The sequence below is a fragment of the Drosophila persimilis genome, unplaced genomic scaffold (assembly GCF_003286085.1).
Source record: "Drosophila persimilis strain 14011-0111.01,24,50 unplaced genomic scaffold, DperRS2 tig00000868-arrow-arrow-pilon, whole genome shotgun sequence".
NCBI lineage: Eukaryota > Metazoa > Arthropoda > Insecta > Diptera > Drosophilidae > Drosophila > Drosophila persimilis.
This window is the reverse complement of record NW_020825365.1, coordinates 503474-573005: the sequence shown is the minus strand read 5'-3', so window position 1 is coordinate 573005 and position 69532 is coordinate 503474. Positions and strand designations below refer to the sequence as shown.

At 43.1% G+C, this 69532-nt stretch overlaps 9 protein-coding genes across 17 annotated transcripts in view; 3 read left to right on the top strand and 6 right to left on the bottom strand.

Moving 5' to 3' along the window:
- Positions 1-3315, top strand: part of LOC6603010 (protein boule) — a 7807-nt gene extending 4492 nt beyond the window's left edge. The window contains exons 3-7 of one of the 2 annotated variants that reach the window (XM_026993649.1): positions 1308-1367; positions 1454-1589; positions 1954-2045; positions 2127-2163; positions 3191-3315. In XM_026993649.1, coding sequence (XP_026849450.1) covers positions 1308-1367; positions 1454-1589; positions 1954-2045; positions 2127-2163; positions 3191-3207 — 342 coding nt within the window. In that variant the 3' untranslated portion in view covers positions 3208-3315. Of the gene's footprint in view, positions 1-1307; positions 1368-1453; positions 1590-1953; positions 2046-2126; positions 2164-2360 lie in introns of both variants that reach the window. The other variant, XM_026993650.1, reaches the window with a different exon arrangement.
- A 10576-nt stretch (positions 3316-13891) lies between these two features.
- LOC6603012 lies at positions 13892-14599 on the bottom strand. The gene has a single exon (XM_026993703.1). The coding sequence runs from the start codon at positions 14463-14465 to the stop codon at positions 14253-14255; it is 213 nt and encodes a 70-aa protein (XP_026849504.1). The 5' UTR covers positions 14466-14599; the 3' UTR covers positions 13892-14252.
- Positions 14600-16550: 1951 nt separating this feature from the next.
- On the bottom strand, positions 16551-18118 carry LOC6603013. The gene is made up of 4 exons (XM_002027998.2): positions 17876-18118; positions 17421-17531; positions 16951-17367; positions 16551-16882 (listed from the first exon to the last, which is right to left on the bottom strand). Exons 1-4 carry the CDS (start codon positions 18044-18046, stop codon positions 16733-16735), a joined length of 849 nt encoding a protein of 282 aa, XP_002028034.1. The 5' UTR covers positions 18047-18118; the 3' UTR covers positions 16551-16732.
- Positions 18119-18812: 694 nt separating this feature from the next.
- Positions 18813-28305, bottom strand: LOC6603014. 6 transcript variants are annotated; one of them, XM_026993706.1, is made up of 17 exons: positions 28133-28294; positions 27347-27926; positions 27096-27296; positions 26658-26903; positions 26120-26596; positions 25499-26062; positions 25118-25363; positions 24603-25064; positions 23810-24541; positions 23273-23746; positions 20990-23215; positions 20543-20934; positions 20324-20479; positions 19491-20262; positions 19332-19424; positions 19188-19271; positions 18813-19127 (listed from the first exon to the last, which is right to left on the bottom strand). In XM_026993706.1, exons 1-17 carry the CDS (start codon positions 28178-28180, stop codon positions 18991-18993), a joined length of 7890 nt encoding a protein of 2629 aa, XP_026849507.1. In that variant the 5' UTR covers positions 28181-28294; the 3' UTR covers positions 18813-18990. The 6 variants fall into 6 exon arrangements, with proteins under 6 accessions (XP_026849507.1, XP_026849508.1, XP_002028035.2 ...); XM_026993707.1 differs by lacking the exons at positions 27347-27926; positions 28133-28294 and having other exon boundaries at positions 27136-27187; XM_002027999.2 differs by lacking the exons at positions 26658-26903; positions 27096-27296; positions 27347-27926; positions 28133-28294 and having other exon boundaries at positions 26120-26237; positions 26300-26365.
- A 336-nt stretch (positions 28306-28641) lies between these two features.
- On the bottom strand, positions 28642-29897 carry LOC6603016 (cytochrome c oxidase assembly protein COX18, mitochondrial). The gene is made up of 2 exons (XM_002028001.2): positions 29414-29897; positions 28642-29358 (listed from the first exon to the last, which is right to left on the bottom strand). Exons 1-2 carry the CDS (start codon positions 29876-29878, stop codon positions 28771-28773), a joined length of 1053 nt encoding a protein of 350 aa, XP_002028037.1. The 5' UTR covers positions 29879-29897; the 3' UTR covers positions 28642-28770.
- A 618-nt stretch (positions 29898-30515) lies between these two features.
- LOC6603017 (F-box only protein 39) lies at positions 30516-34047 on the top strand. The gene is made up of 6 exons (XM_002028002.2): positions 30516-30571; positions 31488-31613; positions 31954-32109; positions 32169-32273; positions 32340-33153; positions 33215-34047. Exons 1-6 carry the CDS (start codon positions 30531-30533, stop codon positions 33350-33352), a joined length of 1380 nt encoding a protein of 459 aa, XP_002028038.2. The 5' UTR covers positions 30516-30530; the 3' UTR covers positions 33353-34047.
- Positions 34048-37967: 3920 nt separating this feature from the next.
- On the top strand, positions 37968-55512 carry LOC6603018 (arginine kinase). 3 transcript variants are annotated; one of them, XM_002028003.2, is made up of 4 exons: positions 37968-38124; positions 39105-39157; positions 41935-42501; positions 54094-55512. In XM_002028003.2, exons 2-4 carry the CDS (start codon positions 39114-39116, stop codon positions 55175-55177), a joined length of 1695 nt encoding a protein of 564 aa, XP_002028039.1. In that variant the 5' UTR covers positions 37968-38124; positions 39105-39113; the 3' UTR covers positions 55178-55512. The 3 variants fall into 3 exon arrangements, with proteins under 3 accessions (XP_002028039.1, XP_026849495.1, XP_026849494.1); XM_026993694.1 differs by lacking the exons at positions 37968-38124; positions 41935-42501; XM_026993693.1 differs by lacking the exons at positions 37968-38124; positions 39105-39157; positions 41935-42501 and adding an exon at positions 53145-53275.
- A 222-nt stretch (positions 55513-55734) lies between these two features.
- On the bottom strand, positions 55735-56986 carry LOC6603019 (arginine kinase). Its single transcript, XM_002028004.2, has one exon. The coding sequence runs from the start codon at positions 56960-56962 to the stop codon at positions 55808-55810; it is 1155 nt and encodes a 384-aa protein (XP_002028040.1). The 5' UTR covers positions 56963-56986; the 3' UTR covers positions 55735-55807.
- A 2679-nt stretch (positions 56987-59665) lies between these two features.
- Positions 59666-62767, bottom strand: LOC6603020 (T-box transcription factor TBX6). Its single transcript, XM_002028005.2, has 5 exons — positions 62556-62767; positions 62127-62286; positions 60732-60999; positions 60522-60659; positions 59666-60236 (listed from the first exon to the last, which is right to left on the bottom strand). Exons 1-5 carry the CDS (start codon positions 62644-62646, stop codon positions 59715-59717), a joined length of 1179 nt encoding a protein of 392 aa, XP_002028041.1. The 5' UTR covers positions 62647-62767; the 3' UTR covers positions 59666-59714.
- Between the last annotated feature and the right edge of the window lie 6765 nt (positions 62768-69532).

The window sequence follows — 69532 nt, the reverse complement described above, 5'->3', positions numbered from 1 at the left end:
GTATTACAGTATCAGCTCAAAGTGCGGGGGCCAAATGCATTTTTAATGGGCCTCAAAACAAGGTCGGTAGATGATCATCGACCGAAAAGGATTACCAAGAACACATTTTCCACTGAAAAAGAAGAGGCAGCCGAAAGAAGGAGGGGCAAATTTTCAAAAGGGAATTCAAGAAAAGCTCACTTCAAAAAGAAAATCTCATTGTGCTGAGAGGGATGAGGGGTTTCCATTATTCCTACAATTTAATTTAATTTATTTTTAAATTTCGGTACGGGCTATCGGCTACATACAGATTTACACACGTACAGATTTAACACAACTCTTCTGCAATGTGTTTTCTCATTTATTAATCAATTGATTTTCCTATTCGCAAACACATGGACGAGAGAAGAGAAAAGCCACAGCTTCAGAACAAAACAAAACAAAACAAAACAAAAACAATAAAAATTAATAAAAAAAACAGAAATATGTTAATTGTTCTTTAAACGCTTCTGTGCCACATTTTAAATATATTTTTCCTTTGATTTCTTACCTTTTTTTTGTGTGTTTTAATGAGTTTATTATTCTGGTTAATTAATTTTTATTGTTTTTTTAGTTGATTTTTTCATCAAAACGAGACTTGTTGTTGATATTCGTTGTGCCGCAAAACAAAGAAAATAAAATAAATATAGAAAAAACAAAAGATGAACATTATAAACTTGCAAAAAAATTGTTGGCAAATGAATTTTTTTTCGCTTTTTGAAGCCAGAAAAAAGCACACAAAAAAATTGCTGCAAATAAATAGTACAAGACACTTTGTTGTAAAAAAACATTACTTAAAAAACACTATATACTCACATACACACACACATATTAAATAATACACACATGTATTTGGTAATGGTATTTTTGCCTTGGCACGTGTTTCTCTCTCTCTCGCTCTCTCTGTCTGTCTCTCTTTAGCCATGGCCAAGAAAAAAATATGATCTTTAAAAAATAGTGAAAAAATGAATTTTTGAAACAATAAAACCAAAAAAAAAACAGCGTTGAGCATTAATTTTTAAATATATATATATATATACATATATATTTTTTTGGTTGAGAATATTTTTGATGCTGCTGCGTTCGATTTGAATTTGAATTTCTTCGTTCGGCTTGTGTGTTCGATAAAAGCAATCTAAAGCGATTTCTAATGTACTCCCCATTTATGATCTCTCTCTCTCTTTCTTCCACATCGCTATGACAACTGACAACCAAATCTGTCTGTCGTCGCTATGAATCTTACTTTGTGGCACCTCAAATCCAAATTCGAATCAAAATCAAAATCACAGGGTGAGTGCGTGGTTCTACGTGATCGCAAATTGAACATTGCACCGGCCATCAAGAAACAGGTAAGTGCCCCCCCTGCTCTCCGAGAAGGAGACAGGGCGTATGCACTATTTTACAGATAGTTTTACAATTGTAAAACTTATTAAAGGTATTCCTCTTCGAACAGCCCAATCCTCTGCAGTCGATTGTGGCCGCAAATGGAGCTGTTTACTACACAACCACGCCGCCGGCACCGATTAGCAATATACCGATGGATCAGTTTGCAGCCGCTGTATATCCGCCAGGTGAGTGCTTACCTCCCCACTAGTTCCACTAGTACGACACACCGGTACTTCTACTATTCGCGGTACAATTTCCCATAAGCGAATGGATCTGCTCACAATGGAACTGTTCCCTTTTTGACTATATTTTTCTAACGATCTATCTGAGTACTCATCATTTTGCCGCTTTAGTTCTTTGCTCAATTACAAAACAATACCTTTCTTTTCGTTTTTGTTCTTTTTTCTATATATTTCATATAAATCTCTTTCTATTTAATCAACAAACAAACAACAATCTACTACTCGTACATCGTACATCGTACATCGTACAACATCCAACCAACCAAAACCATCATCAATGTGTGGGGAACAATTTAACCAAACTTAGTTACTGACTTTACAGCCGCTGGAGTTCCAGCCATCTACCCACCTTCAGCCATGCAATATCAGCCATTCTATCAGTACTACAGTGTGCCAATGGTGAGTGTTATACTCTCTGATCTGATCTAACCTACAGGGTATCTACTCGTATCTAATGATTATAATATTACCATTTTACAGCAGAATGTACCCACCATTTGGCCGCAGAACTATCAAGGTGAGTGTTGATCCTACATAGAGCATATACGTATATATCTCTTGCATTGTTCTGTCGTTTTATCGTAGTTTTTACACCAATATCTCGGTATATATGCTTTCTTTTCTTTCATTATTTCTTGGCTGCACCACTACCAAACCACCAAACCTACAAAACTCCTACAACAACCACCACAAAAAAAAAAAATAAATAAATAGGTTAAACCCTAAAAAGAAACATAAAAGTAAAGCAATTTTCGTAGTCGCCAATTTTTCGTTGAGAGCTGCCCTGCAAAAAAAAAAAACAACAAAAACAACCATACGAACAACAACTGCACGTGAAACTGCAACTACAACAACCAACAACAATCTGACTTCTGAAGATTCAACAATAACAAGAACAACAAGAACAACAACAACAACAACAACAACAAGAACAACAATTTCTACAACAGAACTCCTGCCCCTCTGCCACTCTGATCGAACTGCAGCAGCCTAAGCAGTAGTCTAAGCAGCAGCCTAAGCAGCAACATCAGCAGCCGCACTTCTAGTTTCTAGTTTCTAATTTTTAGTTTTTAGTTTATGATTTAATATTATTTGTAAACTTATGTTTTAAGCTCTTGGTTCTTTAGTTTATTCGGCTATTACTCTACCGTACAGTGTAATGTAAATTAGTTGAATGCCATGTCGAACCCTCACACACAATATGTATATGAAAAAAAAAAACAAAAAATAATAGAAAAAAGTGCAGAGTGTGGTGTATTACAACAGACTTCCTATAAAACATATACATAATTGTTTTTTTGTTGTTTTTTTTTTTTAATTTTATCATATACATCTATCAATTTTTTTCGGTTTTTGCTCGCTGTACTATATATACCATAAAATATATAGCGAAGAATGTTCTCTGTAAATAGTTGTAGTCGCGCACTAATAGAAATGCATACATATAGTATACTATCTTTTACAACTGATATATGTAAACTATGCTCGTATATATCTTCCGAAAACGAAACGACTATGAAGCCAATTTCTTGATTATTTTGTAGGAATTTATCCATGTTAACTTTTGAGAGGATGCAGACAGCCAGAAAGAGAGAAAGCAACAATAGGTGATGCTACTACTACTAAAAACTACAACAACAAATCAACAAGAACAACAGCAACAATAGTAAACTACAACAGCAACAACAACAACAAAAGCATCAAATAGAGTTTAACACACACATACACGCACACACACACAGACACACACAGCAGCTGTAATTTCGCAAAATGTTTAGTCAAAGAAAATCATTTTGGAAGGAAGTGAAGGAAAGGCAGCTCCCCAAACATACACACACAAACACACACACACACATACACACACATACACATAAATACAGGTGCAGGTGCAGAAGGGAAAACTGATGGGGAAATTTGTGTAAAGTAAGCGGCTTATCTTATTAAAAGTACAACTACTGTATCTGTGTGGCCTGTGCGTGTGTGTGTGTATGTGTGTTGGGGCAAACATTTATGATGTGCAATTAGCGGAGAGCAGTGGCGGGTCAGTGGCTTACTGACCAAACTGCACTACCGAAAAGTCAGTTGCAGAGAAATGAGAAATGGGCATGGGATTTTGTGCAGTGAAATTCCCCAAAACGGACAGGACTTATACGAAATATGTATGTACGTATGTCTGGTTGTCTGTAAGGGGGAGTTTCAACTGTATATACATATAGCGAATGGATGGATGTTGATGGGAATAGAGAGGGAATAGCAGTTGAAGAACACTGAAACAATATTTAAAACTATACTATAAATACATATACATATATGGATATGATACTTACTACAGACATATATACATAACTGGATTATACAGAGGCAGCAAATGTGAAAAGTACGCACGCACACGCACACAGATACACCGAAACACCGAAACAAACATACAGACACACACACACCCAAACAGACACAGAATATATATTATAGAGAATAACGGAATACAACAAAATTGCATACATATATATGATATATAGGGTATCTACAATATATGGTAGCTAAGAGAAAAGAAGAGAAGTGAAGATAAGATGGCAGGGCAGCGATCGAAGATTAAAGACATAATATTATGCATAAATTAATTTATATAAATATATACATACAATATATAAAAAAAATATATATACATATATATAACTGTAACTGTAAACTGGTATACTGTTACACACAGACAGACATACACATACAGCGATACAAAGCAAAAACAGAGGAATGGGAAAATGGCGTAAGGAAATGAATTAGCAAAGTAGACGACGGACAAAGTCACAGCAAAAACTACGCACACACACACACACACGAACACACAAACATACACACACGCAACCCACAAACACAGAAGAGAGAGAGAGAGAGAGCGCCGCCTCTCTCTGATCTAAGCACTTACTTGCGAAAATGGAAAAACTGAACGAAAAACAACCCAAACCTTAGTCTAAACGAAAAAAAAATAAACAATATAAATATATATATAAATATACATATACATATAAATATACTAATAAAAATGCAAGAGAGATGCAAATGTTAGATCTAGTTACATAAGCCAAGCAAAAAGTGAACTAAAAAACGGCGATGAAGAGAAAGAAGAAAAAAAGAAAGAAAAAGAAGAAAGAAACAAAAAAAAACAAATACACTATACAATAAAGATATTAAAAATATGATGCGAAAAACATACACAAAACGCTCACATATACCATATACATATGTATGGATGTATGTATGTATGCGAGACATATACATGTATACTCGTATAGAGAGACTATTCAAAAGCTAAACTCAAAGCTCTAGCAAAATGGAAAAACAAAAACAAAAAGCGATAAGTAAATAGTTAAAGAATAAATACAAAAAACAAAAACAAACTCAAGCAATACATTGACACTCATAGGTGTGTGTTACACAAGAATATAGTTAAATATATATATATATATGTATATATACATATATGTATATATATATACATATAAAACGAAGAATATATAATAATTGAACAGCAATTTATAATAAAAGAATGAAATCTAATGTACGTCAAGAAAAAATGCGAAATCTGCAAGAATGTTGTTTTACGAGTATCATCTCTGTTTTTTCTACCGTACTTACAATACATACCCCGAAGTAAACGTAAAACATTCTGTTGTATCTACATATTGTATTGTTATAATGATAATGATGATGAATCAAAAACAGGAATATCTGAGTGTTTGTTAACCCAAAAAAAATTGTTTAAATACGAATCTGAATGGGCAACATTTGCGGGGGCAGACTGTAATGTTGTAGTGTGCTAGTGTGCTGACCGGGTCGGAGGAGGAGGGCAGCGGCGGCTGCGACTGGAGACTGGAGATTGGCGAGCGAGAATTCCATTCAAAATTGGTGCATAATTTGGCTGAAATTTGAAATAAATATTCATATTATATATATACTCGTACGTGTATGCCTTATTGAACGAAACAAAACAAAGAAAAATTATTTGCCCCATTGTAAAGAAAAGAACATAATAAACGAGAACCCAGAGGTTTCAAAAATACCTGCTAAACAACAGAGGTCGCCGGGGAGTCGCCACAGAAACCAGCCACCGGCGCACCAGAATATCATAGAAAAGCCCCTACCTCCAAAAAGTCAGTCCACCGCACACTGCCACGCTGCCGCCGCAAATGCAAAACTGCAATTTGGATTCAACAAATTGTTGAGAAATTTTTACTAAATTGTTAAATAGTTAAATACAAAACGAAACATTTTTAAATCGAATCGTAACAATAATTAGGAATCACACGATGGAAAACGAAAGCTAACCCAAACAAAATGTAACGAAATGGAAAGCAATAATTCAGAAGACAGGCTCTAGTTAAAAACTACTCGTATAGAAAGTCGAAGAAGCAACATAGAAACCACCAAGCAGGAGACCAGGAGGATATATAGTATGTATATGTCAGTCAATAGGGATTTTATTTAGTTGGAGAAGAGCGTTCGCCCGCACAACAAATGAAACTATACGATACGATACCAATACAAAACCGATACCGATACTCAAGTCGAATACGAGAATAGGTTCTTCGAGTGGGGGGGGTGGGGGTGGGGGGGAGGAGGAGGAGGAGAGGTTCCCCATTGCTGGAGTTGGTTTTGTGGCAGAACGAACTGTATTGAACTGAACTGAAGAACTGGACGGACGGAGAACCATAATACAACTCATACCTTGTTTGGCGTTCCGTTCCAATGTTTTACGTTTGGTTCACCATCCCAGCAATATGTTATCTTCCGCAGACTAATCGTTCAAGATCAGATCATAACTAAAGTAAATCCAAGGCATAACTTAAGTATATACGTGATATTTTGAAAAAGCGAAAATTCATAAATTGTTTAGGTTTAAAACAATATTAAAATATATTATATATACAGATATATATATATATATATATATAGAAAAAAACATAATGATTAAATTAATTAAACAAACGAATGAATGAACATTTTTGCTGACAGAAGAAAAAAACAAACACAACAAAAGAGAAGAGAAGAGAAGAAAGAAGTGGAGATGAAAGGAAATGTTTGTAAACTCAATTTATTGTATGACTTGAATGAAGGTACACGGAAGACAGAGACAGAGACAGGAAGGAACGAAAAGAAAGTAAAGAAAGGGAGAAAGAGAAGGCGAAGGCAGTTCTTAAGTTTTTACTGAGCAGCAAGAAGAGCAGCAGAGAGCAGATTGTCCCATCGTAAAAATCTATTTAGTTTATATATAGTGAATATTTATATTATATATACATATATGTATATCTAGATATATATACATATATATATATTGAAATGAACAAATGGCAAACAAAAATAGCAATTAGAAAGAACATAGAAGGAAAACAAAAGGAAAAACGTGAAAGCAAGAAGAAATATATATATACATATATATATCATAGCGCAAAGAATAATATTTATATATTTTAATGAATGAAACGAAAGATCAACTGATTAAGTGCAGCTCAACTAAAGAGCATCAAACACCACACCATACCACAGCACACCACACATGTTTTTAGACTAAGTACCTACCTACCTAAATGAATTCAGCAATTATACATACATATGATATATGAGATATCCTGCGAGGCGATGATAGGATGGGGAAAGTGTCGGAAAAGGAATCAAGGATTGCGAATGATTGTTTTTACTACTTACGATAGATATAATCCCAGATACTATCCCCATGATCATCACACAAGAGGAATAAAACAAACAGAAAAGTAAAAATATGTAACCACACCACAAAAACACACACACATACTACCTATATACCTATATATAGATGAGAAGGGAGAAAAGAGAACGCATAAATAGCAATAACAATAAAGCAACAGCTACTTAATAATTTTAGCAAAATGCAAACACACAAAAAAAACAAAAAACAAAAATATGAGAAGAAAATACTAAAATTGCAAAAAAAAAAAAAACACTTTGGTTTGCTTTTATTCGCTTTTTGGTTGGTCCTTATGCTTTTTTCAGTTTGTTGAATCCAGCGAGTTCGAGTGTCCCTACCCCTACCCTCCTGACTCATGTAAAGCACCCTACCCCCAAATATACAAATATCCTCCTCAGAAAACCATCCACCACCAATGATGGCGCCGCAGCAGCAGCAGCAGCAGCAGCAGCAACAGCAGCAGCAGCAGCAACAGCAGCAGCAACAGCAGCAGCAGCAGCAGATTCAACAGCAGCAGCAACAGCAGCAGCAGCAGCAGATTCAACAGCAGCAGCAACAGCAGATTCAACAGCAACAGCAGCAGCCGATGCTGCTGCCACAGCAGCCATCGACCTCCAACTGGATGGAGTTGGACGATCTCAATGTGAACAACTGCGGGTCGAAGATTTAGAGTGGACGTTTGTGCGGGTGATCGGATAAAACAGAAAGCAATCAACAACAATATAAAAATGATCTAAATCAAAACTCAAAACTCTTAAGTCAAAACTCAAAGGAAACAATAAGGAAACACCTCGAGTAGAGCTGCGTGTCGTTGAAGAAAGAGATGAACCTGCATCCGGAATTGGCTCCAGAACGGAACACAGAACAGAAGTCTTTCAACGAGAACGATCACCGAACACAACGAACAGCCGCATCAACACTTACACAAAATTTTGTGTTCTGTAATTACCCATTCGACCGAACCACCCAACCAACCATCCCACCCTACAACAACTACAACCTAGTTTTTAGTTTTGTTTTTTTGTTTTTTTGTTTCAAATTATTTATTTGTTTGTTTTTATCACAATTTGATATATGGACTGCAGCTGGGGCAGGGAAAGAGTTAGAGTTAATGAAAGATCAGATCCAGAGAGGGTACCCGTAGCCGTGGGTATAAGAAATACAATAACAACGTCGTTTCCCCAACGCCGCACACATAACAGTCTTTCGAACCCAAATGAATAACCGAAGCATATCCAATACTTCCTTCAAAATTGAGGACTTTCAAACGTCCCCTGTGAGCACATTCCATATACCATATGCTACATATCACATATGCAGACTTCTTATCCACCCGATGATGATCTGAGCTCTCGCAACGTTACACTTCCACCTCTAGCTCTACTTCCAGCTGCACAGAACCCAAATCTCTCAATCACAATTTACATTAGCATTCCAAAAATGTTTTGGGCTCCAGGGCTCCACTTAGCGTGTGTTCCGATTTATAATATTAACGATAAATCAATGGTTTCTTTGGGTTACCTTATGGTTGTCTCTTCCAGTTATCCTTGCCAAATTTTCAACCTTCCTTGAATCAATTAGTTTTCTTCTTTAGTGTATGTTTAAAATCTGAGCAAATTTAGAATCCTTACGCTATCCATGTCTCTTGTCATCAGACAGTAAATAAAAATGAGCCCAAAACAAACAAAAAAAAAAACGAGTTATGATTTCCTTACTTTTGCGTTCGTTGATTTATTTACTTATTGATTATTTTTGCTCGAGCAAGACGTGTAGTGTAGCATACTTTACAGATGCTTCCAAATACCTGCAAAAGAAAATGCAAAAAGCAACGAATCTTTCAGTAGCATGACACAGACGTGAGCACAGCAGACGCTTGAAGATGCTTCAATATGCTGATATGAAATAGTTGAATTAAACGGTTGTGTCAAATTAGCTCTAATTAATCTCTATGTCAGATGATCAGAAGGCGGCGGCAATGGCAACTTACCTAGAATTGGACTTGTCTAAAATCTCTAAATGTAGTTCAATTATAATTGGTTTGCTAACTTCTATGCATCTCTCAACTACCGTGTGTGTATCTTTAATCTTTCCGTGTGTGATCGCGATCGTGGAGAAGAAACAACCAAGAACAAAAACTAATTATAATCTATAAAAAAAAGCATACAAATACATAAACCTAGATGATATATACAACAATATACATATATTATACATATATATATATATATATATATATATATATATATATATATATACTTAAATGTACAAGAACAATATCTCAATGGCGTCTCAATACAAAAACCGAAACCAAATTACAAGAATATTTACGAGCAGAGCAGAGAAAAATTAATACCAAAAGGGTCATGTAAAACAAAAAGAACATTTTTACATAAGAAAAATGCATTTTTTAACAAAAGTCTACGTGTGAATTGAATAAAACCTTATATTATATGTGTATACACGCATATATATATATATATATATTACATATATATACATTTTATTAAAATATATATATATATATATATATATATGTATATGTAACGTCGAGCAGCAATTTTTTATAACAAGAAGCGGCCCTGCAGCAGCGGCAACGCCAATGGGAATAAGACGGAAGCGGAAGCGGGTGCGGAAGCTGAAGCGGAAATAGAGCAACCCTGCCTCAAGTGCGTCCTTGGAAAAGCGCCTGCATGTGCATGTGCTCTGCCTACTGTACACCGTGTGTGTGCGTTAAAACGTTTTTGAAGTAAAATTTAATTTACACAAGACTGACGCTAAAAATATAACTAAGAATATTAAAAGTGTACTAACCGTTTACGAATTTTTCAAATGCCGCACACGGAGTACTGCTGGAGGGCGGAGGGCCATCGGACATCAAAGAACGAAGAACGGGCGGGCGTACGAACGGATTGGGCAGTCAGCAGGGGACGGGAGGAGCGCCGATTTGTATATGGTTATATTACATTGTACTTAATAAATGGAAAACCTGAGATATATATTATATATATTTATATTTACAATAAAAAAAAAAAACAAAACGTAAAACACAAAAATATAAACTATGAAAAATCCGTAAAAAAAAAATATATATATATATATATAAAAAAGTAACTTAAAGCAAAATTAATGGTAAATAACAAAATATACAGTGTTATTTTTATTTTTATGATATTGTACTTATATTAGTGAATAAAATTAACGGCGCAGCAATAATAAGAAGAAAAAATAATTTAGCAGACAGAAACAAAAATAGACAGAAAAATATCCAGAATAATATGTGATGTGTGATCGATTGATGATTGTTGATTGATGAATATTGTATAAAGCAAAAGCACAAAATAATGAATGAAAGTGTCCCATTACAATCCCTAAAGCAATACGAAAAGACGAGTGTTATAGATATTATTTTGGGATTCAAGCAGCATAGAAGATCATACAAAAATTAGTTTCAGAAAATATAAATAGATTTGGTAGGTGGATGTCTCTGCGGAGAGGACGAGCCTAGAAGATACAATAAACGTGCAACGAAATCTTTTAGATTATACAAGGAATAACCTTAATCCACATATAGGTGCATTCATCAGAGCTGTACTCCACTCCAACCGATATACATATAACGATTTATGGGATTGGATTACTCGTTTTTAGTGATGCATAAATGTTTGTTCGTTAGTTCAGTTGAGGTTGACATTCCCCCGAGCCCAAGTCACCACAACCATAACCACCACCACCAAATCTTTTTTGGATCATTGTTGTCAGCAAAAGAGTTTTTCGAACATACTTTATACAATGCAAAAGCATAACCAATTTCTAGAGCGAGATTTCGATCCGATCTGTATGTATAGGCAAAACATGGCAAATGGTGAAAAGCAAGAACAAACAATGACGGTTTTTCTATCAATGTTGAAATGACAGCGAGTGTTTAGGAAATATTTAACCATATATACAACATATATATTGTATTGTATTGTATTGTATTGTATTTTATTGTAGCTAAAATGGTTTCATGTAAACGAAATTGTTGAGTATTTTTAGTCAAGAGAGAGAGTCGATGTAAACCACATACAACCATAACCACACATAGACACAACAGAAACACCAAACACACAACTGAAGAATTTACAACAATTGCCAGATATTTTAAGGAATTTTCCTGGAAATTCTCTTTGGTACACATTCTTTTCGGTTACACATTTGTTTTTGTCTTCAAATTTATACTTTTGCGCAGAATTTCGTTGATTGCCTTCTGCTGACAAAACTGTGTCCATTAAGCTCCCGTTCCATTGATTTGATTTGGCCATTATCCCCGAAATCCAAAAACCAAAAACCCCCTCTAAGATATAAACAAAACGAAAAATATGCCGAAATTCTGTTGCAAAATATACATGCATACTCGTACATATATAGTACATATGTCTGAATGTGTGTAAAATTATCTAAATTGAATCAAAGTGCATTTCAAGTGCTGCACATTGTGAGAATCTGTGCTGAAGCTGAAGGATGAAACAGGAGACAGGAGATAGGAGTCATTGTGTGCTTGCCACAAGATACACGTCTGTAGAGATACCAAAACCGATACCGATATAGACCGCGATATATAGATACCGATACACCTACATATTTTAAGCCAATTAAAGCGCCCACGTGACCGAGGGATAAGAATTAAAAATATGTATAGCAACAAAAAAAAATAGCAAAAGATTAGCTGAAGGGTAATGCAAAATACTCGCGAATACTAGAGAAATTATACTTTTTAGCTAAAACTTAAATGGAAAACTAACAAAAATGTATCCAAATTCTTCCGTAAATGAAAAAAAAAAAAAAAAACATTTCTAGCGAAACAATTTACCATACATAAGAGTCTATATATACATATAAAGTATACTATACACTATACTGAGCAGCATAATAGTAGAGTCGAAGTCAAGGAAATACGTAAAACATATGAAACACACAAAAACACGAACGAACCCCCAAACAACCCAAACCCCAAACCCAAACAACACAAATGAAGTACAGATCAAGCAAACGACAAATGATATCAGCCAGAAGCATAACGGAGAGAGAGTGAGGGCATAGAAAGAGGAAGCTATAATTGGAAGAAAGAGACAGAAAGACAGTTAGTTATAGTGACAGAATCGAACTACTGATCTCTAAAGTGTGTTCTATGCTTTAAAGAGAGAAGGAGAGAGGGGGATGGAGATGCAAAAGTATTACAATTTTGAGCTGCAATATTTTTTAATCAAAAAACAAAACATGACGAGAAGGTTTAATGAAAGTAAAATAAAAACAAAGATAATAATTAATATATATTTTTCTCTTTTGAGATAATCGAAAAACGAAAACTTTTTTTGATGTGAATTGAGTTAGGAAAACCTATATATTAACAAAAAAAAAACAAAACAAAAAAAAAAGACGAGATCATAAACAGTAAAACATATTCCGAAAAGTATAAAAAAAAGAAACCAAAGCTATAGCTAAAGAAATGCACAAAGTTTTGTGTGTATTTTTTTTCGGTTTTATTCATGTGTGTAAAACTTCCGTGTGAACAAAAAACAAAGACAAAGAAACCCAAAAACAAAACTACACTACACTACAAAAGCAAAGCCAGACACTAAGCCCAACTGAAATTGTCAAATATGAATAATATATATAAAGTCTATATGGAATATATATTTAGATAACAATATATATATATACATATATATTATATACATATGTACATGTGTGCAAATTATTCAAATCCATCAAAATACGATGCAGATAAGGAAAATGAAAACAAAAAAGTCTCTATATATTTAGTAAATTATAACGAAAGAAAGAAAAATGAATACGTAGTACAACGGCAAGCGAAGTAAAAAGTATAAAGCAAAACAAAACATATAAGAGATCTAAATTCGGAAAAAAACAAAAAACGGAAAAATGGAAAATGAAAAAAAAAAATGAAATGAAGAATAGCATAAAAAAATAATTATTTATAAAGGCTGTAATTTTAAGTAAAGAACAACCCGATAAATATAACACGGCATAATGAAAAGGGAAAACCAAACGAAAAGCGAAACAAAATTTAACGTAAACATATTTCACCCACAAGCAAATTATATTAACTAAAATCTGAATGGAAGGACGAGAGGAATACTATAAAACTTAAGTACGAACGATATCTAAAAAGAAATTATAAACCTAAATGAAAAAGTATATAAAATAATTACATACAAAACGAAAACAAAAAACAAAACAAAGTAAAAAATAAACTTAAAAGCAACCAAACACAAAAAAAACCAAATAAATTATATATACATATACGAGAACTCAATGTATGTAATAAATATAAAACTAAATAAATAAAATATTTAAAAAATGGAATAAACCCGATCATTACCGTATTTTAATATGAATAAACAAAACAAAAAAGAAGCTGCTGCTGCCGATCAGACCATGGATTGATGTCACGCGATGACGCACCTGACAGACCGACCCCGGACCCGACCCCTCCCGAGACTTTGACCAAGAAAAACATCATATGGGGTGAGGGGTGGGGGGTTTTATTATCTACAAGCTATAATGCATTTTATTTAATCTTTGTTATTTTTGTAATGCCAAGGTACATGAATAGTCGTAGCCACGCGGCGCCGCCAGCCTCTGGGGGAGACGTCGCACTGCGATTCTGGGTTTTGCTCTACTTCCAGAGACGCTACGTGCCGGCTCGGCTTAGTTTACAATTACGAGTACTACACTCACGATTGCGTTTATCGCTTTACAATACTACACACAATAAATACATTAAGTGCACAATGAACAAAAAAAAATAAAATTCTATGAATATTTTGAAGTGTGTGTCGTCTGTCCACACATTAGGAACATGTCAGGGCCGGAACTAAGAGCTCCCTCTACTTGCTGATGAAGCTGTGATTGTGGTTCTGCATCCTTACACTTTTCGGGGCCAGCTGCTTGCGGTCGAATTCGAAGTTCTTGTGGGTCTTCACCATGCGGGGATTGGGTCCAGCAGAGGCCCTCCAGTACACCGTTTGCATGGCATTCCGTCCGGCAATGTAGCGAGAAGTGGAACTGACCAGATGAGGCAATTTATTGGACGCAGACATTCTGACCGATGGATTGATGGAGTTGATGGCGTTGTTCCTTGTGGCAGCTATCACAGTTGGTATATAGAGTAAACTCTATATATGACTTTGGGTTGGGTTTGACGGGTTGTACTGGCTCTCCGCTCTCCGCTTTGTTTAATTCATTGGCGCGCACGATTCGTTTCTGTGTCTCTAGTCGGTTGTGGGTCCAGTATTTATAGGCGCCTAGAATGCCGCTTGTTATCTGCCATTTGTGTGTTTTCGGCATTAGCTGCTAAATACGAGTAGTGTCTGGCGGTCTTATCAGCTGTGCTGTTCGCTCAGATGATGATACTGCTGTTAAAAGGGTTGTTAATTGATTAGCTTATGGCCCAGAGTCACCCAGAGCCACCCACCCGGACAGACGGGCACTAGTGCGATGCAACGAAATGCAACTGCGACGCATTTTCCTAGAAGGTCTGTTGTTTACCTGACGGGCCAAGTACAAGTGGGGCTGGATTGTTTCCTCTTTGTTCTGGTTAAATCCAAAGTTTCGATCTCGTAAGAGTACTTCCCATATGAAGCTCAAAGTCCAAAGAGAAATACTGCACAATCATATACCCTATGCACCCTAATGACGTAAATCGTTGAATTGACACATTTTTTGCACAGCTCTCATGGCAAAAATGTACCTACTATATATTTACAATATATATTCGTGCTATATTCGTACGCAAACACATCCTGCCGGCTGGATTATGCACTTTAAGATATATTCCATCCATTTTTGTGCTTGAGTTTGTAGAGGCCCCAGCTCTGTAAAGTACTTACCTAGCATGAGCTCTTGACGTGTGCATGGTCTTCTTATCAGCCTGCTTTCAAAACAAAAAACGTCAGGCATCGGCGACTCCCCTTCTATGAGTCTATGACTGCAATCAGGCGTTGTAAAATCCATCAAAAAGCGTGCGCTCGAAATTCGTTAAATAACAATAACAGACGATATGATAATGATGATCGCATCGCATCGCACTCAAAGTTCAAGTTCAATTACAGAACTCCCAGCGGGAGGGGACCCAATTCAAGCTTATCAACCTCTGCCACGTTGTCGCATAGTGCAATTTATTCGTCATGCCGTCAATATAGATGGGGAACCGGGGAAAGCAAAGTACATTAATCGCATGGGGAATATTTTGTCGCCAAAACTTTTCCATGCTTTCGTGGAGTGTTTTCTTTCATAGCTTGTTTACAATTGTGTTCTTCTTTTGACCACCAGACGGTAGACTTTTTTGTATTCCCCCTAGTACTATACAATACGAGCTTGTTGTTGGGCTTTGGGACTGTTGGGACTGATAACGCGGCGAGTGAGTTTGTTCCCATTTAGCTTTTAGCACTTTCAGTGCCCAAAATCACCTTATCACCTTAACAAAGGAAAAGAAAAGAAACAAAACCAAGAAGAAAACGTCTGAAAAAAATATAAATAAAGCAATCGCCAGACTTTGACTTCTTAAAAGGCGACGTTTGAGGTAAATCGCGTGAATTTGCCACAATTTAAGGCCAATCGTATGTTGTATGATTTTATGAAATTGATTGCGGGGGGGGGGGCTTACCCTAACAATATAAAAGATTGTATCCCAAAGACCAGAGAACCACCCACCAGAGTTTAGCAGGTCCAGGTTCAGTCCAGTTTCCAGTTGCCGGGGACTGATAAGATTTGTTTAGCTTTTCGGGCTATGCTGATAATGTAAAATACCAATGCTATAATCTTGATTGGTAATGGCATTGGGGCAAACGTGTGTGTCACGGTGGTACCTCAATATAGAGAACAAAACCCAACAATTTGTTTGATTTTTGGCAAGCAATTTATATTGCCTACTTTTGGGACTACCTCGAGAGGTACATATGTATGTATGTATGTATGTATGGAGATAGGGTGGAGTAGCCATAAGTAGTACCAACAAAATGCTGGTGAATGGTAGAATTCCCTGCTAGGTTTACTAATTGAATTAAGAGTACATTCTCGTACATTTAACGCCTACAACTAACCATATAGCTAACTAATTCCCACTTAAGTCATCGGATCTGCCTGTGGCCTGCGGTAATTGGGTTTAATTGGGACAAGACAAGCAATTAAAGCGGAAGCAAACGATGTGAACTGAACTAAACAGCTCGATTGGGTTCGCTTTTGTTTTTTTTTTTGGGAGTGCACTCGGCGAACTCTCGTCACTGTATTGCTTAAGTAGTTTACACATAAATTAAAATATTATGGCTGGACTCATTAAATACGATAGCTGCTCCGACGACCTCCGACCTCACTGGCCGCGACCCCAGACGAGCAGAAGCAGAAACAGGAGCATCGAGATAATGTTACCTCCCAGATGGCCACAGCCATTGCAGACCTTTCGAATGGTTTCCGTGTAGAGGCCACGACGTGAGAGGAGATTACGAATACTGCGCAGCTCCTGGAAGTATATTGGATTATATGATTAGTTGGATCCAAACATGGGGGAAACATTCCACTTCCACTTACATCTGCACTGAGTCCCAGGCGATTCCGTGACAACACCACCGTGTAAATGGAGCTCTTCACATCGTTGCCGCAGAAGGTCAGCACCAGGTGATCGTTGACCGCCTTGACCACCTGGACGGTGCCCGTGAACTGCGTGTAGGAGTTTAGGGTCACCAGACTGCCCCGCTGATCCCCAATGTTGGACCACTGCCCGGGTGTTCGAGTCGTATAGTTGAACGTATACTCTAAATTATTGTCGCGTTCGCTCCAGACCAAACGCAGATAGTTCTGCTTTACCCGCCCCTGATTCGGATAATTATCCTCTCCCATATACGAGGGTGTTGTCGGGTCACGTCCGTAGTTGTTTTGATTCCGGTTGTAGTCCGGGGAACCATAGCCGTCCCCGCCGTAGCCGCGATTGCTGAGGCTGTTGACCATCTGAGAGGGAGAGAGAGATTTGGAGACCCATCACTAGGGGCAGACACACTTACCTGATCGGTCACGTCAGCCAGGTGTATGATGACGCACGAATCGTACTCATAGACGCCGGGAAAGTCTTGGCTGTGGACGATGATCTCGCTGCCGTACCAGAGGCCCATTATCTATATAGAGGCAGATTCTGGTCATTAGTTTTCGAGTGCACACACAAACACACACCCACAGAGCGAGAGCGGGAGAGAAGGAGGGCAATGTAGTACTGATGGAGGTCATTTGTGCGATTTGCATGCGACTTTCTGTGCGTTCAATTAAATGCCACCACAATGGGACAACAATGCTCCCTCCATGCTGGTCAAGAATTGACATTGGGCTCACATTCGGCGCAAAGGGTTAATTAGAACAAATCAGCCATAATTTCATTAGCCAGCCATGCATTCCTTACATACATTAGTGATCATTTTCGATTGGGAATTTTCCTCTCTCTAATGTTGAGTGTGGGGCCCCTCACCTGTTCCAGATCCACCGAATTCTGTGGATTGATGTTCATGCAACGCATTGCCGAATTGATTCTCTCCGTTGTGGTGGATCCACCAGACACGGTGCCATATTGGTCCAGGGCATTGCCATTACACCAGCAGATGCTGAATATCAGCCAGTAGGCCAGGGATCTGATGAACATTCTTGTGGATTCTCTTGCAGCTGCAATGATGATAGCTCCACTAGATTGTTGATCTGCTCTTTATGAAGTCTCACTATCGACTAACCAAACGGAACTGAGCTTAACGAAGCACTCAGATCGGACTCGGACACAGAGAGAGTCTCTCGCGAGAGTATTTTACCCATATAAATGGAACCGATGCCCGCTTAAAGTGAGTGCACTCTTTCGCATGCTGAGAGAAGTATAGAGAAAAAAGAGAGATAGAGAATACAGAGGGAATAATACAGTGTCTGCGCATGCTCTCCGTACGTACCCCAGTCACGGCAAACTGTGATATTAATTAAGTTAATTGTAGCGCTTTTCAGGCCCTGATCATCCAATCGCGCGCGCAACGCCCGCACAATGCGACTGAAGCGAGGCGCGTAAATGGAGCTCGCACTCTTCGCCTGCCCATCCCATCCCAAGCCCCGCCACCCACAACCTTCCGCTACCCCTTTTGACCCACGAGTCTTGGTGTCAATTGAGTGTGTGTCCGCTCCGAGTTGACCGTCAATTAAACGAGTGGCTGTGCTGCCTGCACCAAAAAGCCAGCCAAGAGGCAGCACACCAAACAAATATAATAGCCAAACCGATCTAGAGCGAAGCTTGAGTGAATCGGATTGAATGGGAGTGAAGCTCGAATGGAACTTCGTGAATTAGAATGGGGATGAGTCAAGAAAACATCGCCGGACTTGTGAATTAAATCTTTGCCTATGGCAGCTTAATGATGATGTTCGCTTAAGCTGTCTCTGTTGCTGTGGTTCCGTTTATTAGCATTGATTATGCTATTAATGTACGCTGCGTGCACGACATTTAATTTGTGTGGAGACGTAAACTTACAATTTTTAAAAGAAATATTCAAAAAAATTAATTACAAAATTCGTATTATATATTTAATAGTCATGTAAGCGAAAGGTGGTTCTCCTCTAAAATCGCAACAAGCTCTCATTGATCTTCTCGTAGATCCAATCGATATAATGGTTCACACGGACATAGACACCTGGTCTATTTATGTAGCCGCAGTGCTGGCCCCACGATATGAGGCCATACAAGGTTTCACCATCTGCGAATAGTTTAATTTGTCATAAGGATCTTTGGATTGGCTTAGAGAAGGATATTTTACCATCATCAGAACAGACGAGCGGACCGCCAGAGTCGCCCTCGCAGGCATCTACACTCTCGTCCATAGAACCAGCACAGAACATACCTGCAATAAGGCAAAAGATTGGAATGCGTTTCTAAAAGACTTAGTTTTAGTTAAAAGTACCTTCGGACATGGCTGAGCCATAGACTTTCGATTGCTTGCAGGTTTCATCTGGCAAAATGGGCAGCTCCGCAGATCTCAGTACTTGAGAAGGAGCTGAAAAAGAGGAACAAATGAATCGGATGCGGATGCAGGAAAACTCTGATTTATAACCCGACTTACTGGAAACTCCAGATTTGATAGAGCCCCAGCCGGAAATTGTGCAATTTCGATTGCCTTGGAAAACCACATTCTTGTCCGGCAGACAGATCGGCTGGACATAGTCGCTGAACTTCAGGGGACGCTTCAGCACCACCACAGCGATGTCGTTGTTCATGTGAGTGCCGTCGCGGAACTTCTCGTGCGTGTACCACTTCTCAATGAAAGTGTCCACCTCGGAGGACTCGGCAATGTTGGCATAGTGATCTCCCACCCGCACAAAGTATGCATCCTTTGCGTTGCCATAGAGACAGTGGGCGGCTGTGAGTAGATGGCGCTTGGAGATCACCACGGCCCCGCACCAGTGACTGGAGATACCGCCACGTCCTCGTGTTCGAATGGTGGCCTGCCACGGATGACGACCCCGACGCGCTGTCTTTCCCTTCACCACACGCTCCCCGCTATGAGCATACTCATCCGACAAATCGTCCTTGAAGATTCCACAGCGGCGAGGAGAGCGCATGGCACGGCTGGACCGCTCCCACAGGCCAATGTCGGAGTAGGACAGGGCTGCACTTTTCTCTGATTCACCCTGCTTCAGCGCTTTGAGGCGGCTTGCTGATCGAGGAGGTGGTCCTGCCGAGCAATGCAGGGCCACATCCTCGGTGTGATTGCAGTTGTGGTCGCCCCAGTTCCAGTGGCTGCATTTGTCGATGCTGCTCTCATTGCCAAAGCACATCACCTGATCCAGCCAAATGGGTCCGTTTCCATGGCCAAAGATGTTATTCTCCAGTTTCTGTGGGTTTTCAAGGGAAAAGATCTTGCATTCACTAGAATTCTCTACTTAACTTCCTTACCGCTGGTCCATAGTAGCCCAAGGAATTGCATGCCACCTGGGCAGACTTTAAGTTGAAGTCATCATCGCACACGCTACCCCACACGCCATGGTATTTGACTTCCAGTCGGCCTTCATTGGAGCTGCGACCTCCCTCCAAACGATACTCAACAGGAGCCTGTGTGGGAATGATCATCATTAGATTGCATTGGGGATACTTCTCCACCTGTGTTTAACCCACCTGACAAACGGTCGGGCTTTCGTCCGACTTATCTGCACAGTCCGCAGTATGGTCGCAAACGAAGGCTGGCGGTATGCACTCCTTGGAGGTCTGACAGAGCCAGTAGTTGTTCGGACACTTCATCATGGGGACCTTGCAGGCAACGCCGGCCACCTCATCGACTCCACAATTGTGGACGCCCCAGCCCTTGAAGTGGCAATCCTTCAGCATCGTTTCGTTGCCCTGGCACTCGACCTCGTCCATGGCGTAGTTGAAGTTCTGATCGGCAGGAGCATAAAAGGAGCTACCGCGGACCTCTTGGGCACCCAACTTGTAGCCCAGCTCCCGGCACACCACATCGGCGTCCCTTAGTCCGAACTTGTCATCGCACACATAGCCCCACTGGCCATTGACTGAAAAATGGTAATGGTTAAGTATAGACTTCATTCTCTTGGTTTATCTACTCACTTTTGACTGATATCCGACCCATGTGCGGCATCTCTCCGCCGGTCAGACGCACCTCGTAGCCCAAGTGATTGCAGTTGCTCTCGTCTAGACGATTTCCACAGTGGTTAAAGCCATCACAGACAGAGTCCTGCGGCACGCAGATTCCGTTCTGGCAATCGAATTCGCAGGTTTCATTGAAGGAGCTTCGCACATCTATTCTGGATGTGACAGACTCGGCATTCGGATTGGTCATCAGCTTCCAGTCGGTCTCCTTCTCCGGCTGCTGATGTTCGGGGAGTTCCCATTCGGGTAAGGTTTCCTTTTTAGGGAACGGATTGGGCATCTCCGGATGACGACGATGGAAATCGGGGCTGTGCTCGTGGTGTCTGTGTGGATTGTGGTGATGAGAGTTAGGGGGAGGATGGTTGTGTTTTTGGAGGGAGAGCGGATCGAGGAGATTTGGATGGCGTCTGTGGAAGTCACGACTGTGACCGGACGCGTGCCAATTGATTGTGGTTGTTTCGATTTCCGCTCTGCGGGTGCTCCGATGGAAGTCAGTCGGGGATTGGTACGTGGTGGGATCTATGGTCTGCTCGGTTCGGGCCGTTTCCCCGGCATCTGGAAAAACAGAGTAGTCGTCAGTTAGGTCCAAGCTCTCCTGTTCCCCGGCTTTAATCAGTTCGGCGTCATCGTCTGGATTGGGTGTTGTGGTAGCTATTCTTTCAGGTATTGAAGTTATTGTTGTAGTGCTCGTAGTCGTTGTAGGGCTAGTGCTCGTTAAAGGTTTGCTAATCACAGAGACTATCGCCGATTCTGCCTGCTTGGCCTGTCTCTCCTGGGCATTGCCACTGTGATTGAAGTAAGGACGTAGCATAAGCTTCAGAGCCTCACTGATGGCCAGTTGGGAGACTGGATCAGCCGGTGTGGAGGCTTGCGAGGAAAGACTCTTGGGAGGACTATAAAACTGATGATTAAAGGGAGGCGGCGCCAGCCCACTTCTCTCGCTTGTAGTCGCCTCTGTTGGTAAATCTATCTCCTCATATTCAAAATTGTCTTCAGCAACGAGCAGATCGTCGGAGTCGTCAGTTCGAGCTGTCGTCGTACTGGTTATCACTGACCCCTTGGCCCAGGAGGCATTACGCGAATGGGATATGCCCGCATACGAGGGACTGTAGTGCGGATGACTGGCACTCTGTGGCACCGACGCATTGCCTATGTGCGGATAAATGGGATACGTGTGCAGCTTCGAGGGCGTCTTTGTTGTGGGTAACTGCGTGGGTATAGGGGGACTGGGGTTGGGCGGCAGTAGTCCCCCATAAAGATTCGATTCATCGGAAGGAGCTCCCCGATAGCTGGGCCTCTCATTGGGGCTGGGTAAATGGGGCTGCAGAGAGGCACTTGGATTGAAACGGGTTCCTATCTGATGTGATTCACTAGGCAGCTGATCAGAATCGTGATTAGGTGGAAGCAATCCCTGACTGGGTAGTCTCGGATAGGTCTGAGGATCTTGGGTTTTCTGTTGATTGGGAAAAGATTCGGGACTGTAACCCAAATCGATTGGTTGCTGTCCTCCTAAGGGGGTTCCGGATGGGTGTTCCCTTTCAAAAGGTCGCTGCTCTGCTAAATGAGCTCTGAAATGGGATTCCCTTCCACTAGGCTGATACTGATTGTAAGTCGGTGGATTGTCCGGCTTATAATCAAGTTCTAGGGGTTGTTGTCCACCAAGAGGAGCAAGTGGAGGCATTGATGGTGTTTGTTTTGGGGGAATGGGCTGCCATCTGTTGGTCGGTGAGCCGTGTTCGACACTGGGGCTGAAGTTGTAACCCGTTGTATCAATAGATCCTGGAGGCTGTCCTCGCGGGGTTGCTTCCTTCTCAACACGTTCGGCGTAGAACACCTGACCAGGAGTGGTGGGTGCCATGGTGGCCAGAGGAGCGCTGGGCACCATGGGTGCCAGAGGAGTCTTAGATGTAGGATAATTACGGTTGAGCTGAAGGGATCCCTCCACATAGAGCACACTCTGGGTGGGGGATCGATGGTCGTAGGAGCTGCCCTGACCGGACCAACCCTGCGAAGGATTGGCATGATACTGTGGACTGTGCTGGAAGCCGATGCCAGGAGGGCGCTGCATATTCATATCCCTCCAGCGATCGCCGTCGCCAACCACTGTGGTCGTTGTCCTGGCCACATACCGGTTTCCCCACTGATCCTGGCCGGCTGTCTCGTAGGATTTTGACTGGCGATTGTCTGCAAGTAGAAGGAGAGGATTTAACACTAGTCGGACACGACCCAAGGGTTAGTAACCATTAAGCTGATCCCTCCACCCATAAGAGGCTTCCCCTTCCCCCCCCACGATATAATCGCAGCGATCGTGGCTTGGCATCTCTGCGTCCGGCCCACACAATCGACGGGAAATACTAAAAATCTGTCCACTCGGGCAGTCGTAGATTTCGGCCAGGCCCGGCTGGCATCTGATGAACTTGCTGGAAATCCTCGGATGTGGCAGGGATCCACTGACTCCCACGGGACAGACGGTTTTTACTCCCTCGGCTTTCATTTGCTGCGTCCACTCGTAGATGATCAGTAGCTCGCTGTTCGTGTAGAGGCGATCCTCACGCATCACTTGCTCCTTGGGCTGGCACAGACCACGGCGTACACTGAAATATTGGTCTGCCGGACAGCTCGTCAGGATCATTCCGTTTGGCCCGCAGCTCAGGAATTTCGCGCAGTCGAAAGGATAGACAAAGTTCCCACTGGCCCCCGTGGGACATCTCACAACTGGAAGGACATAGTGTCAGGCTCGTCAACGCACAATTTGGAACTCGCTTAAGTCCTACTCACAGGCATCCTCCTCCACGGACCTCTGCTGGTTATACGGTATGCGATCCCCGCTGGCCACTTGCTGATTGGGCACGCAAAAGCCGCGAGAAATGCTGAAGACATCGGTGGTCGAACATCTCCGTGTCAGAGTGTGACCCTCCATGCAATGAAGATAGCCCATGGCATCGAAGGGATTTGGGAACAGGCCGGTCACTCTGGGCGGACACATCAAAGCAGCAGGCGCTGGCTGGTAGCCTCCTTCTTGTGGGAAGCCCCTGCCCTGCGATTGCTGGTATCCTCCGTCAAAGGCAGGTCCAGTTGGTTGTGCTTGTGGCGGATATCCTGCAGCCTGTGGAATGATGCTCCCCAGCGATGGCTGATTTCCTCCGCCAAATCCAGGTACATATCGTTGTGGCTGGTACCTTCCGTCAAGTGGAAGTCCTGAATGTTGTGGCTGATATCCTCCGTCATGTGGGAAGCCCCTTCCCGGCAAGGGCTGTTCTGATTCGGCCTCTTCGCTCAATTCATGCTGTGTCTCGCCCAGATACTCGACGCGATCGTAGGACGCCGTTACCTTGTCCCTGGCCACGCAGATCTGCTGTGAGATGCTGAAGACCTCACCCTGCTTGCAGCTCTCGATGGCGGTCTGCTGATCCCAGCAGATTACATACTTGGTGCAGTCAAAGGGATGCAAATAATAGCCCTGGCTTCGGGGAGGACACGTGATCATTGTGAGGTCCTGCATGAAGTCCGCTGAGAGGGAGATGCTGCATCTCGAATCAATAGTAAAGGATCAATGTTTCAGGAAGCTTACTCAAGAATTGGCCACTGAGATATACGTAATCCAGGAAGTCATGGGTAGAGAGGAGATGACGCGCCGCGCACTCGCGTTGGGAGAGACTGAAGACGAAACCCGATGGACAACCCTCTACCTGGAGAAGCCCATTTTGGCACTTTACAAAGTGACCCGCATGGAAGGGATATGGGTAGTTGCCTTGGAGATTTCGTGGACACGATCTGAGTGGAGATTGCAGTGTCTGACTGTCTTGATAGCTGTACGTAGTCTGAACCTGCAGTTCCTCCAAGAACTTGACGCGATCTTCACTGTTCAGCTGACTGCGCGGCCGGCAAGCCTTCTGCGACAGACTGAAGGCCATCTGTTGCTCACAGGCGAGAATGGTCATCTTGCTAGCAGAGCATCGGACATATTTGCCAGCATCGTAGGGATAGAGGTGGAGTCCGTCGGTGCCACCAGGACAAGCGGATAGGATCATAGCTGGGAGAGTCAAAGGGTAAATGAAAATGCTTGACCCCGATGATAGGACTTACAATACTCGTAGCTGATCTCCGAGGTAATGTATGTCACATAGTCGGAGTACACCAATTGGGACTTGAGCTGGCAATACCCCCTGGATATGCTAAACACATAGCCAGGCTGGCAGCTCTGAACGGCCACTTTTCCGGCCTTGCAATTGAGAAACTTGGTCTGATCGAAGGGATGGACAAAGAGACCATCCACTCCCGCAGGGCACAGGAGACCGCTTGGATTCGTCTCCACTGCAGTGGAAGGGTCGGCTAAGAAGGGGCTGATACTGATTAGCGTTCATTCAAAAGTAGCGAGCAAAGAATGGATTGCAGAATGGTAAAACACGCCCAAATGGAAAAGCAATGAGTAAAGCAAAAAAGTGAAAGAAGAATGATTCGACTTACAAGAAGGCTGTGTGGGTTCGTAAATATGCTCTGGACCACTCAAGTGGGCTGTCGTTTTACTTGTTTTAGTATGCGCTGATGGATTGAGGACCGTCGAAGCACTCCTGCCACTGCAGTCCACTTTAAAGGCAAAATCACAGGTGCTGCTGGCAGTGCTCCATGCTGTTCCTGGCCCACAGCTTTCAACGAAGGTCTGACCATTGGCGCAATTCAGGAACTTGGTGCAGTCGAAGGGATGGACTTGAAGTCCAAAAGCGCCCGGTGGACATGAAGCATAGCCGTTTACATTCAAGTTTTTTCCATATGACTGTCGTCCTGCGCCGTCTTCACTTGGTTCGTGCTGCGCCTCCCATAGATACTCCACGCGGTCGTAGTTTGCTGCCAGTTGATCCTTGGAAACACATCTCTGCAGGGAGATGCTGAACACCAGGCCGTGCTGGCAGCTTTCGATGGCAGTCTGCTGATCGAGGCACTTCAGATACTTGGTACAGTCGAAGGGATGCAGATAATATCCCCTGCTCTGCGGAGGACATGCAACAGCTGTGAAATCATGCATAAATTCAGCTGCGAAAGGAGAATGTCACTTCGGATCAATGCTGAATGTGCATGGGGTTAGCTTACTGGAGAACTCAACGCTGAGGTAGGAATAATCCAGGTATTCATGCGCAGAGAGGAGATGACGAGCCGCACACGCGCGTTTGGAGAGACTGAAAACGAAGCCAGATGGACAACATTCTACCTGGAGAAGCCCATTTTGGCACTTTACAAAGTGACCCGCATGGAAGGGATATGGATAGTTGCCTTGAAGGTTGAGGGGACAAGATCTGAGCGAGGACAGAACTGTTGGCCCATGACTGTCTAGATAACTGACAGTAGTGGTCGTCTGAACTTCTATTTCCTCCCAGAACCTGACCCGATCTCCACTGCGGACTTGAGGACGCGGCCGACAATCTCTTTGCGACAGACTGAAAGCATTCTGCGGCCCACACTCGAGGATGGACATTTGGCCACTAGCGAAGCATCGGACATATTTCCCAGCATCATAAGGATAGAGATGGAGGCCTTCTAGTCCGTTAGGACATGCAGTTAGTATCAGAGCTGAGAGAGTGAACTGATTTAAGGAAAATGGAAGGAAAATTCACCAAATCGGGGGACTTACAAAACTCGTAGCTGATCTCAGAGATAGTATAAGTGACGTAGTCATTGAGGATCAACTGAGATTTCAGATGACAATACCCCTTCGATATGCTAAACACATTTCCGGACTGACAGCCCTGAACGGCCACCTTTCCGTCCTTACAATTGAGGAACTTGGTCTGATCGAAGGGATGAACAAAAAGACCATTCGCTCCGGTAGGACACAGTATATCGCTGACATGAAGCTCGGAAGAATTGAAAGTAGAAGCTAAGATAAGGCATTGGAGGAAAGATTATATACATATATCAAAAAACATGGAAAGCAATATAGATCAAAAGCAGGCAAAAGCAAAGGCATGAACCGCATGAATCGAGATGAGAAACACAAACCCAAATAGAAAAAGAGATGAACCAAAGCAAGGCAAAGCAGGATAAAGATCAGGAATATAATTCGACTTACAGGACGACTGGGAGGAAGAGGAAGCTGAAAAAACACATACCAATCTGTGGGCATCGAAGTTCTGCCCAGGGGGACATTTCTCAACCCTCGCTTGGACACCGATGCCGCATACCAGATACTTGTACGGATCCCGATGATGCTGATGGAGCCCACGCAGACCGGGAGGACAGCGTGGGACTTCCGAGGAGACTTGAGAGAAGCCTTACCCAGGTGTTAGTTAGTGGTAATCGGTGAGCATTAATCATACATACCTTGTCCGGCCGCTTCTGCCCCACAGTCGACGGTGCTCTTGTGAACACAAACTAGGGCGGATGGACTGAATGCCGTGCCAGGTCCGCAGTCCTGCACAAAAACTTTTCCATTGGCGCAATTGAGAAACTTTGTACAATCCGTCGGATGTGGCTGCAATCCAATCACTCCAGGCGTACACCTGGGCTCTGTATCCACTTCCCTCAGACGCGCTGATCGATTCGGCTCAGCTGCTTGTGCTCCTCCTGCAGGCGTGGCACATGCCACATTGCTGGGATGATCGCACACCAGCGTTCTGGCATTGAAAAGGGTTCCGGGTGCACATGTCTGGATGGTGGGACTGCCGTTGTGGCAGTTCACGTAGCGATGACAGTCATAGGGATAGGACACCACTCCCGAGAACTGAGGAGGACAGGCTCCACCTCCAACTCCTCCCTCCGATGGTCGCTCGTAGATGGACTGCTCTTGAATGTTCCCGCTGCTCCCGTACGCTGAATGCCCTGCCGATAACCCGGCTTGTTCTGCCTGATTGCTGCCGCTCGTCCGGTAGCCACCAGAATGATAAGCATTTGCCTCATGCCCCTGTCGAATGCATAATTGCGAAATAAGTATTATTAAAAACATCAATTGAATTCGATCTTTGGGGTACAGCTTGTAATTAGGATCAATTTAAGTGCGCAAACACTTCCTGTCTACAATTGGCAAACTAATTCGTAATCGGAATCCCAGGGAAAGGAGGGTTCTTCTGTTCTGAATAATAATCCACGAAATATTCATGCAATACTAACATTGACCACCAGGAGCAACAACCAAAGGCCCAAAAGCCACTTGGCCATGTTTCCTTGGACGATAATTATGTTTTTTTGAATATTTATATATGTATATTCTTTTAATCTACAGATACTGATAGCAACTGTTCAAAGATTTTGCCCGAGACGCGATCGAATTTCTGTTTTAACTTGTAGTCCCGCTCAAGTCTCAGCCTCGACTGACTCAGCGCTCGCATTTCAATTCTATTGGAAAGAGGGATTCTCTATCTCTGCTCCCTGCTCGCTGATATATGCTGATGAGGCTCTCGTCGCCAGAGCCAATTGAGTCTGGAATTATCTGTTTTAGTAATCTCAAGACCTTTTTTTTACTGTCTTATCGCTGCATTTTGTTTGTATTATTTTTTTGATGGTTTTTCCCTCACATATTTCTGTTCTGTTCTGAAACTACTGATAATGAATTAGATGATGGATGGATCACATCCACGATGTGATGATGATGATGATCTACAATGGCGCATAGACGCGTGTACTCTTGATGCATTTTATGGCTGCTCTGCTTATATTTACACAACGTTCAACGCATTTAACAAACAACTTAAGTCTCACCTAATTTAGACTAGATAGATGACTATGGCTATGGTTCTATGGGGATTGGATCACTTGGTTGTCGGCTTATCTGCAGGCGGCGGAGCGAGCTTCACTTTTTGCTGTATCTTTAGCCAGATCTGGTCGTACGGTTGGCTCAGTTCCGTTTGGGTTTTGGGTATTCCCACTGCCCGTCGCACTTCAGGGGAGAGAAGCAACATATTTTGGGCCAGACCAAAGGTGCTGGAGGCCACCCAGTACACACAGAGAGCCGAGGGCACGGTGCAGGCCACTGGTACCATAACGACGCTCAGTCCGCGAAACACATGATTGGCAATGTTCTGCAGACGTGTGGGCGGCCGTGTTCTCGTCATGGCTTGGAGCTCTATGATGCCCAGATTGAGGAGGCCTAGGGTCACAGGCAGTATATAGGAACTGTCCACCACAGTGAGGTTTGGTATCCAGCCAAATCCGCCAATTGTCATTTCTGTGGCGGTAATCTGGGCTTGTAATGTGGTCGGATCCGGCAGCATGTAAACCAAATTGCGAAGGGCGACGGACTGGAAAATCCACAGAGGAATCTGACCCCACAGCACGATGATTGTCTTCATTGGATGGCAGTTGTCGCGCACTATCAGGTTTTGCCATTGCTTCTTGATCTGAAAGGAAGGGGAATTAGCAATTGCTTAATGAAATTGTCTCTCTTATGCAAACCGAACGCCTGTAGACGATTGACGTTTCCTTGTCACTCCACTTGAACTTCTGCCTAGCCATCGCCGCCTCACGCTTTAGCTCCTCCACTAGAGCTGGCATTTCCAAGGCTATCCGCTCTATGCGTGCAGTAATTTTTTGCTGGTAAATCGTCAGCGGCAACGTGATGACACCTCGAAACAGGAACGTGGACAGCACAATGGAGGACCACCAGGGCAGGTTACTGTAGTCGTGGATCTGGATAAGTGCATCCTGCATATAGGCAACTGGAGTGCTATTTGATAGAGTCTGCCAAAATCCCACTAGATCGCCAGAATTGGCGAGTTGCACACTTGCCGCCGCCGCTTCTGTTGATGCCAGGCGACGATCGGGCGTGCCGTTTGGTGTGCTTGCCCGTAAGTAGCCATTGGTGTAGGTGGCCGCAATGTTTGGCCGTCGGCAGGCACGCAGCAGCAGCAACGTTGTCATTTAAAAATTAAAAACAAATCTTGCTCAACCGAAAGTTGTTTCACCTAACATTCCAGCTGATCAGATTAGTGTGACCATTAGCATTTTTTCCTTTTCTTTTCCATTCTTTCTTCAAACGTAAACAAACTTATTCCGTTTGTTTTGCTCAAGCTCATATGTGTATGTATGAGTAAGTAAGGACAAAGTACAAAGCAAAATGTAAAATTTTCAAAAATTTTAAAATTTTTTATCGATTCAACTTTTTCCATTTTACCGATTTCAAAATAAAAATTTTGCTACCTCTTATCGATAAAACATATTTTAAAAATACCGCAAATATACTGACGAAGAACAACCAAAAAAAGTTTGCGGAAAAGTGCAACTAATAACATAATTAATTGCAGTGCAATCAATTGCAATGCTTAATATAATACAATGCAATAAACCACATAGAATGCGCTGCTGCGTATGACAACAGCCTTTTCAGATAGGTACGCGATCAGCAAACACCTCCAGCAGGCATTTTTATACTTTCGCTGTGCTCCACTCCACTCTTCTTGTCTTCTTCCTCTTTCCCTCCTTGTTTCGTGAACACAGAAACAAAGCAACAACAAAAGGCGATAGTTTGTGTGGCAAAACTGGGTGCGTCGTCATACGGAAAACGGACTTATCGATGAATACATTTTCTAAATTTTTAACAACTTTAAATTGCTTGTAAGTATTGTATTTTGTCTAAAACAAGGTTTAAAAGTAAATGTTGCCCGCAACACCGGGACAGCCGGGTAAAAGAGGTCCTTACCCGATTCAAGTTCTGTTATCGATACTATCGATAGTGCACTCGATGGTTTGACACCTATTTGATTTGAAACGAAATTAATAACGAGCTTTCCTTGGTCTCTGGGGGAAATACATAAACTTTAAAACAGAGACTGACTAGTTTCTACATTCCTAAGAGTCAGATGACAAACATTTTCTCTATATATTTCTATAATAACTTTTTCCGGTATACATATGGTCCACACACATCCATTGGATGTTGCCAACGGTAAACAAGTGGTTACGTAAAAACATTGTTGATGTAACATTGGAATTAATGAAAATCGTAAAAAATGGTCGTCACACCAAGAATCATTTCTTAGTAGATATTGGTTCATATGTATGTACCAACCATGTAGTTACCGTGTAGTTACCATGTACAATAATATTGCCCTTTTTTGTTTAAACAAATTTTAGACACCATCCAATAAAAAAGAGACCTTTAAATTATTCAGTATTGAAGAAAATTGATTCATCAGTTACGTTTTCGATGTTGAGGGTCCTAGCTAGCTAGTTATATTCATTGGAATATTGAACAGAGAACAATTAACCCATTGTTGACTAGTTGGTATTCAAATATTATAAAACTTGAAGAATTTTAGCGCAGCTCAGATGAAAGATATTGTGGTTTTTTGATGTAAGTAACGAGGAATGATAGGAATGTTCGCCTGTTTAAATAGAGGGGGTTAAGTGGGTTATGTATACGATTGATTTTGCCAGCCCTGATTTTCTGCAGCCCTAGCTGCACTCTTGCAATTTTTCATTGTTTAAAACGCAATAAACATTAACAACAAGTAATGAATTTATGCCAAAGCCACCCACCATGGCAAACAATACCAACAGTGGCATTAACTCAGATTTTCGACTATCTGGAGCCCGAGGACAGACGGTCGGCAGCAAGTGTTTGCTACGCCTGGAGACAGTGCCTGTTTCAAAAACGGTAAGTTCATGCAGCTGTGTATGTGTGTGTGTGTGTGTATATGTGGCTGGCTGAAACATTTACATTTTGCACATAAATTATACATTATTTCCATATTGTATTTCATTGTATATGGTATCATATACATTTTATATAAATGAGTTTATTCAATACAAAAACGCCCAAGAGTATGGGGGTAGGCAGTCAATGACCCTTGAGTTGTAGGTGACGTTTCAAAGACACCTCCCCTCCTTTTGGAAACGATGCAACGACTCTAGTTTTTTGTTTTTCTTAAATTAGTTTAATTTCCAATATTTTTTTTATTGAATAAACTAGTAATCTTTGTCTTCCAACCGCACAGATACTTTAGAAACTTTCGCTTTCAAATCGATGTGGCGCGCGATGATCAGTTAACCTTCTTCCACCGCAGTATGGCCCATCTGGTCAGAAAGCTGGTGATTGTCTTTGACTTTCACAATGCATTTCAGATTCAGAAAATGCGACGACTTCTTTACAAGTACGTACTTCGAATACATATCGAACTATGACCAAAGTAATCTCTGTTCCATTCTTTAGAGTGGCTCGTTGTGAGAACATCCAAGCGCTGCGTTTCCAAACCCACAATGTAGGTCTTGTTGCCGTTGGAAACATGAACAGCGATCACTTTGTGGCCATAGAACAGTAAGTATTACGCCAGACAATGCAATAAGGCTGCTTATCAAGTATAGAACTTTTCCACCTCCGCAGATGCTTTGTGGAACCTTTAAAGTTGTTTCTTAATCGCAAAAGTAAGCCCTGTCATCTGCTGGATCTAGGTGCCATTGAAGCTCTTACCTACTACGGTCAGGACTTGCTTAGGTCCTGTGGCAAACCACAGGAGCTGGAGCAGCTGACACTGGCCAGCCTTAAATACGATCCTAGTCACTATCCAATACTCTCGTTGGACATAACGCTTCTGCAGAAGTGCGCCAACCTTCAGGTGCTGTCGTTGGACTACGATACGCTGACCGATGACCTGCTGCACACCATCCAGGTGCTGCCACTCCGAAAATTTATCATCGTAGTCCATGGACTGGACAGCGAGGAGCAGGCCAGTGTGTCGGAGTATGCCTGGGCCAACTTTGCCAGGCATTTCACAAACATTGATCTAGTGCTGACGTTGGTGTACGCCTACGAGGCCATTGAGCTGCTGCAGACTCGTGTCCTGCGTCGCCACATGCCAGTGACCCATGTGCGGCTACTCTTCTGTGAGTTCATGAATTCTGAGGCCCTGGACTGGATGTCGCTGAACAATAAGGACACGCTGCGGAGCATTTACTATATGGACTCAGCGTATAAGCATAACAATCGCTTGGACTACGCCCGTCACAACTTTCTGCGCCAGGACCCCTTCGTAATGATGGCCTGGCGTTGCATGCATCTGGAGGAAATTGTAGTCCATGGCTATCTGATGGATCCGCACAATTTGGTGGGCATTGCCCGTTTGCGAGGTCGCAAGCTGAAGCGTTTGGAGGTTTCCATGATTGACTGGTCCATGGCTCCCCTGAATGCCTATAAAGAGGTGAGTCCCCAATGATGCTCTGCTCCCATATATGGCATGATCTATGTGTGTTCTCTCTTAGGAAATCTGCTCCCTCCTGGGACAACAGTGGGCACCCATCAGAATAGATAAACTTCCTCCATCGCTGTCCTATGGACCCGTGGACTATGAAGTACGCGATCAGTTCGTATACGAGATGTTGCGCCAGGATCTCGGCTAGTAAGTGGGTGGATGCAGCGGAAACCTCAAGTAAAAATAACCAAAAATTAAAGCAAAGTCATAAAGTAAATTCAAGAAACAACCGACCGACATAACCCGTGATCATCTCGAGAGCGTAGAAACTATCTTAAACATTATGAAACTTCTAATTACGTAGATAAAACAAAAAACCTAGAGATGACAAAAGCGAAGACTAAACTGATTCCGCATATATGTAGATGCGATGCGTGTATCCTATGTTATGAAAAATGTGAAAACGTAAACTGAAAATTGATTCGATTGGCAAGCATTTTATAGAAGTTAAAAATTTAAGTTTAAAATTTGTATAATCATGTTTTGTTTGCCAGAAAGCGAGAGCTGGGAGCTAGAGAATGTTAGGAGCAAAGACTTGAGCACGCCACAAATCAATGTAATTTATGTAAAGCAGATGGGCAGAATGTGTTTGTTAAAAACTGCTAGAAAAAACATCATTTTATAAGCAACAAGAACTGTGATTCAAAGAAAAAGCAAAAAAAAAATGCGAATGCGAATACGAACACGACAAAGAGCGAGCGAGCAAAAGCTAGCGCGATCCAGTGTGAGCATCAGACGACACCACAACACAACAAACACCAAGCAATTGTTAAGCGAATTGATTGTCTAGTTAGCTAAGTTTAAAGATGTAAAGAAGGAAATACGAAAGTGTTGCAAACCGAACTGTTTGTAAAACCAACCCAAAAGTACGACCAATGTCAAATTGTTTGCTCAAAACGCAATTGGCACAAATTGTTAACCTCTGTAATAATGTGAATATGTAAATGTGAACACGGCGCTCAATTGTGATAAACTGGATGACAAAGAACACGACACGACAAAGGCAACCACAAATGTAACAACAACGAGAGTACGATCCTCGTTCGCTAAGCGCCGCCATTTGTCTAGTTTAAAGTGATATTATGACAGCAAAAAAAAGGACAGAAAAATTGTAAACGAATGCAATATACACACACACACAGACAGACACACACACTCACAGAGAAACACTCACGTATATATAGTATATATAAATATTGTAATAGCCAAATATCTAAAGGCTAAACGATGCTGCCGTGTGTTGTTCATGCGAGGTCACGGCCGGAGGCAAAAGCAATAGCAATATGGCAATGGCAATGGCAATGGCAGTGGCAATAGAAATGGCAAATGTAAAACCCAAAACCAACTTTTAAGTATTTTGTAGCACAGGCATTAATTTATACAACTATATGTACTACTATATTTTACCTATGTTTGCACAAAACAGCAGCGTATTGTCCAAAGCTCAAGGCGATAGATGCTGCTGCAGCTGCTGCTGCTCCCAATGTTGCTCACCGAACAACAAGTACAACCACAACGACAACAACAATGGTACCTGAAGATCATGTTGAGCATTTAGAGAAAAACAACAAGAACAACAGACACAAGCACTTGCTCAAATTTAACAATCTAAACAAAACAAAATCTATTGAAACAGAAGACTGAACGACAAAATGTGCGTTGGCTATGTTTGTTGGAGCAACGCAACGCAACGCAGGGGAGAGACAGCACCACAGCAGCGAGTTCTTGGACATGCCGAAAAAAATCAAATGCGATCTCAAAGACAACTCTTACAAACTATCCAATCGACCATCTATATTGTATGTATGTATCTGTATCTGTAAACCTATGCATGTAATCGTTTTTGTTATGGATTGCAATAGCAAATATTAATTTGTAAATCGAGGTGTAAATCACAGGGAAGGGAAAACCAAGCAATCTATGCATGTATGTATGCTAAACAACAACTGTAGTTAATTTAAGTCTAGTACCAACACCGCAACAACCAAGCGACAACCAACACCAACAAAAACAACAACCAAATGTGATAAAAGTGTCATGCTGCTTCCGAAAAGAACTAACATCCAGAGTGCCATCCAGCACACAATTGAATGTAGTTAACCGAACCGAGCCGAATCGAATCGAACCGAATGAGGGGACCAGTTAGTGAATGATCGAGCCACTCAATCTCTCAGTCTTTATTGCCGGTCAGTCATTCGGTCGGTCGTTCGGCCGTTCGGTCGGTGCGTCAATCAATGGATTTATTCAGTTACAATCAACGTAAAGTATGAAGAGTATTATAATTTTGTGTTACACTAGAGTCACTTCCAACAACGCTGCTGTACGAGTACATGCTGTGCGTAACGTAACGTTCTTTTTGTATACTTACTGCAACAACAAAAATATATATATATATTTTATATGCCATTTATTGTATTTAAATTTTAATTCGAGAGGAGAGAAGAAAACCAATTTTTGTAAATCATTCCACAAATGTAAATCATTGTACACCACAAAGCAAATGCAATTTATATGTTAGCCAGCAGCAACAAAAATGCAGCAAACAGCAATCAACAATTGCAGTAACATCAATGTCTAAGATAAGTGTTGACAGCAGAATGAAAGAGAAAGAGAGAGAAAAACACCAACGAGAAGAAAGCGCAAGCATGTTATATATGTATATGAAATGAGTATATAAGACGTAGCCCCCCGATGTGAACTTATATACAGAAGGAGCATGAAAACACCACTTACACTTACGATGCTGAGGGAGTGGGTGTTCAAGGGGGGTGGAATGATATAAGAAAAGAAAGACGATTAAAAAACAGCCGTGCATTAACAACAAGATTTATAAATGTACATATATGCAAGTTATGCTTAAAAGTTATGAGAGCAAAAGTGAAGAAAGCTGTGATAAAAACAAGAAGGCAAACAAGAAGAACACACAAACACTAAAAACAACAACTATTTCAACAACAACAACAACAGACAAAAACAAGAACAATTATAACAACAACAAAAGAACAAGAAAAAGCCAATGCGAAACATGTGCGACCAACAAAAGAATGTTAACAACTTTTCCAAACAAAATAAAAACAAAAAGAGAGTTAAGAACAACAAGAAAACGACGATGAAGATAATGATGTTGATAAGAAGGACCGTTAGGAATGAGGCCCGATGATATAATATTTAGCAGATCGACACCGATCGAGTAGTACGATAGTTAGGCTTAGCAGGAAGACGATTGTAAAGCAGAGGCAGCCAGCGTGCAGAGTAAAACGAATTCGTTTAATTATATTAAATCTGTTTTATCCAGAGAAATGGAAACCAATGTTAAATTACATTAAAATTTAACAAATACTCACACAAAAACCAATAAAAATATGCACATAGATCGGCTTTAAATAAACGGGTAAAAACATTTTATTTGAAAACTGATTTGCCATGTATGATTTCTGAAAAAGATTTTATTAAAGCTTAAAAAACAAAAACAAAAAATGGCTAGCAACAGTTTTTGTGGCATATGCAAATATATCATTAACATTAAGACAGCAACAAATTATAAACCAATTACGTAGCAAGCAAAATGCATTCACTTAAAAAATCAATAAAAAAAAAGTTAAACAAAATTAAAATGCAAATATAATAATTCATTTCGAATGCTGTTAGGAAGGTAGCAATTCCTTTAGCTTCTGTTACACAACCAAAACATCAACTCACACACATACACACAGTCGCGTTCATTTCCGCACCCACAAACACATAGACCTGGAGGACTTCCGCTTGACGCAGATGCTTTCGCTCCGCCGCCTGCGCTGCTCTTCGTGGGCGAGAGCTTTTCTCAGTCCTTGAACTTTTGACCTTGTTTTTGGTAGGTGCCGCCTTCAGCTTTATCGCGGTCCAAGGACCGATTATGTAAGTGGTTGCACGTTATGCAACATGGCAACGGAGGCTGGCCCAGTGGCTGACAAACTGCAGCAATTAGATAATTATGATACGCGTCATTCTCTGGAAGAATTAAGATAGTTGAGTCTTCAATCAGATAGTGCTGTTAAATGAATGACTAGCGCTGTCTCCGAATGGCTTATCTGTCTTATCTGGACAAGAGACAACCGGCGAAAGGCGTCAACAGACAGATAATACTAGGAAATGAGATAGTTCTGGTAGGGGATCAAACCGGTGACGGGATCCGTAACCAACAGCCCTGCAGTCAGCTGTAATAATACCCGTGCAATTGTCTCGCCCAAGTTAACTATAAATAAATATTACGTTTATTGATTTATGCAGCCTTTTCGTCCAGTTTTAGTCTTAACTCCATTATTGATACACATAGTCGGGCCATAACGTAATCGCATGAGTAATGAACCAATATCGAGAGTACTCGTACTGTAGCACGCAAATAGCACCTTTTGTTTCTGGGGGTTTGGGGGCTTAGGGGCTTAAGGGGGCAATCTCAAGAGAAAAGCTTCGCGAAATGCAGCTAGGAATCGGTGGAAACATTGGCGTCGGCGCTCTCGGCCATGCTCTCTCTTTCTCTCTATCTCTCTGTAGCTCTCCGGCCATGTTCTCTCTCTTCGCCGGCGTAGTCATAGTCATCGTAGTCGTCGTCGCCGCGAGTCGAACAGTTGATTTTTGCACAGAGCAGAGCCCGACAGTCGAAAAAAAATTAAAGAAACATTCAACAGAACAGCAAGCAGCAAGAGGCCAGGCCGCAAGAAGAAACATTTGCAATTTAGTTAAATGAAATTTTAATAAAATTAGCAAAAAAAATTTACACTGCGTTGGAACAGTCTTTGAAGTGGCATTTAAACTAAACAGCTCCACTCCTTTTGATGCGAGCCAAGGAACCCAGACGAACCCCCAGTTAACATAGCTTAGAGACGATTTTTCCAACTGTTTTACAAGTCCTCCATTTATCCACCCATCCGGCAGGCGCAAAAGGTGAGTGGACCCAAAAGGGGCCTCCGTTAACACCCCCACTCCCCCCTCCCCTTCTTCCTCAAAAAATATGGTGTGTCTCTCTCGTCTCTCACGGACTGTGACATAACTGTCCGTGTGTGTGCGCGTGTGCCTTAGTGTGTCACTCTCAAATTGCTCATACGTCGCGTATGCCTTGAAAGAAAACAAACAGAGACCGCTGCTGCTATTGCTGCTGCTGTCATACTTTCCAGACCAAACATTCGGCACGAATAAATCTGATGAGTAAACAAAATCCCTACAGGTCTTATCCGCAATAATTGATCGATGAGATGGTGGCAAGCCCTATATTTAGACGTTTGCTTCGCGTTTGTGTGGCGCCATTCAGATTCATAGTGCTCTTTAGACGCATTGATATCGGATTCGGATCCCCAAATGGACGGTCCAATGCCTGGCTGCCTGCCCAGCAGATGCGCCATTCACGGCGCTCTGCGAATGCATTTTGAGCGTTCAGCGCGGTTCAACAAGTCAATTTGCAATCGTAGGGGTACTCTCGCAGCCGTTCCGGCTTTTTTCTATAAATAAACCTTGAATAATGCCGGCATATTTTCCCTCATGTCTTGCTGTGAGCTCCGTGAGCTCTTTGGTGCCTCTGTAAATACTCTTTTATCTGCGTCTCGAGAATTAATTTAAGCGCGCTGTCTCTCCGCTGCTGCTGCTACTGTTGCCACTGTCTCTGCTGCTGTTGATTGACTTTTTGCAACACTCATCGGCTACGTCATTTGTTGCGATTTCGAGGTCATTCAACATCATCATTATAAGCAGTAGCAGAAGCAGCAACAGCAGCAATTCAGTGTCAGCCCAACAAGTGCATGTTGTGGAATTTGCTATTTACAGCCGAAACAATCCCAATTAATTAGCAGTAAAATCGTACATATATACAAATGAATACATATTCATCAAGCTGAGTTTTCACTCCAATTGCAATTTTCATCTATTTTCAGCTAATAAAAATGTTCGCTTTGTGGTATTTAACATTTGCTGTCGATGAAATCCGGTAAGTATCCGTTCGGTGGGGGGGTTTGACAAGGACTGGACTGGCTGTTCAATTCAAATTATTGTTGTGTTGCCTGCTTTTCGGGTCAAATGTAAAGTTCGTGTAGTATGACACATGTACTTTGACATTATTTCTACATTGCAGGTTGAGGTGTTTGCTTGTTGTATACCCTCTTCTATAGGCCATTCAAAATTATGACTAACTTTTCCGTTGCACTAGAACTTTTTATAAGTAGTTGATGCTCTTCTCGAGTTTCGCTCTGCCTAGAAGGATATAAATAAATAAATAAATATAAAAGCCCGCCCACCGCTGGCGTAGAGTGTACCGTTCATTCACTCCATAAGTCACTCAGATAACTGCTATCGCAGTGGTTTCCTCCACGTTATAATAGATTTTCGCAAAAACTGCAAAACTCCCACAATCTAATCATCTCGGAAACAATCTATATACAATCTAAGCCCCAATCTCCACTCTCTCTTTCCGCACATGTGGTGGGATCGCTGGATATGGATGGGAGGTGCTAACTGGCGATCTACGAGTATAGTTTCCCTGCATTTAGCAACAAAGTTACTCAATCACTCACTCACCCCTCACCGTACACACAGTCACATGATGGATCTGTCTCGACTTCAAAAGTCAGCAGCAGCAACCGGCTTTTGTTGGTTGGCTCTAATCTCATCGTGATAAGTGCAATCAGCGCCAGCGACCCACAAACACACTCTCATACTCGCCTATGCGAACCAGAATTCGCAATTTTGGCAAACAAAACGACCAGCGGTTGTTATCTGCCGACAATTAGCGTAATAATGAAAGTGATAATTAAAGTTTGGCACGGTATTAGTTTGGCAAATCTGAAACGCCGGCCGGGCTGTGTATTTTTGCCTGGCTTTTTTTACTTATCTATTGGCCGCACGAGTTCTGCGTTTTCTTCCTCCCGTTTGGCCTACGTGACAGTAGAAATGCTTACTATTCCGAAGGGGAGGAGTACGAAAGTAATTTAAACACAGAATCTGTAAATCGTCGCATTGGAATTTGAATTTAAGTTTCATCCTTCGATGACTTGTAATATCGATTACATAGATTCCGGGAATTCAAACTTTGCAAGTGAGACCCTATAAGCTAATTTTCGATTATATGTCAACATATTAATGATAGGGAGAATAAAGGGGAGCTCCCTTAAGAGCTATAATAAATATTTGAAAGCTATAATATACTTTCAATTATAGATAATTCTTCATAATTCTGAAAAAGTGTCAGTCCGACTCTGGTCACACCGCTTGTTTTTCTTCGTCCCTTTTGCTCTTTGTATTTGACCTTCGCTAAAACCTTTTTTTAGACAAAATCTAACAAAAGCAAGAGTTTAAAATAAGCCAGTCAATTGGAAAGTAAATCCATTAATCGTATAAAAATATGTGGGTATGGCTAAATGTTCTATATAGCTAGTAATATTCGTCACACTGCTTGTTTTTCTTCGTCCCTTTTGCTCTTTGTATTTGACCTTCGCTAAAACCTTTTTTTAGACAAAATCTAACAAAAGCAAGAATTTAAAATAAGCCAGTCAATTGGAAAGTAGGTCCATTAATCGTATAAAAATATGTGGGCATGGCTAAATGTTCTATATAGCTAGTAATATTCGACGGAAGATCAAAAAGGAGTATTTATTGGTGAATAACCGGTTGACAACAATGATTCCCGGTAACACTAATTTGCATACCCTAGGGAAGGATGTTATAGGATTGAGAAAATGTTTGTTTTGTCCCAGGCTCCGTAGGTATCAGGATCGAGATAAATATATACAAGATACTAATAATACACATGAATATGTCTAAAGCGTATCAATTTGAGAAAAGGTCTTAATAAATTTCGTTTGATCTCCATATTAAATTAACGAAATAGGGTGTACAAATGTTTATACACGCATCATGTCTTCAAATGCCAGCAACATTGCGACTGTTTTTTGTTGAACTTTTTCGTTTAAACCTTGTTTTAGTCAAAAAACCAATAAAAGCAAGGACTAAAAACTAGCCAATCTTGAAGAAAATTTATTCATCAACGGCCTAAAATTATGTGGGCAAAACTAAGGGTTTTAGTTAGGTAGAATTATTCAACGGAATCTCCAAATTGAGCAATTGGAACGACTATCCTCTTTCGTTCTTTGTTTTGACCTACATATGTCGCTAAAGCCTTTTTTTTTTACCATTTTCCCTAAAGCCTTTTTTTTCGCAAAATCCAATAAAAGCAAGTAGAACAAGGTTAAGTAGAAAATTGATTCAGAGTTTTCGGAAAAAACCAAGCGTTTATTGTCAACTAATTCACAATTAATTTCATTTTTATTTGATTGCATTGTCTAAAGTCGAAGGTGAGTCGAATAGTAGTCGAAAAATGGGTAAAAGTTGCAAAAATGCGACGTTGAGAGTGGTTACTATGCTTTTTTCATCGCAAATAGGCTGTAGGCTGTATTTTAGCAGAAAAGAAGTGCAAAAAGTGTATAAAGTAAACTATTAACTTAAAATTGTGGGCAGTGCCTGAAGTTAGAAACGATTCGATTTGCAATGCAATGTATTAGAAAAGGCGTATTGGCAATTCGTGCCATGCTTGGGTGCTCCGTGCAGCGTCCGCCGTACATTCGAGAACATTCTGTGGAAGAAAAAAGTCATTGGGAAAGGAGATGAAAGAAATTGTGGCGTGGCTTTATGTTATTTGAGTTACATTTTAAGTTCTTTAATTGATTTTGTTTGTTAATTTATATTTTCTTTTTGATTTTGTTTATTTTGTAGCAAGCGTTTGGCTTGGTTATTTAGTTCCAACAAGCCTGCAACGCCCGCGTTAGACAACAAGCCAGCGAATCCAGCTCCTGCGCCCGCACCAGCACCAGCTAAGCAACCCGCACCAGCCCCGAAGCCAGAAGCAGTACCTGCTCCAAAATCAGATCCACCGAAACCTGCGGTGCCTGTTGTTACCAAACCGACAACGGTCTCAGCTCCTGCTGCAGCGCCTGCGCCGGCTCCTGTTCCCCCTAAGGTAGCGCCACCTGCTCCCAAACCAGAACTCACTCCTGCTCCAGTTCCAGTGGTTGCCCCTGCTACAGTAGTACCTCCATCAAGTACTCCACCAAAGACAGCTCACAAGATGCCTATCCCGTTGCCAAAATCCTTGACCAACTCCAATGGAAATGCCACTAATGGCAACCAAATGGGCGACGGCATGGACAAGAAGCTGTTCGATGCCGAGCAGCCAGCAATCAAGGTTCCCCAGGAGCTAAAAGACGCTAGCAATGACTTCATCAAGGGCGAGTCGAACGCCTTCATCCAGTCGATTAAGGAGGCGCAGAAGGCTGGCGAGCGGTAAGCGGACCCCTGCACACTTGGCTGCACTTATTTTTGTAGACTTTTAAGTTGTTAAATTTGATATTTTTTGTGTAAGGGGCCATTTCCGCATCTCTGACTCGAAGCAAGGCGAGCCGAGGCGAGTTCAATGCACCCTGGTGACTTCTGCTGGCGAAAATAGTTGCCATGTGGAGGCCGAGCCGCTGGCGACACGAGGCCCGGCACCCAAGTCCCCGTTGATTCGTTGCCATGCCCACATGCAGCAGCATCAGCAGAAATGTTGGATCATGATGATGATAGCATGGCGGTGGCGATGGCGATGGGGGGACCACAATTTGCCTGGTGTTATTTTTATCTCATGTTCTGTGCTTGGGCGGACAGCTCACATGGCGGCCGTCCGTCAGCTCCGTTCTCCTGCAGTTGGGCTCTGTTGCAAGTGCAAGTTTCAGTTTATTTATGAACTCTGCCCGGCCATCTGTTCTTTTTCCAATTCCTCTAATTGCACGAAATTGATTTCCCATTAATATTAATCTACCAAGCGTTTTGCGACTCAGCCACAGCCACGGCCGAAATGTGAAGCCTTGGGGCACGCAAACCACTTGCCTTGTCCTTCCCAGGTGTTCAAGGATGTGGCCACTGGCCAGGCGCTGAGTGCTTTATTGCTGGCCCCCACGAATCAGATTTTTAGCTTTTTGGCTAGCTGCCCACTCCTCAAATGCAAAATGAAATGGAAATTGAAATGATGTGCCGCTGTCGGGCCATTATGAGACCTGTCATCCGTCGGCAGTCTCCTCCGTTGTGCGTCGCCGACGTCGTCGTCGTCAGGTCACATGATCTCCCCCATGCAGAGGTTATTTTTATTTGGAAACGCAGTCGCAGCGCTGCTATGGCCCGACAATTTGTATGTTTTATTGTTTTTGTGCAGCAAATTGGCTATGCAGTTGCAGTGGCAGTGCCAGTTGTCTCCTGGTGCTACAACTGACGCGGGGAGCCTATTTTTAGGTGCCTTTAGAGCCACAGAACCCACGTCATGCCTCATGTCTTTGGGGCACTCTTTCATAATAACCATTTCCCGATGGGCAGAGGTCTTAATTTTTGCCGGCCCTCACTTAGGTGTCTCATTTGATCTTCCCATATCCCTACCCTACCTAGTATAACTGAATGGATGGATGGATATACATATGTACATATGTATATGCATACCTAAATGTAGTGTACATACACACTACATACGCAATGTACGGATAAATAGTGTGTGTTCGTTCTGTTGGCTCGCGTCTATGCAGAAAAAAAATGGATTTTGGCAAGCGTCGCTTTTGATCTGTTGGCAACATATTGTTGAACAAACAAAAGACTAGAAAAAATACATATGTAGATTACTGTTTCGAATACATACATGCAGCTTTGTATGATCTGTTGCAATCCATGGTTAATTAGTCAGTGCTCCCCATGCCTCACACGTCGAAAAAGCCAAAAAAATGTTCCATTATAACAATAATTTCACTGCTAATTGACCTGGAATGAGTGGGGTTAGGGGCGGGGAAGGAACTCGTGCTTGGCTAGCCTCAAATTGATCTAATTAATAATACAATTTTTTTGGCACTCGTTTTTCGCAGACCCCCAAATTAGCAATCTATTCTAGATTGACGGAATTGCCTGGCCTGGCCTCCAACATTGCTACCGCAATCAGTCAGTGACTAAGTGCCTCTAACACTGCGGACCGCAATGAGAGTGTTATGCAAGTTTTTCCCGCATCGTGTGTGGATAAAGATACGATTGCGATTACATTTAATACATGGAATAGAAGCCCCTCTGGCTTTTTAAATAAGCTCTCGCTATCTCGCTCGGTCTCTCTGTGGTGGCTGAATCAAGCGCGGCTTCCTCTCAAAGCAGACGCTTGTTACATGAATTTCCCCAGTTCAAAATGTGTGTGAGTCGAGTATATATGTATGTATATAATGTATTTATTATATATGTACATAGTATGCAAGCACACACATGCTAAGTGCTTTCTCAACTGTGTGTCAACAATAACGAAAATGTTGCCATTGTATTGTATCTAAAGCTTGTTTCGCGAGCATTCCAAGGTCGCTCCCCATGTATTTAGTATAGGTTTCGCTTTCTTCCTGCACTTGTTAGAAGGGTATTACTCCTGCTGTTTTGTTGTTCCACGGGAAATCCTATCCACAAGTCACTGAGTCCCCAAAGAAGGCGGCGGCTGCAGGCTGAAAAAGCTCATGGTTGGGATGAGCGCATTTACGTAATTTCAGCGCCACTCGAAAGCCGCGTCGCACCGAAAATGAAAACGAAAAGTAAATTGAAAATGCGAAAGCGTGCCCCCAACCAGTGGGATCGATGACAGTTCTGGATTATATAAGTATCCTGCGGCGGTGGCCAGCCTTTTAATATGTATCAAACGTTAATCTCAGCATATATGTATATGGTATTTCTTTGAATATCTTTGGATATTTATTATTTGATTGTTGAAACGGTCATTGAAAATACTCGAACGTTGTGTACATATGTATGTACATATGTTTTTAATGGCTGCCTGTGGAGAATGGAAAGGAAAATTCGTGTGCCGCGCGGGAAAGAAAATGTTGTGTGTGTTTTGTGAAAACAGCACATTAGTGTGGTGGAGGAGGATAGAGATCGTATAGATCGTCCGATGTTTGCTGCGCATTGCATAAATTTTCGTTGGCAACTGTTCAAATATTTTCCCTCAGTTTTTCATTTAGTAACAAATGAATATGTTCGATGTTCTGTTGGGGCTCCCTCACACCTAGATACATGCATATAACTAGATATATACGTATATGTACCCGCGTCTATGTTGTGGAGGCATTCAATATCAAGTTCAAGACTTTTGTTAGAGATCGTGTAAGCGATTATACATTTACCATCTATCTGATTTGTTTATTTGTTTCACTTCTAAGTCAGAATATCATTGTTCTTTTCGTATTATTATAGGGTATAGATCGTATGTATGTACGAAGGCGAATTTTTAATATAACTATGGCTTGCTTACCCCTTAGTCTTACCCCAATCTTTTCTATACATTTCTTTACATTTTATCGTGATATTTTCAAGAATTTTTCATTTTTATATAGCGCGGTATTAGTGCCAAAATTTATGGCTACGTCCATGGTTTGTTTTTGCCTTAGATCATGACAACCACAGCGACACGATATGCATATATATATATATATATATATATATATATATATATACATACATACATACATACATACATAAATATGTATACATGTATGTACTGTATTTCCGAAGCTGTTTATTGGGGAATATTAGGCCCCATCTGGTCGAATAATAAGCTCCCTCCGATGGTCCGCTTTAACTGTTTATTCAGCATTTCAGGAATTTTTGAGTGGGGCTTGGCTTTGTTGAATCATCCCAAATTTTGCCAGTTCTTGGATGGGAAGAGAGTAGAGTAGAGCTAATTTGTGCCACTTACTCGTACTCATACCTTTATTAATTTCATCGCGGGGGCTTCGCTCGAAGCGATGTCGTCTGCTGCTCATAATTAAGCATTGAAAACTATTTGCATTCGTATGGGTGTGGTGTGTATCTAACACACCCACCAATTGACGACGCTGCAGCGGTGGCAGGCAGAGTTATTCAAGCACACAGATACATATACAGCCTGCCTGCAGGCTCGCTCTTGTGGCCTCTCGCTCCTACACCCGGAATGAAGCAATGCAATGCAGTTTTCTAGCTGTTTGCGCTGCCAGCACTTTCCTTTTCTTTGCCAGCGACAGCGGTCCCGTCCCTCTATGTATGGATGTGTGCGTGCGTGTGGCTGAAGAGCTTTTATTGCCTGTGTTTGTGTGTGTGTTGTTGCTGTCGCCCTCTTTGGCAAAACGAAAGCTTTACTTTTTCTGCTTCTATGTCATACGTCACGTCCTACGTCAATGGGGAGCTGGGGCTGCCACTACACACACACACACGCAGGTGAGGCAGAGCGGTAAGCTGCCACTACACACAGATACGGTGGCAGAGCGGCAGCAGAAGCAGCAGAGGCACGCCAGGAGGCAAGCAGGCTTCCAACACTCGCACAACCACACCACTGCACCACTGGCCGTAGCTTTTTCTCTCTGTGTCTCTGCTGTGCTGCTTGGCGTTCGTCTGTGTGTGTGCTTTGGTGTGGTTTGAAAGTGAAAGAAGAAGGGAGCGCTGCTGTCGTCGCTCTGCCAGCGCTGGCCCCAACGTTGCTGCCTCACTGAGTACGAACTGACTGCAATCCGTTGAGTCAAAGAACAGAATAATTCTGATCATTGTATCGTTGGACGTTGAATTCTACGGTTGCAAAGGTGAGCCGTTCTCCAACCAAAAAATATATTGCAAATCAAGTGAAAATATACTAAAGATACTAAAGATAATACTTAGTGATTTTATCTAGAGTTAAATATTTAAGTTTTGTGGCATCTAAAAGATTATTTTCTGCCTAACAATCTGTTTAATCAACTTCAACAATTCCTTTGGTTTTTGTGAGTGGAGAGTGCATCCTGTTTGTGTGTGTTTATTTTTATTTTCTTGGCTTGGTGCTGTTTTGCTGTTTCCATCCAAGAAGTAATATGCATTTTTTTGTATTTTTTTTTTTATATATATACCGAGAAGATCAGCCGCTGAGTCACCTGAATACCCAATACTGAATGCATTTTTTGCAATACGTGCAATCCCAAAAGCCAAATGACAGAAAACCGGTTACCGGCAAAGCTCAAGTTTATACCGAGTATTTAGTTACGTCGTTATGCAGTTTTCAGATATTTTTTTGTTCGTGTTTTTTTGCCAAGTAGTTTTGCCAAACTAGTTTGGCCCTGTCATGGTCTGGCAAACGTGCTACCCGCCCTGGTTGTCTGCCTGTTCGTTTGTCTGTTTGTCCGTTGTGCAATTTTTGCGGCCAAATGCCAATGAACGGCGTACCGGACTGTACCGCAGAATGCAGTTTAAGGTCGGCCGTTCATTGGCTTGCACAAGAAAGTATCATTATTGCAACGTTCTATGTTATATGCCAATTCAATACCGATAAGATATTGTGGGCTTGTTAACGTGCTGTTCTCACACGTCTAATAGATAAGAGAAGAGGCGACGGCAGCGACGACGGCGGCGAAAGAGAACCACTTCCAGTTAGTACTTTGCTGGCTTCGTGCCCTGAACTTGCCCTCCCCCGCCGTGGGCTATAATAAGAATTGTTCGTTTTGAGCAATAAAATAGTCACTTTCACGGTCAATGCCAGGCGATTGCATAATCAAAATGTATAGCTTATCGTCTTCTAGATATTGTATCCGCCAATTTTTGCACAATTTACTGTATAATGCTGGGCTGACCGAAATCAAATCACAGGAATACCGAAGCGCAAGGCAGCAAATTTTCGATTATATAATCCTGCCAAGCATTGCCTGCCTACAGTTTGATGGGGACTGAGCGTGCGGGCGGTTAGCCAAATTTAGTGCCTGAACCAACAGCGGGAGCAGCCGTTTCGGGCTCGAGTTGATATATTGCCGGCTGCTAAAAATACAACCCCGCCAAAGCAAATAAGCTAAACAAAAGCACTAACATAGCCACAGATACGTATACGCATACGCATTTCCCTATACCAGATAGATAGGGTAGTACAATATGGTGGGTTCTGGGGAGATGCAATAGACAGCATACCATAGACACACCATACTATACCATACCTGAGAGCCATAGTTTCACAAAAATTCCAAAGGTATAGGCTATGGCACACACACATCAGCTGACACGGGAATGGGAATTGGGCAATTCTACTCACTAGTGAATTTTATTTAACAAACAAATAGCGTATAACATTTGTTGTACGAATTGCTTCTCTGGTACTGGCACATGGCTGTTAATTATTCAATTGAGATCCATTTAAGTGAAATGAATAGAAATGGAAAATGCTGGAAAAGACAGCGTCAAATGTATATGTGTATGTAGAAGAGGAACACGATTAACTTTTCAAACATTGGGAAAAACAATTTCCACCCCTCTAGCCTAGATAATTAACAGGCTAACGCTTCTCGTTGTATTCGATGGTTAAACAAAGGCTTTATATTGCACTATTATATAATCAAAGCTGGGGTTGGGTTTCGGTTCAGTTCGGTTCGGTTCTTTTTTGCACAGACAGGAAATGGCGACAGCCAATCAATTCCACCGAAATACGATTTCTGCCTAATTTTTTCTCAGAATTTATTTGACAGAAAATAAATATTTGGACTGGGCTAGAATCTCAGACAAATATCGAATAAACAAATCAAATTGCTGAAAAGCTGTCGGCGGTGGTGGGAAGAGAAAGGAATTCAGCATTTTCGAAGCGACTGTAGCTGAGCGAAAGCTCAACGGCAGAGACGGAAAAGAGAGAACTTTTGAAATTTTCAAACTTTACAGGACTTACCTGCAAACAAAAAATCAGATAAAGCTTTTGGAAAAGCTCATAGAAAAGCAGTTAAAAGCTTTATGTTTTACATAGTGGTTAGAGCTACATGCAAATGTAAAATACATGTAGAAACAGAGTCGTGTAGTGACAGTCCTGCTCTTTCATTTTCTATAAAGATCACCCTTATTTCCCGGAATATCTAGTACTAGTACAGCATGCATATATAGCGTCAGCCCCTTGCTGACTGTTGTATAGCTTAATGAAATGTCGTCCAACTCTCGCTGATTGTCTTCCCAGACAGCAGACAAATTTAAATCAACGACATCCGGGTAATGAGTGAGAAATGCCAGGAAAATATTTTGCGCCACTTGCTGCTCTGCAAAATAAAAAAAAAATATGCAAAAGAATATGTATTTCATTTGATGTTTATATCTTTAATTTTTACACACCTAAGAAGTTTCTATATATGGTATATGTATATACATATATATGTATGTGTGTGCGCCTTCCTAATTGAGTGTGAGATGCTTTGACGTTTTGCCAAAAGAATTTTAATTAAATTACGAGCCATGGCAGCAGGCAAAGAGAACTAAATAAAGATGAGATCCCAAAATTACTTGGAAATGCGGGCGACCAGCGGCAGGCCTCAATCAATGCTCACGCCCCTAAATACCTACCCCTATACGTTCCCCCATATTTTAATAAGAGCTTTATGTTGAAATGCTGCTGGCTGGCACGGGTATGGGCCAGTCTCAACTTAATGTCTGGCCCAGTAGGGGCCCAATTCATGGATGGTAATGAATGTGTGAACAATGTAGGCTGTCTGTCCCGCCTGTCTTATTAAAAGCTTGACCAGTTTTGGGCTGTCTGCAGAGTCAGCCGCCAATTCCTTGTTGCAATCGTTTACGTATTCGGACTAAAGCGACGACAACGCTTGCGATGTCCAATTTCCCGAAATAAATTTCGAATTATTTTCGTGCACTTTGCCAATTTCTTTGTGCAATCGACTGGCCAGGCCAGGCCAGGCCAGGCCAATGGTTTATGCAATTAACAAAGGAAGGCAAACTATTTCAGCGATTTCTCGGGTGAACGAACCACCAGAGTGGCCATAAACATATACTGCCCATTGCACTGGCTAAACGGCTGCCTGCCAATTTCGGTTTATTCGATTGTTTTTGGCATCGATTCTTTCGGAGGCAACTTTTACCATAACTTATTTTGTAGTTTCTTGGCCAGCCAAAAGCCGCCTTGTGGCTGGAAGACTGTTTGCTCACATCTCACGCTATCTAATCGGCGGGATGGCTGCTCCTCTGCTTCCTCTGATCGTGTCCCAGACGGAGAGACAGCTGCAGCCCTGATTGCCATTTGAAAGTGCCTAAGCTTATCAGGGCCAAAAGCTTATCTTGGCCAACAACAAGCTCACTCTCTCTCTCTCACTTGATCTCATTCAACTCTCTTTTTATTGGGGCTCTACCTATCTGTGGCACTCTCTGTGTTACTCTTTTTCCAGCTCTGACGGAGTCGCATTCAGTAATTTTCAGTGCCAGTCATTCGCGAATTGTTGTTAAGCCTTGACGGTTGCAAAAATCACAAAAATTAGAGAAGTCGCGCCGATTGCGTGATACCATTATAAAGCATAAAGGCTCTAATTTCTCCTAATTCAAAGTTGGTGACGCGTGTGTGATTAGAGAACGAGAGCTTCCCTGTGACACTAATGACAATAATAGGGGTTTGATAGGCTGAGCTGCTCTGCACAGACTTTCATTCTGCCACTGATCTGATCCGATCCGATTCGATCCTGCTTGCTTGCTTCCTTCGGGGGTTGCCTGCTGCATATCCTTGTGACCCCTTCGGTGGTGGTGGTTGTGGTTGTGTACTTCATCGTTACGGCGGTTGCATAACGAAATCTGTATTTTAATTTGATTTGCTTGTCATTGAAGGACCTGCCTTTCCAGTGGGGTTTTTCCTTCGGTTGTCCCCCCACTTTATGTGTATGTGTGTGCTCCAGTTTCATCAAGTCAATCTTTCATTGACTATCGGGCAGGGCACTCGAGTTAATTGATAAGTTCCAAACGCCTCTAAGTCAGCTGCCATTTATGGCCATTATTATTATCTTTCGAGATTTTAGCACTCGTAGAACTCGTATTCGTATTTGTACACCCTATAACCAGTCCCCAGTGCGTTGCAATTAGCGAAGCTCCTCCACTATCTTTAGAGGGCATTAACAAGCCTAAGTTTACTCATTCAAAGTGGAGGGCCGACAGTACAAACTCGTATGACTCCCGAATGGTAGGTGGCCCGTAAGTTTCCACAATCAATAACGGCTGCACAGACAGAGCAGAGCAGAGGGAGGAGGAGAAGGCTCAGAGGTGGGGCTGAGTTGGCAAAGTGTTTTCCATTTCAAATCAATATTTACAAAAGCACCAGACGGACGAATGGCAACTGGAGATGGAAAGAAAACTGATCGATCGTTGGCGATTACTCACCCTGGAGAAGGAATGACTGTTATTGACTTTGCCACTGACTGACTCCCTGTCTGGCCGTGTAATTGAAGCTGCAAATGAAATTAGCCAAAACAAAACAAAAGTCTGAAATAAGAGGTGTCCGACAAAGGCCGGGTCTGGGGCTGGGGCTGGGGCATGGGATGTGGTTCGGGCAAAGTAAATGAAATTTTTCACGAACTAATGTGCACTCGACATGCAATGTCTCTGGTGGCAGCCGGTTTCATTGAACTGAACTGGATCCATTCATCCTATGCCCCCTTCCCGACTTGGATCAGCCAGCGGCCAGGACTCTACTGGAAGTACTGACAGGACCGAACCTCCTTTCACATAACTCACAATGGATTATTTAAAGCCTTGAGTACACGCTTTACCCTGGTCCTGGGAAACCCGCAAGCTGGCTTTAATTTCGATTTACCGAGTAATTGATTTTTTTTTTCTCACTTGAGCCGGCAAAGAAATGGAGGATGGAATGGGATGGGATGATTGTCTCGTTCATGTCATTACCAGAAGCACATTTCACACTCTAGCACGACACTTGAAGTTGACTTGACCGAACATCCCTGTCGCCGTCTCCTTTTTTGTGTGTGCTGCTCCTGCTTCTGTCCCTGATCCGGCTCTATGCTCAACAATTCGCAGCTGCCTACTGCGTCGCGTGCTATAAATTTTATTGATTCACTCGAACGAGGCAACGGGTTGGATCTGGTCGTGGTGGGTCTGAGTGGGGTGCGCCCAACGCATCATATAAATATATCCTTCCGCATTATGTAGCCGCTCATCCGGCAACAGTTTGGGCCGGCGCCTGCGGGTAGGCAATGCTGCTGCTGCTGCAACCCTCGACCTCTCGGACCAACCCTCTCACAGCTAAAATAAAGAAATTGAGAATTTTCAGCAAATACAGCGATGCCTCGCGCTCGCTCTCTTGCTCTCTCTGTCTCTGTTGCTGTTTCTCTCTGCTGAATCCTCTCGTGTTACAAATGCCGACTGTCGGCTATGTGCGGGGCCCATGGATGCGTCAGCTCTCAGTTCCTTTCGATTTGCCGATTGAGTTCGTTCGTCCATATCCAAGTTCTCGTAGTCCTTGTAGCCCTCGTTTTCGTTTGTCGAGCAAAACGCGCGCGCTAAACATTGTGCAGACAGCCCACGAAAGAGTAGCAGTGGCAGAGCAGAGCAGAGCAGCTCTGTACCAATGCCAGTACCAGTAGTAGTCAGCCAACCAAGCAGCAGTCAGCAAGTCCTTTGCTCCCTTCGAAAACGTTGCGTAGTGTTTGTTTAGTGTAGTATACTTTTGGGCGCGGCAGCTGAAAGCCTGAAAGAGAGTTCGCAGAAAAAAGAAATAAATCCGAAAAACCGAACTAAAATATTAATATTTCTAAAATTGTTGCGTCCGTTATTTTGATACCAACGAAGCAGACCACCAAAAACACCGAAAATCATTGAAAGTCGAAAAGCAATACCCATTAAACATTAAGTCAAGCGGCGTGTCTGTGTATCTTTTTTTTGTCTGTGGGTTTAAGCGTGATCCGAAGGGAGATAAAGATACAGATAGAGAGATTATAGATCTATATCCTATAGTAGAGCTATAGCTACATTGTGATTTCATTTTACCTGCAAAAGCAAAAGCATAAAAAAAAGAAGATTAAGTGGGAATCCTCCCCAATTTTTATACACACCAACAAAAACACCAACTTTGTGACCAAGCAAACGCCAAATTTTTAAACGTTTTTGAAACTTTACAACCAATCTACAACACACACAAAAACACCTACTAAAAAATGGGTCTGTGTGCCTCCAAGGATAAGAAGGAGAAGGTGATCGAGGGCGATGTAGCCAACGGAGGAGAGCCCAATGGAACCGCAGCCACAGCTGCTGCTGTTGCTGGAGAAGATGGGTGTGTACATACTAGTAGGGTCTAGTGGTCTTGGTCTTGAGCTAGGCCTAGGGCTTCCCTTTTGGCCTAGGTCCTAGACGATGGGCGGGCATTGTGTCTGTATCCCTGGATCTGACGTCATGTGTGTGTGTCGTCGTCCCCGTCGCAGGACGGGGAGGTATCGGGGGGACTGCGTGAAGTTTTCTGTGAAAAGCCCCCAAAAATAAAATGCCATACAAAAGTTATTATTGCCCTGAACTTTGGCTGAACCTCTAGTTCGGGCTCTGGCTCTGACTGGGGGCCAGTTCGTCGCCATGTTGCTGTAGTGCGCATGGCAGAGTCAGAGCCGAGGCGTGTACATTGATATAGTGTGCCGTCGTTTGCATATTCAGCGGCAGCCGGCAAAAATGTTTTAGTCAGCCACCACCAAAAGCAGGACACCCGCCAGAGAGAAGAGGCGACACAGAGGAGCAGACAGCAACCACCGTGTACAAGGCAGCAACCGTACAATCGTACACAAGGGGCGTACGTATGGATCAGGGGTGATGTGATGGGTGATGGGATGGGTGGTGGTAATCGGTAAGAGGTGAGGGGTATATGGTGTATTGTGTGGCAGTCGCGTGCCGGCGGGACAAAGTCGAGAGTGAGCACATGGCCATAACCCCAAAACTAATTGCGGGGACAAACAAAAAGGAATTGAGGAAATGCGGGGACGTGTTGCCGTCTTTTAGGCGCCACAAACACACGGAATAACAACTTAATGGGAATCTCATATTATTTAGTGCCATATACTGCCACGCCCTAAACTAACTGTGTCCGTGTTTTTTATCCACTTGCAGCAAACAAGACACCATGGTTGACGCTGCTGTTCTCGCTAAACTGGAAGAGGGCTTTGCCAAGCTGGCCGCCTCCGACTCGAAATCGCTGTTGAAGAAGTACCTGACCAAGGAGGTCTTCGACAACTTGAAGAACAAGGTGACCCCCACCTTCAAGTCGACTCTTCTGGATGTGATCCAGTCCGGTCTGGAGAACCACGACTCCGGCGTCGGCATCTATGCCCCCGATGCTGAGTCGTACACAGTTTTCGCCGATCTGTTCGATCCCATCATTGAGGACTACCATGGTGGCTTCAAGAAGACCGACAAGCACCCGGCCTCGAACTTCGGTGATGTCAAGAGCTTCGGCAACGTGGACCCAACCAACGAGTATGTGATCTCTACTCGCGTCCGTTGCGGTCGCTCCATGCAGGGTTATCCTTTCAACCCCTGCTTGACCGAGGCCCAGTACAAGGAGATGGAGGGCAAGGTCAGCACCACCCTGTCCGGTCTGGATGGTGAGCTGAAGGGCAAGTTCTACCCCCTGACTGGCATGGAGAAGGGCGTGCAGCAGCAGCTCATCGATGATCACTTCTTGTTCAAGGAGGGCGATCGATTCCTCCAGGCTGCCAACGCTTGCCGTTACTGGCCCAGCGGCCGTGGCATCTACCACAACGATGCCAAGACCTTCCTGGTCTGGTGCAATGAGGAGGATCATCTCCGCATCATCTCCATGCAGCAGGGTGGTGATCTGGGCCAGATTTACACTCGCCTGGTCACTGCCGTCAACGAGATCGAGAAGCGTGTGCCCTTCAGCCACGATGATCGTCTTGGTTTCTTGACCTTCTGCCCCACCAACTTGGGCACCACCATCCGTGCATCCGTGCACATCAAGGTCCCTAAATTGGCCTCTAACAAGGCCAAGCTCGAGGAAGTTGCCGCCAAGTACAACCTTCAGGTGCGCGGCACACGTGGCGAGCACACCGAAGCAGAGGGCGGTGTATATGACATCTCCAACAAGCGTCGCATGGGTCTTACCGAATACGATGCCGTCAAAGAGATGTACGATGGCATCACCGAGCTGATCAAGCTTGAGAAGAGCTTGTAAATTGTTAACAGCAAACCACCAAGCAACGTTCTCCCCGGCTCTGCACGTGCAACACCATCGCCTCGCCTCCAGTCAGGGAACGAAACAATAAAAACAAACAAAAAAACAAGAAGAACAACAACAGAAACACGTAGAAATCTTCAGCTCGTCCGCCTTGTCGCTTTTGGGCGGTGCGAGCTGCCAATCAATCTAGTTTGTAGTGATTGTGGAGCAGCTGTCTGTCATAGTCCTGGCGTCTTTCGGCATTTTCGTATACTTTGAGAGATCCGTTCTACAACAACATGCAGTCCTTGCAACACTACCACCCACAACAACAGCAACACCAGAAACAACAATGGAGAACTATTTGACAAGAAAAAAACATTTGCTTAATTCAAAACAAAAGAATGTGTAACATTTTGACACTCGTGTCAAACAAAAAAAAAAAACAAAAACTTTAAATACTTTTATTTTAAGTCTTAAGTTTATAAAAGAATTAAAATTATTAAAAAAATAAAAAAAAAATAAACCAACCATTAAGTGTCTTGACTGACGATAAAATGACTCAAAAGTGTAAGTATTCTTGGCATTTTAAATGCATTTATTTACAGTATCCAAATTCTAATCGAAGATGTAGACTGTAGGCTGCTACTACTTGCACACCTTGTTCTCGGCATCGATCAGGGCGCGAATGCCATCGTACATCTCTTTGACGGCCTCGTACTCGGTGAGACCCATCCGTCGTTTATTGGAGATATCGTGGACCCCGCCCTTGGCCTCGGTGTGCTCGCCGCTAGTGCCTCGCACCTGCAGATTGTATTTGGTGGCCAGCTTTTGCATCTCCTCTGGATTCGCCGTCAGATTGGGCAGCTTGATGTGAACGGACGCGCGGATTGTTGTGCCCAGATTTGTAGGGCAGAAGGTTAGATAGCCAAGACGCTGGTCGCGGCTGAACTGCAGATACTTGCCCAGGGCCTCGACGCCGCCGAGCATGCGATCGTACACCTTGCCCAAATCCCCGCCCTTCTCCATGGAGATGATGCGGATGTGGTCCTCTTCGTTAACCCATACTAGGAAATTGCGCGCCTCGTTGAAGTAAATGCCTCGTCCGATGGGCCAAAAGCGCGAGGCACCAGCCGTCTCCAGGAACCGGTCGCCCTCCTTGAACAGGAAGTGCTCGTCGATCAGTTTCTGCTGTACGGATTTCTCCATACCGCAGAGCGGTAGGTAGCCACCTTTATATTGACCGCTCATCGTATTCAAAGCACCGGATATCATGCACTCCAGCTCCGCATACTCAAACTCGCTCAGGCAGGGATTGAAGGGGAAGTTTTTCACAGAACGTCCGCATCGGACACGCGTGGACACAATGTACTTGTTGTTGGGATCAAGATTAGCGAAATCCTTGCCCTGTCCGAAGCAGGACTCGGGGTGCTTGTCCGTTTTCTTGAAGCCACCATGGTAGTCCTCAATGATGGGATCGAACAGATCGGCGAACGTTTTGTACGCCTCTGCGTCGGGGGCGTAGATTCCCACGCCTGAGTCGTGGTTGCACAGCCCAGATTGAATGCAGTCCAGCAGCGAAGAATTGAAGGATGGTGTTGTCTTCTTTTTCAAGTTGTCAAAGATATCTTTTTTAAGGTGCTTTTTCAGCAACGATTTGGAATTGGAGGCAACCAGTTTCTTGTAGCCCTCTTCCAGCTGCGCCAATGCATTCGAGTCTACAGGCTTGCCTCCCCCTGTCTTGCTCGCATGTCGGCAAAAAACTTTAAATGTCTCTAGGCGAAATGGTCGTAGTCGCAGCATTATTTTAAATTTAACTGGAATTTTGAAATGAATTAAATTAAATAAATTTAAATTATATGTGAACAGCTGAATTTGATCGATATGGCAACGCCAACTACTGTTGCTGCACTCAAGCGCTCTATCGGCATAGTGTTGCACTACTGCTGCCGTCTCGTCTTATCTCGCTCCCTTCCGCCAGAGAGCGCACACCGTTTTTTATAAATATTTTGACGATTTTCATTGGCTGAAAAAAAAAATCACGTAAAAGTTTCCGTTACAAAAATCGATATTTTATTTTTTAACGATATTTCATGTTTAACTAAGAACTAATGTATAGTGTGTGAGAGAGAGTGAGAGAGAATATGTAAGCGAGTGGTAGGCGTAACGTAGAATTTCATTTGTTTTTTATGGTTGTAAACATGATTCGATCTCATCCAGATTCGGCAATTTGTATGAAGTCGCAAACGCTTCATTCTGGGCGTTATACACATCCATATCCACCACAAATACCCTATATGTATACATTTATCCTAATACATATAAAATTGCTAAATCTTGTTTTCTCCTTTCATCTTCGACGGCTTCCTGTAATCGGAAGAAAACCCGTAATTTTATGGCGTCGTTATCAAGGATCAAGGACTAAGGATATTTTCTGGAGTCATGTTATATCTTATATCTTGTTTCTGTGCTATTTGGGGACCGATCTGGGCCACGTCATTTCGTGACCGTACAAATATCCTGTATCGATTGTTATGCAGATTTTTTTAACTGGTTGCTTCACACACATCTGTGTTGGCGCAACTCCAAAATATCAAATTCAATTTATAAAAAGAATTGTTGGTAGCTATTAAAATATTTGTAGCTTCTCCTAACTGTTCGTTCGCACAATTTAATCAAATGTTTCTGACTGTTGCCTCGTAAAACAGAATGCGACAAAATTTTAATAGCTTAAAGCTTAAATACCAAATAATGAAGTAATGAAGAATAAATGTGCCAACAACAAACAGCACACGAAATCACACATGTGGCGCAAATAAAATAAAAATCAAATCCAAACGGCAACACCTTCCCAATAAAGCATCGTTATCCTCATTATCATTATCAACAGCTTCGAGCGAAAACCGGATCTGGAATGTACCAGCGACCAACCTACACATAAAAATTCATTAACTATATTAAAACAAGCGCAAATTAGAAATGCAATACCGTGAGCGGTGAAGATTATTAGCATTTTTATCTCATAATCTCCGAATTTTGACGCTTTTTGCCACCGTTTTTGAATAGAAGCCAGCAACGAAATGAAACTTTACATTTAAAAAACACTTCTGAGGCGCAGCCGCAGTCGCCGCCAACATTTTATGTGTGCTTTAGCCGCTTTTGTTTTTGGTGAAAACGTGCAAATCCCATAATTTAATTGTTTCAGCATTTGAAATTCAAATTTATGCGACAACAACAAATCGAAGGGGAGAAAAAAAAACGCTAAAATAAAACTAACTTCAAATTAGTCAAAGCAACTTTGAACTCGGAGTCGGAATGGGATTCGGTTTCGTGTGGCCAGTGAATTATTTCGCGCTGGGATTGATTATTAATAATCTATGCAAAGTTTTCTATGAATGGGATTCGTTTTGAAAACCTTTGAACCAGCCGCCTTGGGGAGTGGGGTCTTCCAGTTAGAAATTCAGCTTCTTCTTTCGAGTTTTCTTCCAATGTTGCCTGCCTGGTGGCTGCACTTAAAAACTTAATTAAAAATATTAAACACGAAATGTTTGGCGCCACCGTTTAGGAAACGCTCAAAGCGGACCGCACACATGCTTGGCCGCTTATCAGCTCAATTATGCAAGCTAAAAGGCAGCCGCCGCCGGCCCACAGACAGATTTGTCGCATTTGACACGATAATGCACACAAGGAATGACCACACCAAAGCCTCGAAAGCCTCTACTCGGGCTCTCTGTTAAGGCCGGCCTCAGCCTCCGTATCAAACTCGGAGCCAGCTCCAACTTCGGCCAATGGCCATAAAAGGTGCGATAAAACGAAAATTTCACAAGACGGCAGCAGAGCAGCCGCCACCAGAGTGAGCCACTTCTACGTCATCTCCTCTTCTCCCTGGACAGTGGAAAAGTGAGACAGTGGAACGTGGGATGGTGGTCGTGGTCAGTGGTCAGTGGAGGACCGGCAAAGACCAAACAACCTGAAAGCCGTCAAATCGCTGCTCATAATGGATGCCTTATCTTTCAAGAATTGTTTTAACTACTACCGGAGTTGGATATTTCTTAGATAGCTGTGTGTGTATTCGTTTGGCTCTATCGAGAATCGACGACGGCTGGTCACCCCATAATGGAGAACATTAATTTGTCTTAGACTCGGACTGGGGCTCGCCAAAGCGGTCGGTCTCAGCTCTGTCTGTTCGGCAAGTTTTTGGCTGGCATCGTCGATAAGCAAAACCTGTAAAAACGGAAATGCTGAAGGTTGCGTTGCCCGCAGTCTATATTTGTAGTTATGCATTAAGTTTTCATTTGATTTATTTTTGTTTATTCTGTCCAAATACAATTAAAACTAATTAACAAATTATTTGATTGTAGCTTAGTATATCTTACATACATACATATGTATAGGCCGAAGGCCTCGTTGCTAGCGCTCTGCTTAATTAATTGTAATATTACTATATTTCCAAAATTATTAAAAATAATTTTAATAAAAAAAAAGGACAAAAAAAAAATATGCACACTGCTCTCACAGATCACAACAAATGCTGGCATCCATTCCCTTCCTCTTTTCAATAGGCCAAAATGGCAGAGATGCTGAAGCTGTTCCGTTTGGTGGAGGTCGTTGTGCGTGGCGTGTTTGTGATGCTTGAGCTTGCCGGGGATGTCGATAGCTGCAAAGCGCTGACCGGAACTGGAGTAGGCACCTGACAAAGTGCAGAAGGCAGCGGCATCGGTGGAACTTGAGGAACTCCACAAAAATAGGCAGCTGCAAAGTTCGGCGTGGCATAGCTGAGTGGATGGCGATGATAGGGCGAGAGGCTGGGGCTAAGGGAAGCCGCAACCTCAGCAACAGTTGAAGACGGATAATAGGGTACTGGTGATAGACTTCCTTGTGAGTCCTGCTCACAGTCCAGGCGCTGGCGCTTCGATTGCGGCGATTCGCAGCTGCTAACGCTGGAACCGTCATCCTCCGATTCCGGGCTGGAATGGGAGGTGCTGTTAAGCTTGCGCTTGCACCGCGACTGTCCCGACTCGCGAAATCCTTTGGCAAAGGGATTATTGTCGATCTTCAGCTTGGTTATGCGATCGTTCTGTATTAGGAAAATAGAAATGGGAAAAGTAAGTAAACATTCAGGAAATTCGAGCTAGCTGGCGTCAGTGAGTGTGAGTGAGCCGTCGCGTCGACCAAGCAGCACTTGAAAAGTTCGAGACGGATCCTTGTTAGAATTGTCGTGAATGGAGACAATCTCAAGTAGTTTCCGAGGCGACACTTTTCAAATGTGGCAATTAGACTGGGACTCCCGCAGAGCCTTTATCCCGTCAATCTTCAATGAATTGGTCGTGGTCTGTGTCTGTCTCTGTGTCTGTTTACCCACCTGATAGGCTGTGACTGCTACGAACTCCGTCTCCGGGAAGATGAATGCCTGCTGCGGGGCCCAGGGGAGTTGGGTGAGCTCACTGCTGCGAATGATGTGGAGGCGTGGCTGGTACTTATGCATGCTGGCCAAAACAATCTGAGGAAGAGAAAGAGAGAGATCAATGATTAGATACACTAGAGCATGAGGGTTCGTTATATTCTAGCTTACATGTCCGCTGCTGTCCAGGGTATTGTTGGTCAGCTTCACTTTATTGAAGAGCAGGGCTTGCGACTGCCAGTGGGCGCCTGTGGCCGGGCTGTCCGGATGCAGATACATTCGCTGGGGGCTCTGCGGTTCGGCTCCTCCAGCCGGAACCCACTGGGAGCCGGAGAACTTGTAGCGGCAGTCTCCAATGGGCACCATCTCCAGGAGCACGCAGTAGCTGGCCTCCTCCTCGAGTCCACTCAACGAGACCCGCATCGAGGGGAACATACGTCTGCAACGAAGAATAGACCTTGATTAAGTGGATTGCCACGAATTGCATATAAATCAGGGCCGTCGGGGCTATCCCAAGCGCAAAAAGAGGCGTCACGGGGCATCTATTCCAACTCCATGTTACTTGATTTTTGATTTGTGGCCCTGCCTAGCAAGTGTGTAATTATGGAATCAGAACGGGCAGCGGGGAGTCTCCGCAACGTATCGATCTAAAACGGAACGCAAACATATCCCTGGTCCCAAAACAATGCCACTGACACATGATTAATTGTGTTCCCTTGGAGAATCTTTGGCGATAGAGGATGAAGAGGGGAAGACCAAAGACCAGCGGAACGGGAGCGTGAGCGGGTGCGGGAGCGGGAGCGGGAGCACCGCTTGGCGCCAAGCAATTAGAAAAGATCTGAAGTCGACTTAACGGCTTCCAAAACGCTGAATGTGCCACTCAATGCATATTTAATGAGCCGAGAAAGTGACTGCGTATAGAGCCATGCCCAGATCCACGAAGACGATCCGCTGCTCATATTTATGTAAATTTTTCTCGGTTCGGTAGTCGAAATCCTATATCAGAAATACTCGTATGTTGTGGCCCACCCCAAGATAATAGGGTACGCGCAGATGGGACGGGACGGGGACGGTGACGGAGACGGATGGGACAGTGCTGGACCTTTGTGGACAAAGTGTGAAAAGCGCAGGTAGATCAGAGTTACCGAAACCCGATTGTCAACGCCGAAAGAATAAAGATTTTTATGAGCGAACCGGCGACAGAGCGGCGTCTTCGTCGGCTTCTTCTTCTGCCGCTGCCGTTGCCGCTGCTGCACTTGTCACTCTATGCGATCCGAGCTCCTGCTGCGTTCTGAATTATGGCCAGGCGCCACATTAGGCCAGGGATAGGGACGGAGTCGCAGCCGGAGACTGGGAATGGAATGGAATGCCCATGGCAATGGGCATGGTCAGGGTTTCCAGCAAATATTTACATAGGCTAGGCCGCACTTGACTTTACAAGTTTGTGGAAAATTCGAGCTCTCGATCGCCCCGCTCTATATTTGCATAGGATAGGATAATGTATGTAGACTGATAGTTTGAAGTTCTTGGGAATAGGAAAAGGAAAGTAGAGGGGAGGAAACATACCTGCCGCTTTTTGTAATGATCATTTCGGTGCCGATTTTATGAAACTGTTGCCACAGATCGTTGTTCTCCAGTTTGGCCTCCACACCGGGCAGAGAGGGGCGGTTGGGCAGCATGATTTGCGGTTGGGGCATGTTGAAAGGCAGCATCGCCGGAAAGGGATCTGAAAGAAGTTGAAGAGAAGTGGAAGTTGTTTGGTTAGTTCGTTAGTTTGACAAGCCATCGTTTGCTTTTCCATAGAGCGCAAAGCTCATGGGAAGTTATGTCATAGCCGATTAGGCAAGGCATGTCTTAAAAGATCATACAAATTTAATTATTTATGGTAACTTAAGGAGAGATGCCTGAAGATCAAATGATATTCGACGCTCCAACATTAATTTCCCGCCGGGATTTGATTAACTCCACTGATCCACGATCTTCACTTGCACCTACCTGGAATGCGTTGCATTATCTGCTGGCGATAGATCTCGTGGGCCAGCTGCTGCTGCATCCGCACTTCTATTAACTCTTGCATCGATAGCATTTCGAATAACTTCACAAAACTCCTACTAATCGACTACTCAAAAAAAAAGATAATCTGCCAATTCGGGCTTCACACTTCACTCGTATCGCTTTGCTCTGTCTCTGTGGAAGATGCGATGCGCTCTCTGGTTTGGGTTCCTTAACGCACGACGTGTCGCAACGAACTGATCTGGAGTGGCTCAGCGGCGATGCTTAGCTCAGGGCCCGTCGTAGCCAGTTTTCTCGGTCTGGGTTTCGTGCTACCTGCCAAACGAGTTCCGGCGAAGAGCGCAGCCGATTGGCCGGCGAAAACCGACGCCTACGTCGAGGTACTATAGCTGACTCGCTCTGCGAGAGATCGGTTCCAGAGCGCCATTTTGTTGGTGGAGACTGAGAGACGAGGACTGAGAGATGGCAGAGGAGAGCAGCGTTCGGGCCGTGCTGCGTAGAGTGGCGAAGTTAACGCTTAGCCCTGTTGATTTTCATCAGCCGCAGTGTTTTTCTGCACCACTGCATCTCATCCATCTCCATCTCCCTCTTGCTGGCTCCTGCTCTCCCTTTCGCTCACTCGATCACTGTCAGTCGTCAGAGGGGTCTGGACATGGACGTGGACATGGACGTCGACGTGGATGTGGATGTGGCGTAGCTTGTAATTCAGAAGTGAGATTTTCCACAGCGCGCCTGTCTGCAGCAGCGCTGTCTTCTGTCCCAGCTGCTGCTGCTGTTGTTTTTTCTTCGTTTTCCTTCTTTTTCCTCTCTGCTCTTTGTTTCTTTTCTTTGACGCTGCCGGAAAATGTCCATTGCTGTTTTCATTGCCCCTGCCGTCTGGGTCATCGCTTGGGTTTGGGTCTGGGTCTGGCCTTCTGGGCACATGCGTTGCCTGCTCCTCCATTGCCGCCTTTGCCTTCCCCCGTGTAATTAGCCTTGGTCTTCCTCCTCCTTCCTCTTCTTCTCCCGCAGCCTTCCCTCTCTCTTCTGTCTCCTCTGTCTATCTCCGACATTGCCTGGCATTTTTTGTGTATTTATGTACTTTTATGCAGACAGGTGAAACATAAATTGTGTTGGCTTTGTTAATTGCCCGTTTTGGAACTCCGATATGGCCTGGCCAGGTCTTACTATTGATTAGCCAGCCCATAGCCATGTGCTATCCAGAAAACAAGAGCAGAATTAATACATTTCGGGCCGGTGAGTGGGGATTCGACAATTAGCCTATTGATTAGTGCCTGTCAACATGGGAAAAATGGCCGCCAGTCGCGTCAAACCCATAAATTAAATTAAGTACGACTCGTTGTAATATTAATGTACTGTTTTGGTAATGCAACGAAATGGTGAACCCTCCAAGTGTTCAATGAATCATTTATTTCATTAATTCACTTTATTTACTTCTGAACCATACATATTCGACATTTGGGCATTTCCGCCAAAATGTCCATCATCCAAAAAAACTTTAAAACTCAATAAAAAAGATTTCTATATACTTCTCAACCGATATAAGACTATAAACTAATTGAAAGTTTTCTAATTTAATCAATTGACATAGAGTTTCATTAACTTTGAGTTGAAAACATTTTTAGGGTCATAATTTCCTTTACATTTATCTCCTACAAGAAAGATTATTCTTTATACAAGTTTTCCCCCAAAATGTGTCTAAAATATTGAACTATTTACGAAAAATTTCAGAAAATTTTCCCAGTCTCGACTAACGGTATATTTGTAAACTTATATTACTCTGAAATTTGGTAACGCAACGTCAGTCACGTACGACAAATGCCTGTGCGGATGAAATACAAAAAAATCAACAGGTAGAAATATTATATAAATATTATATTTAATAACCTCGAATTAGCACTGAATATTTCATATACATATGTGCACGAAAAATGTTTACAGATAGTCCTAGCCGATTCGCAGTGTTTTAAAATACCCAAATCTCAAAAAAAATGTTTGTAACTTCAGGGTTTGTTTTTTTTTTTTGTAGTTCATATAGGCTACCTAATTACTATTCACATAAAAAATTGTTTTTTTTTCAAAATGGTGATCCCCATATGTACCCTCGAAACATTGCAATCAATAATTTATTTCTTATTACATTTTGTTTAAATGTACACAATACAAATTCTACATAGATATAGATTCTATAGATTCAAACTATAGAAAATCAAACAGGCTAACTGTTTTAGTATTTTCTTATAATTACAGGCTGTATACGGACTAAAATTGATGCAGAAACTATAAGAACATCTTTCATCTTCCTTGAACTTCAAGCGACATTGATCTTCATCTAAATTTTTGTATCAAGTGCATCCGGCAGACCAGATCTTTCAAATCTCATCGCACTGCGTCGCCAGAAAATAATTTCAGGCTCGACTTCACCGCCAATCGACTAGAAAGAAAGTTTCCAACGAATGCCCATTAAATTTGCATTTCGCTGTCATTTGGCACGCCCCGCCCCGCCCTTCGTTTCGATCTGCCCAGTGCAAAGACAGGCGGCATATCTCCGGTGATGATGGGTCTCTGATCTGTCTCTTGGAGGAGTGTTCGTTACGTCTGGCGCCAGAGCACCATAAAAATATGTTTGTACAAATATCGGAAAATACTTGCTTTTGATTCCGAAACAAAAGATTCGAAATTGCAACGCTTCACGCCTGCGCTGGGACCGACAAAGGCGAATCCCAACAATAGACAGTAGTCGCCGCTGGGGTGGAGGAGGATGCCTTTGATAACTCAGGTGTAATTGCATCACAGAATGCACTTTCCGAAATTGAAATGAGGCGAAGAAGGTCAAAAACACAGACACAGTTGCCGCGACATCAGCACAGCCCACAAAGTGACCACGCACTGCGCTCTCCCATTTGGACCGGCGACACTCTAAGTGCCAGTGCCATGCCCAGTCCTAGGTCTAGGCCGTTTTGTGGTATGTCGATGCTTGGTGTGAAGTGTTTCGTAGGCGGGCGCGTCTCGTTGCTTAAGATATTTCGCAGTGCCAGTAGGGTCGTCCTACTCCCATGTACCTGCGAGTCGCAGTCGCAGTCGCAGTCGCAGTTCCAGTCTGAGTTCTTCTGTCGCCAATTGAAGTAATAATTTTCTATTGTCCTTTGTCGCGCCTTCCGCGCCCTGTTTTAGGGGCAATAAAGCCGAAGCCGATCTCTAGGCCGATCCCGACACCGAGGATGAGGACCAAGAGCAAGACGCGACAAGTGGCTACTCTCGGAGCTCACTCAAGTAGCCGTTGGCGCCAGACGACTCCGAACTCTGGACTCTGTGCTAAGGACATCTCTCAGGGGTTCGCTTTGTGAGGCTGCTATCTGCCGCCTCGAATCTGCAGATGTTGAACGGTAGCTGTGGCCGGACAAGCCGAACAACGTCCACAGCAACAAGGTTGACAACGACATATGTTTGGGCTTGATAAGATTGGACAAGAGCAGATTACCATTACCCCAGGCGGCTTCTGTTCTTTTCTGAATTGTGGGGCCGGGAAGGGGCCGTGGCCGGGGGCTGACGGAAGCTCCATGTCGACCCACACACAGGCCCGAGGGGACAGGGCTAATTAACATACAACCCGCAGATCAAAATGATCAGCCACATTCATATATTAAAAGGCCATCAGCTTATTAATGCCCATAATCAATGGGACAGGTTACATTTTATGCACAGCCAGCCAGCTGATCAATAAATCATGGACAACCCTAATTAACCAACACACGCACCCACAGAGAGATCCCCAGAGATCGAAGCAAGTGTGCTCGGAGATCGGGAACTGCCAAAACTACAAGTTAAACATTTATTTACCAAAGAAAAAAATTAAGAACGAACATCATAAAATAATATAAATGATATAAACGACACTGTCTGCGCCTAATAAGCAATGTCCATGGGGCATGGGGCGTGGCCCCAGTACCAGTCCCAATTCCAATCCCAATCCTGAGAAACCGATTGAGCATAAAGATGCAAACTACATGATAAAGTTAGCTCGCAGTCGCAGGTCGTGGCAGAGGCGCCTGCAACTAAATGCTAAACGAGTTAACTCGCTGATAGAGATCTTTTCTGTTTTTTCCAGAGTTCTGTTCTCTCTCTTTTATTTTGGTAGATACTTAGCCGAGTCTGGAGGTGCGTTGAGCATCATTAAGGCAAGAAAACCGAGGCGAATCCAGTCCCAGTCCCAGTCTCAGTCCCAGACTCAGACTCAGGCTCGAACTCCGACCACAAGCAACGATGATTTAATTTTCCAACACGCTTTCTACCACGCCAGCATGGGCTGTCTGAATCTCAGTTTTTGTGTGTTTTTTGGTATTTGTGGAATGATCGATGGCCTGTTGTTGAGATGATCACTTGCCTTGGCTGCCTAGCGGCTACTAGTTGAGATACTTAACGACGACCCAAGCATGCCGAAGAGGGCGCCTCTGCCAACAGACGGCCTTATAATTTGTTAAGATGTTTGGGCGATCGATCGATTGATCAGCAGGCAGCTCTGCGTAATATTTATGTATATTTCTCACGTTATGGAGCTGTCTCCCCACCAATCCAGCTGGATGCGCTTTGGACAGCCTAAACTGTCTTTCGGCTACCGATCGACATCGCCGCGATCATCTAGGAGACGCCGTCGCCGCCGCCAGGCTTTGCCCCTTATCATCGGTTCGGCATCTGGGAACATTAAATAGCTACTTAAGATGCATTTCCAGCCGGAGGTATATCTTCTCAGAATTTTCCATATCGATTACCAGGGGGGAGGTGGCATGGCATCCACAGCGGCATATATATATTTATATATATGTATATACTTATACATATACATAAATATACCCAAGGGCAATTGACCTGATCCCTCTGGGCATGCGCACAGAAGTCGAAAGATGTAATTGATATGATCAGCGCGATCCGCAATTTTTGGCTGATCTTTTGCTTGGCGAAAATGTAGCAACTTTGTCGGCATTTTGTGCCTGTGATCATCGATCAGTATTGGTTTCTGCATTCTGTATTTGATCTATGATTACTTTTTGCCCGTTTGCCAGTTAATTGCCGATCCAATCCGATCCGATCCCTTGTATTCTGTAAGTACATCCAGCGTCAACTGTCGCTCTGGTAGTCTAATCTCGTATGCCACTCACAACTCACTCGCACTAATTAAAATAAATTCTGGCAGACATTCTCGTTTAATTTTTTCGCGCACCTTTTTTTTGGCCACTGATCGGTGATCGCGAATCGCGAATCGCAGATCGGAGGAGCAAACATTTCATAACAGCACCCCAAGTAGAAAGACAAGAAACTGCCAAAGCCGAAGCGAGAAAACAAGCAATAAATACGTCAGCCAATACGTCAAATGCTTTTGGCCAGCTCCTAAATGACTGACTCTGACGAACTGACGGACTGCCTGTCTGTCTATCCGTCTGTTGGACTAACTGACTGGGCTTTGCTGGGTCCGTCCTGCAGTGACACAATTAAAAATGCACATTATTAATTAGTTGTTATAATTGCATTTAAAAATCCATTAATATTTATAGAATGCATAATAAATAATGAGGCGCAGTCGTGCTGGGCTCTCGGAATCGGTCTCGGACTCGGACTCCTAAGACGGCGACAACAACGCCTCTAAATGTCAAAACAGTCGGCCAGTAGCTGCTGGCCAAGATGGAAGATGGAGGATACGGCCAACTCCTGCCCCAAACCAGCTTCAGCTTCAGCTTCAGCCAGGTTTGGCAATTTATGCGCCCAAGAGCTTGGTCCGTTTGGACCGCAGCGTGATGTGTGTGGCATATTTCAAGTCATTTCGAGTCACAAGTTGCCTTTGACAAATTCGTCAAGAATGTGTCCGCAAGTTGTTAGGGGATTGCAGAAAGTGGAGTGAAGCATATCAGCAAGGCGATGGAGCTTGTCCATAGGTTATCAGAGAAAGATACCCTTTATGGGGTACCAAGTAAGATCCCTCCCGATATCACTCTTATTTATGTATGTATATTCCATCCTTACGATGTTCGATTTATGGTTTTATAATTACTTATCTCTGACCAGATCACATTCAGAGTTCTCACACCTGATATCCTTAGCCAACCAACCATAAATCTGTAGCGCATTGCCGCAGAGAGAGGGAGATCCCATTCTGGAGATCTTCGTATTTTTCTGGTCCAGAGAGCCTTCATAAATATTTATGTCTCGTCATTGAGTCCAATTTTTTAAAACGCATATTAAATTGTAAATTAAAAACAAATTTTTGTTGACTTTTCTACACTCCGGCCAGTCGTGTGTTTTATTGCAATGATATATGTATGTATGTGTGTATGTATGTACATATGAATGTATCCTCTACCCCAACCACAACCCCAAGCCGATTCCGATTCTGAGCCCGAATCCGAACCCATAATTAAATTTTAACATTTCCACCTTTTTGTGTTGGGCTGTCCCTGTCCCTATCCGCCGTCCGTCCGCATTGTCCAGTCCAACGAATGTCGCCGTCGCCGTCGCCGTCGCCGTCGCCTCCGTCCAGGTCCCAACGAAGATTCTCAGGCTGACCACGGCCCACGCTGTTCCCCGCCGCTGGTTGTCCGATGGGATCGTTGGAAAAGGGTGAAATATATCACTGGCGCCAAGGTACCGCCCGCTGGGGCCTAACGTGGTAAATTTTTTATTGCAGCCGTTTAGGCGAGCGTTTGACGGCCAAGGACATCAATCAAAAATTCTGTGATTCTGATTCCGAAGCTGATGCTGATGCTGATGCTGTTGCTGTTGCTGTGATCTGGGGTTCTCTTTCAGTTTCAGCTCTTTACGATGCCCTCGCCTGGTATAGGTTGTGAGATGGGGATGTGGTGGATGTGTGCGTGGAGGAGAACGTGGGCCCGACCATTAGACGGGTTCGATTTGAATGTCTTGGCGAAGCGTTAATATGATAATAGCACCTCTGTCTAGCTGAGAACCTG

Coding starts and splice junctions, on each gene's coding strand:
- LOC6603018 (XM_002028003.2), top strand. CDS start 39,114: ATGTTCGCTTTGTGGTATTTAACATTTGCTGTCGATGAAATCCG. Junction 39,158..41,934: donor TTTGCTGTCGATGAAATCCG/GTAAGTATCCGT, acceptor TTTATTTTGTAG/CAAGCGTTTGGCTTGGTTAT. Junction 42,502..54,093: donor GCGCAGAAGGCTGGCGAGCG/GTAAGCGGACCC, acceptor ATCCACTTGCAG/CAAACAAGACACCATGGTTG.
- LOC6603014 (XM_026993706.1), bottom strand. CDS start 28,180: ATGGCCAAGTGGCTTTTGGGCCTTTGGTTGTTGCTCCTGGTGGTCAAT. Junction 20,263..20,323: donor TGGGCTACTATGGACCAGCG/GTAAGGAAGTTA, acceptor GAAAACCCACAG/AAACTGGAGAATAACATCTT. Junction 19,425..19,490: donor TATCAAATCTGGAGTTTCCA/GTAAGTCGGGTT, acceptor CCTCTTTTTCAG/CTCCTTCTCAAGTACTGAGA.
- LOC6603020 (XM_002028005.2), bottom strand. CDS start 62,646: ATGCTATCGATGCAAGAGTTAATAGAAGTGCGGATGCAGCAGCAGCTG. Junction 62,287..62,555: donor GATAATGCAACGCATTCCAG/GTAGGTGCAAGT, acceptor AACTTCTTTCAG/ATCCCTTTCCGGCGATGCTG. Junction 60,237..60,521: donor TAGCAGTCACAGCCTATCAG/GTGGGTAAACAG, acceptor TTCCTAATACAG/AACGATCGCATAACCAAGCT.
- LOC6603016 (XM_002028001.2), bottom strand. CDS start 29,878: ATGACAACGTTGCTGCTGCTGCGTGCCTGCCGACGGCCAAACATTGCG. Junction 29,359..29,413: donor CAATCGTCTACAGGCGTTCG/GTTTGCATAAGA, acceptor CCTTCCTTTCAG/ATCAAGAAGCAATGGCAAAA.
- LOC6603013 (XM_002027998.2), bottom strand. CDS start 18,046: ATGTTCATCAGATCCCTGGCCTACTGGCTGATATTCAGCATCTGCTGG. Junction 17,532..17,875: donor ATTCGGTGGATCTGGAACAG/GTGAGGGGCCCC, acceptor GCCTCTATATAG/ATAATGGGCCTCTGGTACGG. Junction 16,883..16,950: donor GCCTGGGACTCAGTGCAGAT/GTAAGTGGAAGT, acceptor ATATACTTCCAG/GAGCTGCGCAGTATTCGTAA.
- LOC6603017 (XM_002028002.2), top strand. CDS start 30,531: ATGAATACATTTTCTAAATTTTTAACAACTTTAAATTGCTT. Junction 30,572..31,487: donor TTAACAACTTTAAATTGCTT/GTAAGTATTGTA, acceptor TTTATGCCAAAG/CCACCCACCATGGCAAACAA. Junction 33,154..33,214: donor CCCTGAATGCCTATAAAGAG/GTGAGTCCCCAA, acceptor GTTCTCTCTTAG/GAAATCTGCTCCCTCCTGGG.
- LOC6603019 (XM_002028004.2), bottom strand. CDS start 56,962: ATGCTGCGACTACGACCATTTCGCCTAGAGACATTTAAAGTTTTTTGC.
- LOC6603012 (XM_026993703.1), bottom strand. CDS start 14,465: ATGTCTGCGTCCAATAAATTGCCTCATCTGGTCAGTTCCACTTCTCGC.